A 72,089-nucleotide genomic window follows, 5' to 3' on the forward strand; every position below is an offset into this window, starting at 1 on the left:
ATAAATCTTTTTATTGGGGCTCATACAACTCTTATCATATTCCATACGTACATCAACTGAGCAAAGCACCCTTATACATCCATTGCCCTTGTCATTCCCAAAATTCACCCTCCACTTGGGTTCCTGGAATCAGCTCGGTTTCCTTTTTTCCCCTCCCTCTCCCTCCCGGCTCCCCCCTCCCCCTGCACCCATAATAGTTTTCAAATAATTATTTTTCTTATCTTACACTGCCCGGCGTCTCCCCTTACCCACCTTCCCATTGCCCATCTCCCAGAGAGGAGGTTACACATAGATCTCCAAGACCGGTTCTCCCTTTCTACACCCCCTTCCCTCCCGGAGTCGCCACTCCCAGCGCTGGTTATAGTTTTATTTTAAAACCAACATTCCCACTGGATCCTCCCAATAAATATCACATGCAGTATAGCAAGCATTATTTCCCTCACATTAGAGGAGGAGGAGGAGGAGGAGGAGGAGGAGGAGGAGGAGGAGGAGGAGGAAAATCAGAATAAAACAGAGGAGGACAAAGGATGAGAAGAAGCAGAAGGCAAAGAAAGAGGAACAGGAGGGGGGAGATGGAGGGAAAGAAGGAAGAGGAGGAGAAGCACTCAAAGTTAGAATAAAGTTGACAAACTGACAAAGTTAAAAGGATACATTCGAAGCAGTAGGTGAGATTTTATGGGCGGTTTGCACTCTAGTGTTCTTTCAAGACAAAGTAGCCCCACACTGAGAGCCATTCATCTACTGAGCTTAAAGATGGAGTTCTGCCGGAGCCTCATGGGACAACGCAGTCTGTTAGCATAAAATAGTTCATACAGAGGGTGTTCTACATTCTAGTTTGGTGAACGATATCTGGGAGGTTAAAATCCTGGGAGTTGCCTTCTAAGAGATAACTATTGGTTTCTCAGCATCTGGAGCAAAAGAGGATGGAACCAAACACTCATGGAAATAAAACTAGATTAGAGGACTACTAGTTAACATGAACCGCTGTTTCACCTGCCACGGGAGCAAAAGAACTAGGTGACTCCCAGCTACCATTTAATGTTCCCGTATAGAATGGGGCTGGGGAGGGGAGATTCCTAAAGCATGCAGACTTGTTGGAACTAGAGACTAGAGGGACTCTGAAAACTATCATCCTAGTGCACCCTTTAAACTTGGAACTCAAACCACGCCTGGAGATCACCAATCAACCAAAAGACAGAGTGGCTCATAAAATAAATGATATTGCCCGTGAGTTCTGTGCTTCTCTAAGTTATAATCTGAATGAGACCTCCTAGCCAATATTTATCACCGTAGACCAAAGACAAGGAGCCCTGGGCCCTGGTATTTATATCGTGGGAGAAAAATGAAGCTTTCTAATCCCTTAAGGAGTTACCATCTCAGAAACCCACAGAGGCAGTTCTACCTAGTCCTATAAGGCCAACACAGGGTAGAATCGACTCACTGGCATTTCTTTGTTTTTTTTCAGTTTAGACCAAAGAGAACAAGGTAAAAGAACAAGAATGCTAGATTAATGAAAGGGAACAACCAGAATTGAAACAATGAGGATGCATACACATTGTAGAATGTTTAACAAATTTCACTAAATAATATACCTAGAAATTATTAAATGATAACATAATTTGCTGCATAAAGTTTCACAAAAATCACAATATTTTTTAAAACTGGTCCAAGAAGGCAGAAAAATTGATAAGACTTTTTAGAGGAGTCTGGATTTAAGTTGAGCCTAAAGGTTTGGAGAGGATTTAGAAAGGACCTACTCCAGAGACATCAAATATTTGGGGATTTTTGGAATACTCATCGGACATTCTTAACTTCTGCATCCAATGCCTTTCAGTTCCAACAAGAGGAAATCACAAACAAACTAGTGGGTACACTAAGTGCTCTTTTGAAGGAACAGATGTTTAAACCACCTGCAACATTTCTTTCTGTACAAACAGTAAGCTCACCATGGAGTTGCCATGAATGCTCAACATATGGGTTGCCTGTCGCCCTTGACTCTGGCTTAGAGAAGTCTGAGTTTCCTTCCCGTGTCAGTTCACAGCAGTAGCCTGACTGCACATCACAAAAGGACATGGAGAAACACAATCTGCCTGGACAGTTGAGTCCCCCACAGGCGCCTAGAATTGCCTTTCAGTAAAAGGCTCATGAACACTTTACATTCCCTTTGGAAATCCCCCTAAACCCTCTGCCTCACTGGCTTCCTGGTACAAGATCTAATAAATCTGCACTCTCGGCACCAACGGAGTGACAGGCCTCATAATGGAATGACTACACGTGTTTGGGGTGTCAGAGACCTGAAAGAAAGATTGGGCAGCACCATGAAGCCAGCGTTGAGATTTTGACAGGGGAAAAGAGATAATGCATGTCCAGGGGAGAAACATGGCAGCTCATGGATCTGCTGCCTTGATATCACTCAGCAAGAACTATAGGTCAATAAACATTTATCAGCTGCCTTCTACATGACAGGCATCATGTTACACACTGAGAGTACAGAGGGGAACAAGCGCATCATCTATCTTTGGAGCTCATCGAGACTAGAGGAGACGGGCATAAAAGAGATGATTTCAGAGTCATGTAGTGAGTGCGATCATGGGGGCTGGGACAGGGCAGGACAGTCGTGTCGAGGAAGGGCACTCAGCTCAGCCTGGAGTAGCAGAGGAAACGTTCTTGGGGCAGAGACCTCTGCAATAGTCTTCGGATTCGGGGTGGGATGTGTAGGGGCAATGTTTTGTTCTGTGGTAGGTTGAGGGCGCCTAACCATAATGGCCATGTGTAAATTGGAGAGCAGACTCCAAGCAGAGACACCAGAGGGAAGCACAGCACACTCTGTAAGAGAGGCTGGGATATTTATGAACTGGCAGGATGGGAGAAGAGGATGAACATAAAACACTAAGCAGAAGACATATGACATTCCTGAAGTGGGAAGAAAAAAAAAAAGATGGAGTGATTCAAATTAGAAATGTCAGCAGTTCTATCAACCACCTGGAGTAGCACAGTTTGCTCTGAGCTACTGATTGAAAGGTTGGTGGTTCAAGCCCACCCAGAGTAGGTGCACAAGAAAGGCCTGGTGATCTGCTTCCACAAAGGTGACAGCCAAGAAAACACCCTGGAGAGGATTCCGTTTGTAACCCCTGGGATCATCACACATCAGAATTGACTAAATGGCAAAGGGTTTGTTTTTTGTTTTGTGTTGCCTTTTTTTCTTTTTTTCAACATAAAACATGACCAATGGGTAAAATTGACAAGCTAAAACGTGCACTTGAAGTTGTAGTAATATACTAGTTTCATGGTCAAGTGAACTCCAGCCCCTGGTGACCAACCCCTCAAGGGGTCACTTGAAATAGGCTTTGGAGCATTTTTCATGGTGATAGAGCTGGGGGTCTTCCTTTCAAGGAACCACCTGGTGAATTCAGAATGCCAACCTGTTGGCTGTCAGCCTATCTCTTCACCACGAAGCCAGACCACCAGGGTACTTTCCTCATGCATTAATGCTTAGAAAGACAAGAAAGAGATGGGTGAATCATGCTTCTGCAACTTCAATATTAAACTGCTTTCAAGGGGCTTCCCATTTCAACATTAAATGGGAACTTCCGGTTCCAAGGCAGAACATATAAATATAAATGTGTTATGAATCAGAGAGAAGTTTGTGTTAGTCTGGATAGACTAGAGAAACAAATTCATAAACACGCATATGTAGATGGATTAGTCTGAGTACATTAGAGAAACAAATCCACAGAAACGTATATGCATAAGAGAGAGTTTTATATAAAGGGTAAGTACACATCAAGAAAACATCCCACCCAGTGCTACCCAAGCCCACAAGTCCAACATTAACCTATTAACCCATACGTCCGACACCAATCCACAAAGTCCTCCTGCATCTCACAAAATACACACAATGATGTCCACTGCAGGAGGAAAGCCGAGTCAGTGAAAGTGTTAGCATCTCAGCGCTGGCAGGGGTCTCCACACGGCTGCTCCAGCACCCAGGGCTGCACTGGGTAGGTCCATGTGGCTTCTCCTCAGGGATGTCTTTCAGGAAGTGAGCCTTGCCAGCTGAAGCAGGGAACTGGCTAAGGCAGCTGCACCCTAGTCTGAGCATCACAAAGCAAGAGAACTGAGAACTAGAGAGGTGAGGCTCACTGACTCATTTATCCCTCTGCCCTTCAATTAACCCCACATGTGTTTATCGACCAGGTTGGCACAATAAACTAAGTACCTCCATATATAAGCTTTCTGTGAAGGCTTACTGAACTTCAAAATCAAGATCAACACACGAGGCTTGAGTTAAGGGCCATTGTTAGGACGACACTGACAGAAAAAGGGAACCAACTGCCTTCAGGTCTCCACTGACTGCTCCCACTTCACAAATTCAAACTGGAAGGCAGCTGGTGAGAAAAAGGCTAGTTCACAGGATGCCAGGCCAAGTGTCACAGCAGAGCACAGAAGGGTGGCCCTTGAGATACATAGGTGTCAAAAGTGGTACAGCAACTCTAACGCTCCTTGCAGCAGCAGGCCTGAACACAGTTCTGACATTTGAGGAAGAATTGTCCTTCCAAAAAAAAATTTTATTGGGAGCTAATACTGATATCATGTCATTCCACCGTTCAATCACAACAAGCAATCCATTTCAAAACATTCTTTTCCTTCTTGAACTCCTTGATATCAGCTCCCCTTTACCCCCTTCCCCCTTATGTCCCCCAGGAACCCTTATTCTACTTGTTGTCTCTATAGGTTCATCAATCCTGGGTTTCATACACCAAAAAACAGAAAAACATAGAACAACAATTCAAGAGGGCTACCCACAATGCCAAAATATATCAGAGATACACCCCAATAGGAGAACACACACACACACACACAAACAGAGAGAGAGAGAGAGAGAGAGAGAGAGAGAGAGAGAGAGAGAGAGAGAGAGAGAGAGAGAGAGAGAGAGAGAAACTGTTGAAAACCAGATCAGGCCCAACATGTATCAGAGGGGGGATCAAGTGACAGGGTTTTAACCATTCAAGTTGGGCTTATCATTTTGATCTCTTATCGTCATCCCTCCAATGCGCTCTGTTTGGTAACCACTTTATTGCCACCCTCCATTACAGATAGAGGGAAATCACTGGAGGTTTATTTCCTATGCAGAATTCACAAATGTATCTTGGGCTTCCCCTGTCATCCATCGTCTTCTGCAAACCAGAGTCTCACAGTTTGGGCTCTCACAAATTAAATTCTCAGCGTATTCCCTCCTTCGACTCTGGATGACATACTTTACAATCCTTGGATCACAGATGTTGGTGTGCCTTCCACCCTGGGGACACAGTTGCTGTCTCCCTAGATGGCTGCTCACACCAGATAGCTCAAAGAGTGGTAAGACAACAATCTTGTCCCTGAAGGAGGAGAAAATACTATCTAGCACTTTTTCTTTTTGTGCCAGAGACTTTACAATTATTGGTTAAACAAACACAACAATCCTGCGTAATGGGCAGCGGTCCCATTTTATAGTTGAGGAGACTGAGGCTTTAAGTTGCTTGCTCAAGACCCAGGAGGGTGAGAACAAGAAATCAGCTCTTTCTGCCACTGCATGGTCTTTCCAGGGAGGAGACTATTTCTTCACATGACTGAGACCCATGATGATGGGTGGAGGAGCAGTGACCGAACCCACTGATGCACTAGTCCTGAGAGTCTCAGGCAGAAACGCTGTACTAACCACTGGAAAGCTGAGACTCACGAGTTCTCCCACACCATTAGTTCCCATCTACTGAGAATGTCTTGTAACACCTACAATTATTGACACCTGCCAAATGCCGGACGCACTCCCACGCAGGGTCATGACTATGAGTTTGTAACCTCTTGGAGGGAGGAAGCAACAGGCCGCGTCCACAATCTCGTGTAGCTATGTCGTGCTCTATTTCGAGAATGTTTGGTCCATCTGTGTGTTTGTGCGTCGTAACGTAGCCCATGTCTTCAACCTTACCCAGCAGGATGGCATTCTTGGACAGTAAGCCAGAGACCAGAGATTGCACAGGCAAGAGATGTTTCTTGCCTGAAGGAAGTGTTCGGCTTTAGCTGAAGATAGAAGCACATTTTACTGGTATTCTCTGGAAACGCTGACGCTGAGATGGAACCTTATTGAGGAATTCACCAAGGCCCCAAGGGACTGAAAAGATAAATGCTACCAGGCGGCTAGAACTTGAGCAAATTCAAAAACAATAGAATGTCAACTGAAGATCATAGGAGGCCAGGGCAAGTGTGACAGAAAGCAAGGGGAACAAGTTGGTCCGGAGACAAACGGGGATGTGGATAATGGGTGATGGCACTACAAACCCAGCTTTGAAGGAAAGTCCAGAGGGAAAGAGGCCGAGCTTGACGCTGCCGACTCGGAGACTCTAGCTCATCGCTGAGGGAGAGAGGAAGGCAGCTGTGGTTTGGCAGTCTGCCCTCCCCAGATGCCCCCGTTCCAGCCTTCACAGTGGTTTCCTGAGAAGCTCCGCAGAGCCAGGTATGTGTTTCTCCTGTCACATCCGTGCTCTGGCAGAGGGGGCTCTGGGGGCCCTTCTGGAAAGTGACTTAGCTGCAGCCACACTCCTGCCAGCATGACAGCTGTTACCACTTAGACCAGGAACATCTGGCCTGAAGATTGCAGTAAAAGTGACACTTGTCTACGGGGGTGGGGGACCCCCAAAATGTTGAAGTGTACATTTTGGACATGAAGAAATAAGTAATGACATTTAATGTTTTCATAAAGCTGCTCCAGTGAGCAGCAACCATCCAAGCCATAGGACCCGGCCTGGGTGCATCTGCCTCTCCCCGTGGGCCAGCGGGGCGGCTGGGCAGAATCGCTTCCCAGCCTGGAACATCGTGGCCAGGGAGGAAGCAGTCTTCTGCAGAGAGGACCCCCGCATTCCAGACCTCACTTACAAACATGGGAGCAGGGAGCAAACTGAAGCACACCCACCAGATGTCAGGAAATTCCCCCTACGTGGCAGGCATGTGAGTGGGTGAATCATATTCGGAGGCTCAAGTTTCTCATCTGTGAAATGGGGCGTCAAAGATCATATGTTTCAGGTTCCACCCAGGGTTCGGGCTCTGTATTCTTTGGAGGAAAGGCAATTTCTCTCTTCCCATGCCAACCACGTAGGTTAAACATTATTCTTTCCAGACCTGCTATTAAAGTGTACATCACCCTTGATGTGGCGATGCATGCGATCCTGCCAGCTTCCAGGGAGAGAAGGGGGTCACACAGGGCCAGCCTGAGAGCCAGCCTGGACCATCCAGCCTGGAGAGGGAGACAACTCCTTGGGCTTGTCCCCACTTCCCCGAACTGCTGCTGGTCCAGCGCTGCAGGAAGTTGACCACTTGGACTGAACTTAGGAATCTGCTGGATCTGATTTTAGAGAGGAGAATTTAAGAGAAAATGAGGCACACTTGAGAAAACGAGCTTTCTTTCTTTTTCCCCCACCTATTGACAAAGAATGTCAATTGTCTATGTTATAATGACCACAAGAAGTTTGGCAGAGATTGAATAGTCAAATAAGAGTGTTTATATAATAATTTTTATGTAGGGAAGGATTAATCCTTCATGGGCTTTTAACATGCTATCATTTATGATCAATGCCTTTTGAATGTAGATTTTTGTGTGTGTCTGTTTCAAAATGGCCTGGGAATGAGTTATGATTAACACGTGTGGGTCATCCATACTCGGTGTGCTACTGCCTAAGTTCACAGGTTCAATGAGCCCTGTTTTCTACTTTTCATTTCATGTGGGAGACAGGAGGTGAGGCAGGGACCATAACTCCCAAATGCCATCGGGTTCAGCTATAGCTCCTCACCCTCATCTCTGAAAGCAAGCTCAGAAGCCTAACATTTCCTGCAGAGAAGTGATGCTTTTTCATCTTGCTATGTGAGCTCCTTGCACAGATCTCTAGCTTCCGGTGCCAGGAGGGAGGAGTCGCGACCTTGTAAAGCCACCCCAGACCAAGTTTTCTCAGGTCCAAGCAGAAGAAGCAACCAGTTTAGGATTGGGGGGTCCATAGGGAATCTGTGGTGCCATTTGTCTAATGGTTCCTCGATGTGCTTTTGACTTGGCTGTGGACATGTAGCTGTTGTTTCTCTCTGCGTCCTAGAAGCTGAAATTAAAGCCTGTGTTTAGGGAGAAGCCCCTGCTCCTCCTGGGCTTTTGAATGGGGCTAATAAAGTATTAGGCACAGTTTGATGGACATCTGTGGGGGGCTGTGGGTCCTGTTAAGATACAGATCCAAGGCGGCAGGCCTGGGGTGGGGGCCTGAGACTTTGCATTCCTTATATGATTCTGCTGGAACACATCACAAGACTTTGAGCAGAGAGGGTGTCATTCATTATGAACATATGATTTGGACTCACACCTGGGCGTAAGTGCTGAAAGTCATATGGAAAGATGAAAAGATGTACGTAGCTTTATAACTTTGGACAGGTGGTACGGCATTTCTAGGCCACAATTTCTTTAAAGATAAAGCGAGTGAGAATAATCATGGTACCGGACTCTGTAGATTGCTGGGAGATCAGCACCCATCTCACAGATCCTAGGGCCTGCTGGACACAGCGGAGAGGAGAGGGGTCTGGAAGGCTGCAGCCCCGGCTACGGATCACCAAGGTTTCATTCCAACTATGCTCTTGAGACTCAGAGGAGCCACAGAGGTGCCTTTGGACCTCACTGCTTTGTGAATAATGCAGAGGGACCAGGAGTGGTGCCTCCTGCAGGCACTCCACCCCACATCTGGTTACTCAATGCCCCTGACTCCTTAGCTTCCCAAGCCAGTCAGGTGTGCTTGTGAAGGTGGGGCTGGGGGCGGCGGGTTTGGGACCTTTCCATCACAGTGGGCATCCAAGACGCACTTCATATGAGAAAACCATTACAAAGGCTTTCAAAAAGAAACGTGCCTTGCTTCCTCTATGCATAGGATACCAAAAGCCAATTCCTGCCTGGAATTGGTACTGACTCTTCTTACTGCCACTTAGTCCACGGCACCTCATCGTGACCCAGCAGGACAGCAGAACTGCCCTGTGTGTTTCTGAGACTAGGACTCTTTACAGATGGAGAAAGCCTCCTCTTTCCCCTGTGGTGTGGCTGGCGGTATCACACTGCTGACCTGGCAGCAGTCCCGGGACTAGCCAACAGGGGCACATGATTAAAACGGATCGTATTAAATGGAGCACTTCGCATTCCTTTTCATTTTATTCTATTGTTTTAATTTTTCTCTTGTGACTTAGGAGAATGTTTATAGAGCAGATCATCAAGTTGGGCTTCAATGGTTCATACAGGTTTGGGTTCGATGCATCCAGTGCAATCCAAGGCACTGCCCCTCATCCCCCTTCTTGGCTGGGTTTCCTATGCCCATCTCTCCCTCCTTACCAGCTCTTCAGCACTTCATCCTTGGGGAAAGGCTGCCTTATTGACGTTAGATGGCTGATCATCCTACTAGTTCTAGACCTGAAACTTGACTAAGGGTCAGAGTCTCTGTCCAACCAGTCAACCTGGTCTGTTTTCTAATTTTGAGCTCTGTTTCCACATTTTTCTCTCACAGTATGCAAGACTGTCTGACGTGATCCTTTTCAGGGCAGTGGGGAGTGTTAAGTGGGAGCCATCTTTTTCTTCTGGTCGCTGGATCGTGGAGATGGATGTTTGTGTGGTTAACCATTCCACTGGACTGATGTATTGTTATTGTAGGTGTTGTTATTTTCTTTTAATTGTCATTCCTTCCTCTGGACAAAGAGAGACCAACAGTGGTTACACCTTAGGTGTCTGCTCAGAAGCATTTAAGACCCACCCCCCTCCAGTAGAATGTAGAATGTTTGTCCTTGCGAACTATGCCAATTGTCTTGGTGCCCCCTGAGACTATGGGTCTGAGTCCTGAGACCCAGTTACTTATCCCTCAAGGTATTTGGTTATGTGTAACACATTTTTTATAACTCTACCCATCTGGGTGCTCCACCACACCTATACAATATCCTCTGCCAAATAAAGAAACTAAGTATGCAGAACTCTGGAAGCCAGACCAAAAAGAGAGAAAGACAATAGAAAAGAACAGAAATAAAGGAGAAAAAGAGAAGGTATAAGAAGATGGGGGAGGGGGAAAGATAGGATGAACAAAAGGAAATTAGAGAAAGAAATGATAAAGCAAATAATGGAAAGAAAACAGAGGAGGGAGAAGAGAGGAGCAGGAGCAGGACCCAGAGAGGAGAAGTATGGTGCCCTCCCCATCAGGCAGCTCAGGAGGGGCTGAGATCAGGGTGCTTGCTCCTTGAAAGAATTATGTAGAGCCCGCAGGGTAGGTGGAGCAATACGGTTGTTTATGGAAAGAGTTCTTGTCCACACTAGGTGGCCAGCCAAAGGTCATTTGCCGGCCCTGTGACCTCTGTGGCGCTGATGAGGAATTCCCAAGCCTTCGAGGGGAGGTGGATGTAAGAATGAAAACACAGCACATCAGTAACTATAGGAAGGGGGTACTGGACTCAGATGGGTATCTATAGCAACCAGCTTTTATTGAAAAACAAAAGTTAAGAAAGAAATAGAATTCCAAATCAATAGCCTCACTCTAGAACTTGAGAAACTAGAAAAAGAAGAAAAAACCAAGCCCAAAGTTACCAGAAGAAAGGAAATCATACATATCAATGTTAAAATAAATGAAAAAAGGAATCCGTTTTTTAAAGGAGAGAATTAACAAAGCCAGAATTGGTTTTGTGAAAAGAGCAATACAATCAATTAGTCTCTAGCTAGATTGATGGACAAAATGGAGCAAAGATCATAATAGCTAAAATTGGAACTAAAATGAGAACATTACAATCAACCCTACAGACATAAAATATTATAAAAGCATGATATGAGCATCTGTATGCCAAATAATTAAATAAAGAGAAAGCAGGCAAATTCTACATTTATTCAAGGGAACTAGTGCACCTCCACATACCCATAACAAGTGATAAAATTTAATAAGAAACTTCCTATCAAAGAAAAGTCCTGGCTTCATTTGGAAAATCTATCACACATTCACAGAAGTGAATACTACTTAAAATTTTCCTAAAAATTAAAAAGAGAACACTTTCTAATTAATTCAAAGAGGCAAGCATTACACCATTACCAAAGCCAGACAAGATATATCACAAGAAAACCACAGACCAATATAGCCAATGAATGTAGACACAAAAATACCCAACAAAATATTAGCAAATCAAACCCAGAAATATGTTAAATGGGTTATACAGCCTAATCAACTAAGACTTATCCCAGAAATGCAAAGATGGATCCACATTAGACAATCAAATAGTGCACTATACTACATTACTATAACCAAAGAAAAGAACCACACAGTCGTCTCCATAAATGGAGAAAACATATTGGGCAAAATTCAATATCCCTTCATAATAAAAACAACAAAATATAAATGGAAAGAAAAAAATTCAATATATAAAGAACATTTATGAAGAACCCACAGCTAATATCACACTCAATAGATAAATGCTTCCTTGTTATGATCAGGAACGAGAAAGGGATACCGGATTGGTAAGGTAGAATTGAGGTCATGTTAGTGGGGAGGAGGAAGCATTAAAGAACTAGAGGAAAGTTGTGTGTTTCATCGGTGCTATACTGTACCCTGACTGGCTCATCTCTTCCTTGTGACCCTTCTGTGAGGGAATGTCCAGGCCATGCGCACTGCTACAGATAAGAACCCACAACACAGGGAATACAGGATAGAGAAACCCCTCAGGGGCAACGATGAGAATAGAGATACCAGGAGGATAAGGGGAAGGGGCGGGGGAAGGAAGGATCGATCATAAGGATCAACATAGGACAATGTAAAATATGAAAATAATAATCTCTAACTTATCAAGGGTTCATGAGGGAGGGTGGGCAGGGGATGGAGGGGGGAAATGAGGAGCTGATATCAAGGGCTCCAGTAGAAAGAAAATATGAAAATGATGATGGCAGCATATGTACAAATGCACTTGACACAATGGACGAATGTATGGATTGTGATAAGAGATGTAAAAGCCTCCAATAAAAGTATTTAATTTTAAAAAAGAAAAAGAAAGGTATACCCCCTCTCACCATGGTTACTCAAGATCCTTCAGAAGAGCTGGCCACAGGAATAAAGCTAGGGGAAAATGGTAGGGAGTTGTCATCCAAATACGTCTTCACAGATGGTACATTTCTACACATGGAAAAGGGGACCCTGGCAGCAGAGTGAGTTGCTGTCCACACAGTCAGCAGCTGGAACCTGCCAGCTGCTCTTCTGGCAAAACACAAGGTTTTCCTCTCCCGTGAAGACTGATCACTCTGGGAACCCAAGGGCAATTCTACTCTGTCCTGCATGGCCACTAGAAATCGTCAAAGAGCCTACAAGAAAACTGTAAGAACGATTCAAAGGCATTCAGGAAAGTATCAAGGTCAACACAAATATATTAGTTGGGTTTTTAAATTATATATATTAATACTTTTATTGGGACCTCTTACATCTCTTATTATAATATATAATAATATTTTGTTATATATACATTAATACTTTTTTGGGAACTCTTACATCTCTTATTACAATCCATACATTCATTCCATGTGTCAAGTACATTTGCACATATGCCACCATCATCATTTTCAAAGCATTCTCTTCCCACTTGAGCCCCTAATATCAGCTACCCATTTCTTCCCCCTCCCTCCTCCACCCTTAATAAGTTATGGATTATTACTTCCATATCTTACATCATAATCTGTCACCCCTCACCCACTTCTCCATTATTTGTACCCCTGGGAGGGGGTTCTAGATTGATCCTTGTGTTCGATTCACCCTTTCTCCCCCTACTATCCCTAAATCTCTACTCTCATTGTTGGCCCTGAGGGGTTTATCTATCCTGGATTCCCTGTGTTGCAGCAGTGTGCATGCTCTGGTCTAATCTGATCTGTAAGGTAGAATTGAGGTCATGAAAGTAGGGGGAAGGAAGCACCAAAGAGCTAGAGGAAAGTTGTGCGTTTCATCAGTGCTATACTACACCCTGACTGGCTCATCTCTTCCTTGTGGTCCCTCTGTGAGGGGATGTCCAGTTGTCTCCAGATGGGCATTAGGTCTCCACTCCATGACCCCCACCACTACTACCATTCACCTTGGGTATGGTTTTATTCTGGGTCTTAGATGCCTGATACCTGATCCCATTGACACCTCATGATCACACAGGCAGGTGTGCTTCTTCCATGTGGGCTTTGTTGCTTCTCAGCTAGATGGCCGCTTGTTATTTGTGTTTTTATATCTCATCACTCAGCATATGGGACAGAAAATTAAGAAAACATATAATCATTTACAGTAGCACCTAACATAATAAAATAGATGTAACCAGGAAGTTGAAATACTTGAATACAAGAAACAACCCACTGCTGAATAAAAATAAGGCATATGTAAGTAAATAGAGAGACATTCTGTGTCCCTGGATTGGAAGACTTCATATAGTTTATATATCAAAACTATTCAAAGTAATTTATAAATCTAATGTTTTCCTCGTCAACATTCCAAAAGCCTTCTTGGCAGAAACAGAGCCAATTTTCAAATTTATATATAAAAGCAAAAGGCCTCAAATGTCAAAAGGAAAAAGATTACTTCCTGAATTCTAAACATACTATAAATAAACAAAACAAAACTCACTGCCATCAAGGTGGTCAATGCTGACTCATAGTGACCCCATAGCCCAGGTAAGACTGCCTCTGTGAGTTTTGGAGACTCTTTACAGGAGCAGAAAGCCTGTCTTTCTCCTGAGGAGCGGCTGGGGTTCTGAACTGCTGTCCTTATAGGCTGCAGTCCCACGTGTAACCACTATGCTACTAGGACTCCAAAGACATACTACAAAGCCAAAATAATTTAAACAGCTAGTAAAATAATAGACTAGTGAAATAGATGTTTAGACTACATAAAAAGTGCATTCCTTGATGGTCAACTGATTTTTGACAAGGGGGTTAAATCAATTCGATGGAGAAGGAAGGGTCTCTTCTATAGATGGGGTTGGGGAAAATGTATTTCCATGTACAGAAAAATGAATCAGGATCCATGCCCAACACCATTCACACACAAAAAGTTCTAACTGAATCAAGAACTTAATGTGCAAACTAAAACCATAAAAGTCCGAGAAGGAAATACAGATGAGTGGTTCTGGGATCTAGTTTTTAATGATGGATAGTCAGACATGATATCAAACCTTAGCAGCAAGAGACAAAATGAACAAATGGGACCGCATAAAGATAAGTACTTTGTTCATCAGTGGCCTTTACCAACAAAGTGAAAAAGATAATGTAAAATATTGAAGAAAAAAATTTGAAACTACTATAAAGGTCTAAAATTGATTATATATATTATATATAATATAATATAATATATTATACATATAACTTATATAAGTTAATAAGAACAAGACAAATCCAAAATATGAGCATAGGACTTGAATAGTCCTTTCACCATTGAGGATATACATATGGCCAAGCTGCTCAGAGTCATTAGCCATTCTCAAGTCACTGCCATCAAGTTGATTCCTACTCATAGCAACCCTGTAGGACAGAGTAGAACAGTCCTGTGGGTTTCTGAGGCAATAACTCTTTACAAAGGTAGAAAGTCTCATCTCTCCCCTACAGAGCAATTTGCATTTTCAAACTTTTGATCTTTCTAGTTAGCAGCCCAATGGGTAACCACTATGCCACTAGGGCCCCTTGTCATTAGCCAGAAGGAAGACAGAAGATGCCAATTAAAACACAAGGAGATCCCCTTTCTGCCATTAGAATAACAATTATTTTTTAAATCATTTTATTGGGGCTCATTCAACTCTTATCACAATCCACACAGACATCAATTGTGTACAGCACACTTATACATTCATTGCCCTCATCATTCTCAAAACTCTCACTTTCCACTTGGATTCCTGAAATTAGCTCCTCATTTTTCTCCCTCCCTGCTCCCCCCTCCCTCATGAACCCTTGATAATTTATAAATTATTATTTTATCATAGCTTACACTGCCAGGCATCTCCCTTCACCCACTTTTCTGTTGTTCATCCTCCAGGGAGGAGGTTATATGTAGATCCTTGTAATCGGTTCCCCCTTTCTACCCCACCTTCCCTCACCACTAGTCCTGTGGGGTTCATCTGTCCTGGATTCCCTGTGTTTCCATTTCCCATCTGCACTGCTGTGCTTCCTCTGGTCTAACCAGATATGCAAGGTAGAATTGGGATCATGATAATGGGGGAAGGAAGCATTTAAGAACTAGAGGAAGGTTGTGAGTTTCATCAATGTTACACTGCACCCTGAGTGACTCATCTCCTCCCCACTACACCTCTGCAAGGGATGTCTATAGTTGTCTACAGATGGGCATTGGTTCCCCATCACGCACTCCCCTCATTTACAATGATCTGATTCCCCGCCCTCCTTTGGTGCTTGATACCTGGTCCCCTAGACCCTTTATGATCACACAGGCTGGTGTGCTTCTTCCATGTGGGCTTTGTTGCTACTGGGCTAGATGGCTGCTTGTTTACTTTCAAGCCTTTAAGACCCTAGATGCTATATCTCTCGATAGCCAGGCACCATCAACCTTCTTCACCACACTTACTTAAGCACACATTCGTCTTCAGCATTGATACAAGGAAGGTGATCACACAGTGATTTTTTTTTTCCTTTGGTGTCTGCTACCTGATCCCTTGAGCACCTCGTGATCACACAGGCTTGTGTGCTTCTTCCCTGTGGGCTTTGTTGCTTCTGAGCTAGATAGCCGCTTGTTTGCCTTCAAGCCTTTAAGACCCCAGACGCTATATCTTTTGATAGCCGGGCACCATCAGCTTTCTTCACCACATTTGCTTATGCACACATAGAATAACAATGATTTTTATAAAATGGAAAACAGTAGCAAAGTTGTGGGAGAGGCGACCCCTTATCCATTGCTGGTAGGAGCAAAAATGGCACAGCCACTTGAAAAATGGTTGAACATAGAATACTACATGATCCAGCAACCCCAACCCCGGTTATAGTCTTACAAGAAATGACAGCAGAAATGCAAATAGATGTTCCCTGCAGCGCGTTTAGCCACCTTGTGGAAATAACTAAAATGCTCCTCAACAGATGAATGAATAAATAAAATGGGAGGATTTGTGCTGGTCCTGAACAAGCACACTGATTATCGCTAGCCCATGCCAAGCCAGCCTTCAATTCATCTATTTGTCTTCTCTCTGGCTAGTTTTGTTCAGCTTCTTCCAGTCAGTATTCAACTGACTTCTCATTACTTATCTTTGAATTTCAGGGTTCCAGAATTCTCATCCATATCTATTTCCTCTGGTGTCCAGGGTCTTTGTTTAGAGAATTGATGTAACCTACCTGCCTACTCTGTTACCTTGCCAGAAATCCTATTGTATTATTTTTTTAGTTAAAAGAAATACAAAGTAAGACATTTACACACACACACAAGGTAAGTGAAAGGTAAAAGAAAAGTAGTAAAAGCTTTTTTCAAGGTAAAAGAGTAAAAGCTCTTTTTTGAAGGTAAAGGAAAAGTCATAAAAACTAAAACCTAGCAACTAGTGCTAAATGCCAGCGCTCATAGAAGTAGCAGTCATAAAATCAATGGGCGTATTGCTTTGGGAAAATCTTCAGACCTCATTAAAGCGTGGAAGAGCAAGTCTGTCACTTTGAGGGCGAAGGTGCCCCTGGCCCAAGTCCTGTGTTTTCGATTGCTTCATAGGCCTGTGGAAGTTGGACAACGACAAAAAGAAGCCAACAGAAGAATCGATGCATTTAGATGCTGGCACAAGTGAGAAGATGAAAAGCACCATGGACTTCCAGAAGAACAAACACATCTACCTTGGAATGCCACCAGAATGCCCCTGAGGAGCAAAGATGATCAGACGTGGGTCATGTACTTCAGACATGGTATTAGGAGAGACCGGTCCCTGGAAAAGGACATCATGCTTGGTCAAGTAGAGGCTCAACAAGATTGAGAGAGACACTGGAGGAGACCAATTGATATTGTGGCTACACCAATGGGTTCAAGGTTAGCGGTCCTTGTGAGGATGATCGGGATCTCTCTGTATTTTGTTCAGTTGTCCCTCGAGGGTCACTATGAATTGGAAGCAACTGGAGGGCATCTTACAACAACAAAGTAACGTAAAAGGTATAACGATCGATTATCCGCATGTTTTCATTCTCTGCTTGACTGCTTCTGTTTGGAGAACAACTCTCAATCTTAGACGTATGGCAATTGTTGGGCTGGGCAGTTAGGAATGGGCAAAGCAAGCAAGCACTGCTGTTAGCTCTGGGCACCTTTCTTGGCCAGGCACCTTCTGAGAACACCAGGAACACCCAGAGAACAAACTATGGTTTTGAAGGAATGGAATTCACATTTTGTAGGTGACTACAGTGCTCTCCCTCCTCTTACCAGAAACGTGAGCAGTGTCTGAGTCCTGAAGCTGACTCCCTCCTGCCTGAGGCTACACACCACCCAACCGTCTTCTGCACATATTTTGGGGAGCTGGTTTGCTCTCTGATTTTCCCCCGACTGTGTTATTCCCTGAAGAACTCCTTACATGAGTATCTGTTTCTCTGTGAACTGCGAGATTTGTCTAGACCCAAGGCAGTTCATTCATTTACATTAACCCTACATGTGCACAATGTGACCTGAGGGGAATCCAGTCAGCCCCTTCAAGTAACAGCACTGCACACGAATGCAGTGCAGCCTGGAGCTGACGAGCTGTTATCCAGTCTGGAGCCCTTCTCTCCTGTTATACCCACCCACCGCCAAGGAACTGATTTCAATTTCTGACCCTTTGTACATACATCTCTATGGGTGCAGATAACCTCATCTTTCTCCGTTGGAGCTGCTGGTGAGTTCGAATGGCCGAACTTGTGGTCTAATGCACCACCAGGCCTCCTTCTCTCTTATGTTATAGCTGCTATCCCGGACTAATCCCATTCCCATGGACTTCAGTTTGGACTCATGGAGTCGAACTAACTCACGGGGTTTCCAAGTGGGCAATCTTCAACGAAACAGACTGCTACTTTGTCTCCCACGAAACCAATAGAGGTTTCAATCTGCGTAACTATTTGGTTAGTTAACTGTTGCTGCTGGTAAGTCACGTCTAGTCGATTCTGACTCCTAGCAACCCTGTGGACAGCAGAGGGAGACACTGACAGGTCCTGGGCCATCTTCACAATCGTCTCTATGCCTGAGCCATGGCGGCAGCCACTGTCTCAATCCACCTTGTTGAGGACCTTCCTCTTTCGAGTTAGTAGCTTACCAGTAAGCCATTGAGCCACAAGACATCCTTGCTCTAGTTGTTAGCTGTCACCAAGTCAGTTTCTGACTCAACAAGGGGACCACATGCTCTGTCCACTGCCAAGTTCTGGTAGAGTCCCATGATCTCCTGGGGATTGGGCTGCTGTCTGCATTTTCATGGACTGGTTTCTCAGAAGTACATTACCTGGTCTTCCTTCCTCTCCCATCTTAATTTAGAAGATCCTCTGGGGCCGGCTCAGCATCATTGCAACATGCAATTGTCCCCTGACAGACGGGGAACGGCTGTGCATGAGGGGCACTGGATGAAAAATCCAACCCAGGTCTTCTTCCTGGAAGACGAATAGTCTATCAGTGAGTCACACCAGCCCTCTCCTCTCATAGGTAAAGCAACAAACACACACACACAACAAATCTGAATTTACAGGAAGCAAGCTATTCCAGTACATGTAATGCACGAACACAGCCCCATCTATTTGCATTTGATACTTTTCACAGAATTTTCAGAATTCTCCTTAGCAAGATCCAGCAAACACTGAACAGAATCGATGTTTCTGAATGTGTGTCTTCCAAAGACTTTCAAGAGCATCTGTAGAGTTTTTGTTTTGTTTTCTAATACAGACGTTACGGGCCAGTGCAGGCATCCCTAAATCGAATGTCTTTGTGGCAATGAGCTTCTGAAAAGCGCTTTCTTAAGCCTTTAAATGTTAACTGTCAGCGACAGTCCCAGCCAGCATTAGCTGCCTGCTTGCTGCAGACTTTGGGAAGTGAATCTGCCCTGGAGCTCAGAGGTGGGGCGTTCGCCCCGCCCTCCTTTCACTTCCTCTGCAGGTTGCCAGGGTCCCTGATTGTTCCAAGTTCACTTTGGCTAAAACGGAAGAGCCGTGGGTGGGATCCCCTGCGAGGCGCTCCAGGCTCCCAGGCTTCCATTGCCTGTAGAGTAAGGGAAATGGAGGGCCAACCATTCGTTCCCTTTTCCTTGGACCCTCTGCTCTTTGGAGTCAAGCACAGGGCATTTCCCCCAGAAACTGAAGAAAGAAACGGCTCCACCATACCACACAGGCATCGCTCTTTAGATAACTCTTCTGAAAGGTTTGGGCCAGGCTACCCATGCCATAGATCCAGAAATGACCTCCAATACAAATGAAAAGTTGACATTTTCCTCTCGCTTTCTTCTTGTGAACTTGTGTCCCGTATACGGATGCTAACCTTCCTGGAGAAGAGCCTATTTCTGAAAAGAATAATAATAATGGGGGGCATTTCCAAGTTCATGTGTTTTTCCGTTTGGGATTTGTGGAAAGTTTTTCCAGCGAAGGCCCTTCTTTCCGGAGAAAGGTTCTCACTTAGGAAAACGCAGTTTGCTTGACCTGGAGTCACCTGGGAGAAAGAGTTACCCAGGAAGCAGGCATTGACCATTGATGCCCAGTGCCTGTATCCACTTCTAGTTTAGAAGGTGGGGAAGAGCGCCTGCCCCTGGTAGCTGACTAAGCTAAGGGTTAAGTGTTTCACCTGCCTTATGATGCAGATCCAAACTACCTCTTCTCCTTCAGAGCACAAATTCATATAAACGGGAGGTGGGGTGGGGGGGGGAGCATTCTTCTAGCAAAGGGACATCCTTCTCCCAGCTTGCAGATCCCTCTCAATTTGCTCTCTTTGTTTGAATATTATTATCAATGCCCATCCCTCAGCCTGTCCTACACACACACACACACACACACACACACACACACACAACTACCCTCCTCACATCAGGGCATTAGGATCAGTGACAGCTGCCAGAGGGTAGAGGGGCATCACATACTAGATTTTCATCAGGATGCAGTCCAAGCTGCCAAGGGAAACCATTTATCTTCCAGGTAGGCTACTTCTTTGGGTACTTGGTACCACTTAGTGTGACCATTTGAAATCAGGAGTCCACCTGGCATAAACACTAAAAAGAAGACGGAGTAACCCCCTTCCATTGAGTGAATATTACCTCTGGCTCTATGTGAGGTGCCACGTGATTAGATGACCATTTAAGGAGGAACGGTGGTCTTCGTAGTTATTGGGGATGTCTTAGTCTGGTCCTTTCCCTTCCCACTTCTCACTGCAAGTTCTGGAGAAGGAACTGGGAAACCCTGGCTTGTTCTAGAACAGAGGGAGTATAGGAAGCTGAGATTTTTTCTAACCGCCTGGAACAGGGATGAGGGTTGGGTCTTTTCCTTGGGTCCTTTCTCTGTATGTGTTCTCAAGTCTTTGTTCCAAGAAGGAGTGTTAATGATAGAAATCTGCCTCAGGACAAAAGACACCTCAGCCAATGGCCTGTGAAATGCAGGCTGGAGTAATGGCAACTTTCTTAGTAGAAAGTGTATACTGCTTTCTGATCTTCATTCTCAGCATGACTGGAACTGAAACATGGTTGGAAGGTAGGGCAGCAGCAAAACCAAGGCTGATGGGTATCTCGGTCACCCTCGTTTACGTCTGCAGGCAGAGCATAGGCCAGAGGGTGCTATTCTGCATCCTTCAGGATCTCTGTCTTCCAGCTCGTTATCCAGAGTGGGAGGAATTGCAACACCTCTACTAAGAAAGAGAGGAGATCTGGCTAGGATGTTTCCTGTGGGCAGAAAATTCACAAAAACTGGGAACCTAAGGTTAGCAGTTGGAAACCACAAGCTGCTCCATGGGAGAAACACGAGGCTTTCTATTCCCGGAAAGAGTTACAGTCCTGGAAACCTATAGGGGCCGTTCTACCCTGTCCTATGGGGCCCCTGCTAGTCTGAAATGACTCAACTAGATTGTAGGGAGTTTGGTTTTTGTTTTTGTTTGTCAACTAATGGTGGGAGGAAGAAGAGGACAGAAGCATCATGAGAATCAGGAAACTGAAGCTGGAATCGAAGATGGGTGCCCACCTGACCTGTGACCGAGGGTAGGCTGGAGAGGGGACAGGAGGGGTGTAGAAAGTCCAAGGAAGAGGCAGTACCAGATTCCTTCTCATCCCCCTGGCTCCTTGGGAGTGAGATACTCTCTCACTTTAATAAATGGAACCCAGCTTGGCCAGTGGAGAAACAACGTCTTTGCTTTTCGTGGTTCCAGGGTCTGAAACGAATAGTAGTAGACAGTTGTCAACGGTTTTGGATTGCGGGGTGGGTGGGGATAGGGGCGAATGCGTGTGATTCACACAAATTTGAGAGTAACATGTTCTGGTTAGGAACAGGGGAACAGAAACCTACTGTAGAAAGGAATTCTCATCACCTTTGAGTAGAGGAGGCGTCTTCAACGAGACCTGTCTTAAACGAGTAAAAGCGAATTTTGTAAACGAGAAAAGAACAGCGAAGGGTGGAAATAACAGGGTTAAGGGATTTTAGAGTTCTTCGAGGAAGGGGCATGTCACTGACTCACCAGCAGGTGGCGGGTTTTCTTTAGGATTGTGGCGCGGAACCCCTCCGATGAAAGCCTCCGGGCTGCTCTGGTTTTCCGTCCCCTTTCCGGAAATCGCCATACAGATAATAACCCTCCTGTGTCTGGAAATGTTTAATTACTGCAAACGCTCGCTCTTCCAGCGCCGACCGCCGCCGTGGTAGCCCGTCGGGAACGTAGCGCTGTGGATGTGGTGCAGTGATTTTATCCGCAGGCAAAAACTTTTTTCACCATTTAGAATTTAATGAAAAAAATAGATATATTTTGTTCTTCACCCTCAGCGTCGTTTCGAATGCCTGTATATTTGCCTTGGATAAAAGAAACACGTAGTCCATGTAAAGCATGCATTGGTTAGGTGTGAAAAAAATTTGTAACGCCTCCACGAAATCCATCGGGCTGCGTCCGCACATGCACATGTTTTTGTTTGAAGTTTGCTCCTAGCCACGGCAGGCGCTGTGGTCTCTCCACGTTATCAGTGATGGTGCGCTCCGAGTTGACTCCGCTCCACATGCTTCCTCCGACTTCATCAATATGCCCATAGAGCCGGGGTAGGTCCTCACCATGACACTTCCTAAGATGGCAAGGACCTGACTAGATACTTAGGTGCTCAGAGAAAACTTACCAAACAGGAACCGCCTGGAGAAACCGCTCACTTTCCCTTTCAGTTTTGGTTAGAGTCACTTGTCTGTCCCTGTGACAGTAAGAAAAACCCGCTCTTGCGTTCAGTGGACCTGACACCCTTTCGCCCTGTGCATTGGGGGTTGCCCCTACCTTACCAGCGGAGTGGAAGTCCTGCTACCTCCCCCGCTCCCTCTGGTGAACCCTCCCCCCTCGCCCCCCAACAAGGCTGGGTTTTGACCTGATTGACCGTAATGGTTCCAGAGGAACTATTGAGCTATTATAATCCATCATCCAAATGAATACAGAGGGACGCCTAAATCTCCCGGTTATTTGCATGCTCTGTACTCGCGCAAGGGGAGTCTGAGGAGCAGACGCCCTCTCCATCCCTATCCCACCCCCACCCCACCCCCACCCCTACCCCATTGTCCACAAAGTAGTTACAGGAAAACTTGCTTTGGATGCAAAAACTCCAGTGTGCGAAGTGAATTCCTTTTCTAAGCAAAAGAATGAAGTCATTTTGTTGGGTGGAGGAATGGGCACTGGGATTTCTCCCTTTTCATCCAACAAACACCCTCACCACCCCCAGAACGATCGGCACATTCTGGTTTATTTTCTGGATGCGGTACACTTTCCCTAGGGAGACAGGCTGGAACACTTTCTTTCCTGCAAGCAGGAGTCTCAGACTAAGGATGCGCAAGGAGGCTCACAAGGCGGTCTCCAACCAAGGCTGCCTGGGTTCCCTTCTACCCGCTGGCCCGGGATCGCTCCCTGGCGGACAAGTCCCAGGCTGGTGAGCAGAGCCTGAGACCGGACTCCGCGGATTTTCCAGACCGCTGGGTCCCTAGCCTCCTTCTGCGACTCCTTTTGGCGACTTTGGGTCAGCAGAGTCCACAGAGCTGAGGTGGATTTTCCACCAGACTGGACCCCTCACCTCAAATGCACAGGGGCTGGACTGAGGCTGGAGTTGCAGGGGCTGAGGGTGTAGGGATGGAGCAGAATAGGCTGCGCTCCCAAGAATAGAATAGAGATCCAGACCGAATTCTTCCCAACTTTACTGGGTGAAGGAAGCACCTTAAAGTTTGGGGTACCAGAGCATTTAGGAAATTCGAAACGTTTTTGACATTCCTAAATGAATCTAACTTGGGTCAATTGTGTCCTGCCAGCCCTTCAGGATCCTGGGGGTTCTGTCCTTCTCCAGCCATGTAAGTCCCAAATCCAAATACTGTGCTGAGACTTTCTTTGGTCAATTTCTCTTAAATCCAGGAGGGAAGTCATCCAGCCAGCTCCCAGAACTGTGTGGGGTGGGGGGGTGGGGCGGGAGGTGGGGGCAGGAGAAGCTTAGCTTTGGGGCTTATAGTCTTGTGGAGACCAGAGTTTGGGGGTTCATCCCTTGGGGACAGGAATGCTGTGAATGAGTGTTCAGCTCTTAGTAAATCTCCGATATCGTGACAGTGACTTCCTGGGGTTGTGCATGGTCATCTAGGAGGATCATTCTGGAAGCCCCTGGTAAGTGTTTGACTAGGCTGTGAGAGGTGTACACCCAACCCCAGTACTCTACCACAGCCTGGCCTCTGGTTCTACCAGGAAGACTAACCCCAGACAGAACTTTCAAGGCCAGAGCCAACCTGATTCCTCACCTTGCTCCTCCCCTGAATCCCAGGATTTTGCAGAGTTAGGGATCAATTTTATAGAAGAAGTGGGCATTCAACAAGCTGGTTTCACATTTCTTCTAATGTCTTGAGTCCTCTCTCCAAGAGCCCGGCCAGGATACCATCCACTACTTGGAGCTCTTTGGAATTCAGGACCAGACTCATGTTGACCAAAGCATCTGATTCAGAAAAGAAGGACAAGTGGAAGGTGAGGGACCTTCCCATCCTTTGGGGAAACAGAACTACAAGGTAATGGAATTTTTCCATAAACTTGTTGAAACTCTCCCATAAAGGAGGAAGCCCAGTTAAACTGTAGGACATCCAGAATAGGATGCGTGAGTGCTGTCCAGAAACCTCCAGCACCCTGGATATCCAGTTATTCTGCTTTTGAGCCACCCCTCCCCCAATGGAGGTGGGGGAGTGCAGCCAGAGGCTCTATGGAGATATATATTTTAAATCTTTCATAGCTGGTAATAGAGTCAACCCCCACACACAGCCTACTAGGAAAGTTGGAGACAGGTACATAAACCCCTTGCACCTCTGATGGAGGTGAGTCCAGGAATGTCCGGTGTGGACATGTCCAGGGAAACCCTCTCTTGTTTTTCAAACCTGCTTCCCTGGAACCTGGGGCAAGAGGAATGGTTGGTCTTCATTTCCTTCTGCTGGGGGGGGGGGTGACCCTAAGTGGTGGCAAGGACATGTCACCCCAACAGCAGTGGCTTGGTCTTCCAGTTACACAACAAGCAGACTGACCCAGACTCTCCGTTCACCACTAGCCTTGGGCATGAGGCGGCAGGTGAGGGCAGTCCCTTGGGGCAAGGATGGTGCCCTTTCTTCCTTGTTTCCATACAAACAAAAAACCGACCCAGGGGCTGGAGACCAGATTCCACCAGAAAGGTTTGGGGTAGATACAAGATACAAGTGTCTCCTGGGACTAACTCCACAATCCCATCACCTGAAGTCTGGGACTATTGCCCCCCTTTAATAACGAAGGTTAAGAGAAATGTATGTTAAAGCCCACAGGCCAGGTCCAGTCCCATGGGCTCAAAGGGGTCACTCAGCAACAACTCTGGGACACCATCCAGGGCTGACTCTGTACCCACCCAACCCCCAGGAAATGCATGCCTTTTGGCGTCCCAAACTTAGAACCTTGTGTAGGAGAGATTGGGCAGTGGGTGGAGCAGGGTGTCAGAGCTAGGGTCAGCTGGAGGACAGCTCCCTGAGGTCCCTGAGCAGTCCAGAGAAGGCTGGGACCCTCTTATTAGGTAAAGTATGGGCAGCAGAGACAGATTTGGGGCTGGTCAGGAATTTGATCCTTCTTAGACCCCTGGGCTTTGAAACTGACTAGCCTAGCAGATTGCCCCTCTTTCTTCCCACCCATCATCCCCAAACAGATGAATACCGAGTAGAGGTGTCACTTGCATTGGGGTGGAATTCCCCAGGGAATCAATGTTCCTTATCTCAGATACGCCCCCCCCTCCCACCACCACCACCACCAAGCAGCATTTGGGGGCAGCCTAAGGCACTGGGCATAACAGGCCTGTAACTCTACCTTCCCACCCTCTAACCTAGAAACTAGCAATGGCCACTTTGGTTACCTCTTAGATGCTGGGGTGTCCTGGACCTGCTCCCTGCAGCCGGCCTCCCATCTCTGCGAAAAGAATCCAAGGGGAAGCCATTCTATCAGAAACCCAAGTGTCCTGGGGTCCAAGCTGGGGAACTGGAAAGGGGGACACAGAGCGTCCCACCACTAACTACGCTGGGTTCTAGGGGTGGGGGGATCGGACCTCGGATGCGCGCTCTCCCAACTGCTGCAGCTTGCCGCCTCTAGCGGACCAGGCGTGGTGGCCTCCTTGCCTTGAATCACCTCGAATGGGTCGCGCCGTGCTGGAGACCGAGGTTTGTGGAGGCCGGGACCAAACGAATGAAGCCGCTCAAATCGGCCACCCGGGTCAGCAAAACTTTGTCTCTCAGTGCGCAGGCGCCAGCGCCAGGGAAGCTTGGGGGGCAGGGGAGGGAGGGGAGGAATCCCGAGGCAAGGGGCGGTCGGGGGTGGGGTGGGGGGGTGGGGGGTGGGAGGGTGGCGGATTAAAATAAGTAGGCGGCTCGGCCCCGAGCGATGAGTGAGTCGGAGCTCGGCCTCTCTCCAGCTCGCTCTCGTCGCCGCTGCCGGTTCAGACCCAGCGAGGGAGCCGCGCGAGCGACGCTCCCTGTCCCCAGGCGGGCCTGAGTCTGGGCCGCAGCTGCCGTCCTGTGCGGCGCTCCCGTGCGTCGAGCGCTGCCAGTCCCCCGGCGCCTCCCGGGCCGCCCAGGACGCCAGCTCTCCGGGGCTGCCTCTGGACTCCTGCGCCGCCTGCCTTCCCGGGTCCCTCCCAATCTGCGCACCGACGCGCTCAGATCCCGGACCGCGAACCGAGGTAACTGCGGCCCTGAGAGCTGCGGCTCTGCGCCGGGAGCGCGAGCAGGGTGCCGGGGTCCCGGCGTGGTGCAGCGGGTGCCTCCTCGCTCCAGGTCCCACCGCTGGACCAACGGGGGCGGAGGAACCCCTGGGACAGGGAGAGCCTCTGCAGCGCAGGATGGTTGGCAGTGTTGGCTCAGGGACTTCCCGCAGGGATGGCAGCCTCTAACCTGCCGGGATGGAGCACGGAGACTGCCGCAGCGCGCCGGGGCCCCGCGGGTTCCGGGGACAGCGACCGCCGCGGGCTTCGGAAGTCCGAGCGTGGTGCTCCCTCCCCCTCCACCCTCCCCTTAAGAAACCTGAGCAACCAAGACAGGCTGAAACTTTCCTGGGACGACGTCTAAGTTCGGGCCAATTTGTTTCCAGGGAGGAAGAAAGGAGCGAGATGGCCGGGCTGCAGCCTACCGCACCAGGGACAGGTGCATTGCCCCCGGCCGCGAGGCGCTTCCAGGGGACTTCGTCTCTAAACGAATTATGTTCGGGGAGCAGGCCAGCAAGATCTGGGAGCGCAGAGCAAGTCTGGTGCCTGGCTGACACTTGCACCGGACTTCAGTTTGTCCTCTATTGGACAGCGGGGGTGGGGAGCGGGCGGGGGGGGGGGGGCTGTGTCCTCAAGGACTGGCGCATAACCCACCCTTGTCCCGGCGAGGTGAGGCAGGCGGGGGCGAGAGCCCTGCTTTCCGATTCGCAACCCGCAGGCCGCTGCAGTGAACGCGCGCAGCTCCAGGCTGGGTCACTGTAGGAAGGGTGCCTTTGCTGCTCCATCTAGCTTTCTGGAGAGAAGGCTGGAGTCCGAGGAGAGCAGGGAAGAGGTGAGCAGAGGGTGGCTGATCTAATGGCCACCCCCCACCCTGCAAGTCTTTGGTGGGACTTAAAGCCCACAGTCAGCCCCCTGTTCAGCAGAAGTGAGAGGCACCCTGGAGGGACAACGGGGACAACGTAGTTGTGAAGATTTCTTTGTTAACATAATTTGCGAAATTTCACCTGGCATTACATCTGCTCACTGGCTCCTGGGAGCAGAAACCACGTGCAAGGAGAATCACCCGGTCCACAGCCTCCCAGGGAAGGAAGAGCTGGCGGGTGCTGGGGAACCAGCAGTAGGCAAATGTGGGATCTGAGATTCCTGGAAGTAATTGCCGTTTCATTAAGATTAAGGAGCAAATCGCTGAGATCCCAGCTGGGGGAGGGATGCCCTCCTAGCCTGGGGGTTCCTTCCAAGCCTTTCTTTGGGAGGCTGTAAAGACACGTTTCCGGTGCTGGTCAGTCCTCCCGCCAGGGTCTGGACAGCTGTCACCGCTGGTGTTGGGGATTCGAAGTGTAGGATGATTTTCTTGGGCTGCTGCTGGCTTCTTCAGGGTGTAAGCTCTGGGAGCTCTCCTGTCCTCATTAATGCAAGCAGTTAACTCTCACGCTCAATTAGCCCCGAATAAACCGCTTTAATAGACTCGGCACACTTCATTAATGCCCCGTGTTGGGCTGTAGGCAGAATCCACCATTGGGAAGCTGGTGTCTGCCCTGAGCAAGGACTGGAACTTCGTTGCGCGAAATGAGTTTGCGGCGCTTAGCCGCTTAGCCTGGACCCTGTACATACGCCTCCCAGGTCCCAAAGCCTGAGGCTCTTCTAGAAGTGGCTACCAGGCCTGCGAAGGTAGCGGGATTCAAATGTAGAATGTAAAAATGAAATCGTTTGCCCTGGGGTCAGGGCAAAGGAAGCCGAAGGCACTGGGGGCCCACCCATCCTCTTTTGCTAAATGAGCGAGTCTAAGGGTATGTTGTTTGCTTTGTAGCTGATCTCCTGAAATCAAAGTCTGGATTCGGTCCGGTTTTGACAGTAGGGTAAAGGGCCAGGTTTCAAACCAACTCCGTCGCAGGGAAAGTCTTTGAGCAGGAGCCTGGGGAGTCCTGGTCGTTGAAACGCGGCAGAAAGCAGAAGCTGGCTGGGCCGCTGAGGAAAATGAATTGAGTGTTAGGGGAAACAAGACTGGGCAGATAGCCCAGGCAGGTTGGCTCCCAAGAGCCAAGATTGCTGCTAGCCCCTCCAAGGAGCACAAGGCCTCGCTGGTCTCCTCTTGGAAAGTAGGGACTGGAAGGCCGCATTTGTTCTCCGCCCCGGGCACGGCATGGAGCAGACTCTGGCCGCGTACATAGAGGACAATTCTGTGGCCGCTGAGGCTGGCTTGGCCTAGGGTCGGCTGAGTACCCAGAGAAGCAAGAGGAGGCCTCAGTGGCGCCCAGGGAACCCCGGGGAGTCTAAGATGAGGACCTCATTTCTAGTGTCTGGAAGAGGTGACAACAAATCAAAGAGAGACCCCCCCCTGCCTAAATTCAGGACAATCTTTGAAGTTGAGGAACCTCTTTTGCTCTTCAGCCTCACTGGTCCCAGAGTTCTCTTTGACCAAATTCATATTTTGCTACACAGGATCTCAGAGCTCTGAATTTGTCCGCGGGGCCACGGGTGATTGTAAGAGTTGAGAAGTAGCGGGTCCCAGGCCAAGCGGCGCTTCCGCTAGAAAGGAATCCTAGTCACGGAGCCATGCCTCCCCTAGCTCAGAGGCCGAGTTAATTGCATTGGTCAAATTTGATTTTCATCGAATTGATAAATTAAGCTGTGCAGACAAATCTCTGAGGGCTCCTGATATTTTCAACCTCTAATCCCCAAGGTGCCTTTTCCATGGGACTCACTGAGTGGCCCCCAGGCAAACCAGCTTCCAGGGTCAAGATTGCCCTGTCTCCTTCCACCCAGGAAATAGAACTGCGCCTTTCGGACTTTTAGAGTCCAGCTGAAGGGAGAGGCAGCTGAGCCTGAGCAAGGCTTTTGCTGGCATTGGCTGAGAGTCACCTAAGCTGGAGAAGCTGCCTGGGGAGGTATGGGTATTGAATTATAACCAAGGGGGTGGGGGGCTGAGGAGGGCCCTGCACTTCATAGTGGGTGGAAAGTACTTCAGGTTAGAAAAGAGGCCTGAGGAAAAGAAGGGAGAACTCAGAGGAAGCGAAAAATATCTGGATCAGAAAACCTGGTGATGCAGCTCTGAGTGCCCAGGACACCCCTCCTGGGACGACTTACGTGGCTTTAGGTTTGTTTAGTGCAGGAGGCCAGCTCTTGAGACTTCCAAGGTTCTCTGCCTATTTTTTGTTTTCCCTTCTTATTTTTCTTCTCTCAGACAGACCTGAGTTTGAGAGTCCCTGGAAAGGATGGGATGAAAGATTTCTCTGTGGAACAGGTCCACAGAGGCTGGGGAGCCTAACCCGGGAGACCAGAACATGCCAGACTCCTGGTCACTTCTACATGGATTCGCTCTGGTCTTATGCAAGCTCTCCAACTTGATCTTTAATGGTTCACAGCAACTGAGACCTGGCCTCGGACCTTCCAGCCTGCCCACTATCTAGACCCAGGAACCTCCACAAGAGTCCAAAGATCCTGCTCCCCCTTTCTAAACAGTAGGGAAGGCATTGAAGCTCCCTTCTATGTGACTGCAGATAGATGACAGAGTAAATTAACATGGCTGTCAATGCGCTGGATAAAAGGAAAGCCAATCCCCAAGGGCTGCTATGGTAGGGTCAGTCTGCAGGCCACTGTAGATAGAGTGGTTTCCATGTGGATCATTAATCGGCAGAATAGCAAATTTGAGGTCAAAGATGAGAGTTTTGAGGAGCGCGTGACATGGCTTCTGGAAGTCAAACTGAAGGACAGTCAGGAGAACTTGCTGTATGGAAGCTCGCTTGGAGGAGCATATAATTGATGCTGTGTGTCCTCTGGGAATGCGCTAGATCCTCCAGGGAAGAGAGGGTGTCCGTCTGCATTTGTCGCCAGCATTGTGCTCCTACACATCAGTTGTATCCATTTATCTTGGCACCTTGTTGTCAACTGACTCAGAATGTGTGAATTTGTGTTTATCTGTGTGTGAGTGTTTGTAGATCTGCACCTGACTGTGGAAGTGTGCTTGAAAGCTCCCGCTTATCTTGGTAGGTGACTCTATTCCTGCATGGGCCTAGGCTGGGTGGATGTAAGTTTTTTTTGTTTTGTTTTTCACACCAGCTCTCCCATGCTTGTGCCTTTTCTTATAAGAGGCTCACATTTCAGCCCTGGTTGCATCGCATGGGTTTCTTTTGATTTCCTTTTGTAGTAGCTGGTCTCTGCCAGAGACCACTCGGAGGGAGGCAGGAGAATTCCGAACAACAGTGTCCACCTGCATTTTACGTCCCCACCTTCTCTGAGAACAGGTGTATTCCTTGGGAGGGATCTTAGACTCCCAGCTCGGGTCCTGGGGTGGGAAGCAGGGGGCATAACTGGGCTGGAAAACAGGAGGAAGGTGACATACCCTGATCTTCTTCCCCGCTCCCTTTCTTCCTTTTTCCCCCTTTCCAGGTCAAGATTGTGAAAACACTCTTCAGCTCCCACAATGGGCAGCAAAACCTTGCCAGCGCCAGTACCCATTCACCCGTCCCTGCAGCTTACCAACTATTCCTTCCTTCAGGCAGTGAATGGCCTGCCCACGGTGCCCACAGACCACCTGCCCAACCTGTATGGTTTCAGTGCGCTGCACGCAGTGCACCTGCACCAGTGGACACTGGGCTACCCAGCCATGCACTTGCCGCGATCCTCTTTCTCCAAAGTGCCCGGCGCTGTATCCAGCCTGGTGGACGCACGCTTCCAGCTGCCAGCCTTTCCTTGGTTCCCTCATGTCATCCACCCCAAGCCAGACATCAGCGCTGGAGGCAGTGGCCCTGCCGTACTAAAGACCAAGCCACGCTTTGATTTCGCCAACCTAGCCTTGGCCGCCACTCAAGAAGATCCCTCTAAGCTTGGCAGAGGGGATGGCCCCAGCTCCCCCGCGGGCGGGCTGGGGGCCCTCCTGGACGTGACCAAGCTGTCTCCAGAAAAGAAACCCACGAGAGGACGCCTGCCTTCCAAGACCAAGAAGGAGTTCGTCTGCAAGTTCTGTGGCCGCCACTTCACCAAGTCCTACAACCTACTCATCCACGAGCGCACGCACACTGATGAGCGGCCGTACACCTGTGACATCTGCCACAAAGCTTTCCGGAGACAAGACCACCTCCGGGATCACAGGTGCGGTAGTGCTGGTGATCCCAGAAAGGGCTAGGTCTGTCGCTCTCTGGCCTCAACTGCCCTGCTTTGTAAAGAAGAGGTGAAAGATACAGCAGCAGGGACTGGCTCCAGAGTTTGGGGAAGGGGAAGGGGGATTCGCTCAACTGATGATGGGAAACACCTCTGGCTTAGGGAGAGGTTCTTAGAGCATACATAGGTGGGGGAACTTTAGGAAGCCTATGACTTAAGACTGTCCGTTCTTCAAGAAGTCCACAGGCATCCGGTTTCCTCAGCTCTTCCTGGGTCCTCAGCGCTGTCAGAGCTTATACGCCATCCAGCAAGTGTGGCTTGTGAACCCTTGAAATGTGCCTAGTGCTATTAAGAAATGGAATTTAGAGTTGTATTGCATTGAATTAACTTAAATTGGAATAATCACACCTGGCTAGAGGCTAGTGTCCTCCACAGCTCAGCTGCAGGGTTTGCCTGATCCCAGCCCCTCCCTGACCCCCTCACTCATTTCCGTGGCCCAGGTTTTAGAGCCTTCCCCACTTCCCACCTCAGTGACAGCTTTTCACTCTGGTGGGCATTCAGAGACCCCGCAGCCTCGTTCCCCACCAGGGCAAGCAGTTGGTGGCGTTGCCTCATTTTGTAAGCATTAATAGCTTGTCCGCTTCTGCCCTCAGGTATATCCACTCCAAAGAGAAACCCTTCAAGTGTCAGGAGTGCGGCAAAGGATTCTGTCAGTCCAGGACTCTCGCTGTCCACAAGACGCTACACTCACAGGTGAAGGAGCTCAAAACGTCCAAGATCAAATGCTAAATAAAGAGGCCGCCCTGGGGGCAGGACCCTGAGTGTCGCCGCACCTTTCCCCAGAGAGACTGGAAGCCTGCGGCGGCTCTGGTACTCAGCAGGAGAGTGAGGGGCGGCGGTTCTCCAAGCCTCCCCCTTCCAAATCCACGATCCCAGGCTCCCGAGCAAGCGCACCGGCACTCCAGAGTTGGCTCCCGAGCCAGGACCCCTGCCGCCTGGGCGGCTCCCCAAGGACGTGGCTCAACTCTTGGCCAAAAGGCATTGCTCACGTGGCGGAAGGGAAACTGCATTGGAAAAAAAAACAACCCAAAACAGAACAACAGCAAAAAGTCACCCCCCCCCCAAAAAAAAAAAAACTGAACAGGAAAACTCCGCGGAGCTGCAGCGGCGCCTCTCCCTAAAGTATTACGTTTTCTATTGTTATTTTATACGTTTTCCCAATTTTTTTTCTTTCTCTTTCCCTCCCTTTGACCATATAAGCTTGTAACCCTGACTGCAAACGTGCGCGACTGCAGCTTCCAGTCTCCTCCTCCGGTCCCCACCCAGCCCCTGGGAGCCTGCGAAAGTGTAATCCGTGTATCTGCTTCAGTCGCTGGGCCCCGGGGAGCAGGCGGGTCCGGAGCGCCCCCTCCCAGCTCCGGCAGCGGCGCCTGCTCGCTCGCCCGCCCCGGGCTCCAGGACTCCGCGGGCCGGCGGGGCGGGGGCCTCGGCCCCGGGGCCCCTGGGCTGGAGCCGCCCGGCCCGGCCTCCCGGCTCCGCTGCGCCGCCTCCGCAGCCGCCGCCGCCGCCGCCCTGTCCCCGCCGGCGAGAAGCCGCCTCGGAGCGGGGCGCTGCATCGCGACTGGCACTTTATGCTGACCATCGGTAACGGACATTTATCACTGGAGTTTAAAAAAATATTAAATAAACGGTTATTTTACAGGCATTGCGGGATGGGTAATTTCCCTCCAAAACGTTGAGGCTGGGCGGCTCCTTTCTTCGGGGAGAGGAGAGTTCTTACAAAGGCTTGCTCCAATTCCCTCTCCCCACCCTATGGGGTGACACCGCGGGCTGGCTTCTAGCCCCACTCCTTATTTGTTTTATTGCTTTTCTTCTTCGCTCTAGTCTAGGCCCTAGACTCTAGGGTTTCAGTGTCCACCCCCCTCCACCCCATATTTTCTCTCCCCCAAAGGCCTTTAAGTTTACGATGCAGGCTGGCCTGAGGCCAACCTGGGCCACAAGAAATGCCAGTATATTTGGATGCTCAGGTAGCCTAGGGGTTCACACAAGGGACACAATGTCAGCCCAATCCTCAAATTCATACTTGTGCTTGAGATGCAGCTGGACTCTCCTTCACAGCCTCGGGGGCCACTTCTGACCCGGTGCTCCACTCCCTGGTCCCCAAACCAGGAGGCGGCAGATTTGATTCCTAATCACTGCTGCCATCCGAATTCCAAACCTTCATCTCTCTCAATTCCCATAGAATTCCCCCAACACGCTGCTCTGGAGAGGATTCTGCCAGTCCTGATGAGGGCTATGCGCCCGCTTTTTGAAAGCCTCTTTGGGGAAAACTTGGGGCAGGCGTCCTGGGAGGAAGGGGAAGTTTAGGTGAAGAAATCTGAGTCCCACCTCTACAAACTGAATTTTCCCTTGGAATCCTAGTTTTCCCACAATTAAGGGCCCTGACTTGGGGCGGGGCTCCCACCAGCCAGCATCCAGACCGACTGAGGGGTTAGCAGGCGGTGGCGCTGGCAGCCTTTGTTCAGCAGATCCCTCTTTGCCCAGTGCTCAAGGCAGGGTAGGTGTTGGGGTGGGGGATGCAGCTCAGCCGAGTATCCCCACCTCAGGGATCCAAAACTTCAGCCTCAGACAGGGTCCTGCAGAAATCCCCCAGGGACTGGAGGAGTTATTCTTTCTCCTGGTACAACTTCATTCCCACCTCCTTGAAAGCCCCAAGGGCAGGTGCTGGGCTTGAACCCCAGGCGGGTGCCTGGGACCCTGGTTTGCCCAGGGGTGTGGCCTGCTGTTCTCACTTTGGTCGCTGCGCTGCCTCCTGCTGGACAGGCCTGCAGGGGCGGCCCAAGAGTCCAGGCGCCTGTGTTCTGTCCCACCCAGCCTAACTCTCCCACTCATCCGACAGCGCTGGTCGCGCCCTACAGAGCCTTCTGGATTTGTCTGAGTTCTCTCTGGGAGTGAGAGGGAGGCTGGTGCCAGGTCGCAATCCCTCTGCCACTCAGTCCCACAAAGGTGGACCTTGAGAAAGATCAGAGCTCAGCTTTGATCAGGAAATTGGGGATACAGGGTGCGAGGATTTTGGGGGTTAGCTGGCGTTTTGGGGGGCTTCAATGGCATAGACCCAATCGGTACCGGCCCCACTGTGGTCCAGGCTTGGCGCTGTCCAGTGTGCCTTTGCCATGGTGGGTGGAGATGGGGCATTGTTCCAGATAACCAGAAGGCATAATGCGTGGGTACACACACCTCACACTACAGCTGCTAAGGAGGGGGTACCTCTGGGGCTCCAGAGAGCCACACTGGGTCCCCTACCTCTTTTTGGAAATCAGTTTTAACAGGGAGAGGAGGGGTGGGCTCCTGCTTCCACTCCCACCCCCAACTCCCATTCCCCAACTCATCTCACCCCTGGACACCTGGAGTTACAGGACCTGAGCAGTTAGCCAGGTCGCTCTGCAGGGCATCTTAGAGGATTCGGACTTTAGAAGTTGGCTAGTGAGGTCCTTGTGTTCCTGCTCACCCCACCTCTGGCACTCGGAGCCCCTGCCCCTCCATCCTAACTCGTACAACCCAAGGACTTTCAATGTTAAATGTGACTGTTTTCCCCTTTCCAAACACAGGCGGGTGTGGGGGCGGGGTTGGTTGGCAGTGTGGGGCCAGGAGTGTTTGCATCAAACAGGGTGTACCCAGATCTGCAGCCAGCTCAGAAATCCCGGTGGGCGGTTACTGTCCTGGTGGGCCAGAGGCCATTTTCAGGAGTAGCTCGCAGAGGTTTATACTCCTGGAAATGGTTTTATAGACTATGCCTAAACTACGATTGTAGGTTTAAGAAGGGCAGGAGGCGGCCCCGCGTGCCAGCAGAGCCCCACACAATGCGCAATTCCAGGTCCACGTGACTGGGGGGCAGTTTTCTGATCTCTTCTGGCGAGGAGCCACAGGAAAGGGGCCAGGAAAGAAGAGCTAACAGTGCTGGGTGACTTCCCTAGCCTGCTTCAGTCTGCAGGGGTCAACTTCTACTCTCCCATCCCGGAGACTTTTCATCTGCCCGGGGGTGGTTTAGTAGGGAACCTAGTGGCTCTTGGAGCTGGTCTGAAGCCGGCATTCAGGAACGCTTTCCCGCGACTGCGGCACGCGGGCGCTCCGCCGGGGCCCTTCTAAAAGCTGCCAGGCCGTTGCTGGGCTCCTGCCCCTGCGCGACAGCCCCTGGAGCAGCCAGGTGCTCGCCTGGAAGAGATTAGGAGAGCCCTGGAGGAGACACAGCAGCCCGCGGTGACTGCTTGCAGAGAGGAGGAGGTTCGGGTTCCTCTGGAGCAGGGAATGACTCGGGTGCAGGAGGGGACGTTGCGGGAAGCAGGGCTCAAGTCAGGGGTGGTGGACCCAGGCAGCCTAGTGCTCCGGGCCAGGGTGATGTGCGACCTGACCAGTCCTAAAGCTGCTTGGAGCACCAAGAACCCTCTCCAAGGCGTCCTAACCCGCCTCCCGAGCTCTGTGCCGCCTGACGTCAAGGCGTCCGCTCACAGACACCGTGACGTCACACAAACCTCTGACAACCGCTCCAGGGCCAAGGGTTGGCGACAGTTTCTCCTTCACCCAGCTCTGTGACGTCACAAGGGTGGTCCCTCTGGAGCGGTGACACCACAGCCCCCACACTTCCCGGCCCTGGGGACTCTGGCGGAGGATGGGTTCCTCCCCGACTGATCAGATTTGCTGGCCCCGAGCGTTGGCAGGTGCCCAGAGTGACAGGGTGTCCAGCGGCGTCCATCTCGAAAATCTGGTCCCCTGGCTCCAGGGTTTCCGGGCACTAGCCATCTCCAGCTACTCGGCCCGCCCACGCAGGCCCCGCCCACGCAGGGCCCGCCCCTCCCGCCTCTCGGCTCCACCCTTCCCAGTCCCGCCGGCCCCAGGACGCCTCAAGCGCAAGCGCAGACGGATGCCATCGCCACCAATCCCCGCCCCCCGCCCGCCCAGTCTAGTTTGCGATTCCGCGCTGGGTCCAGCCTGGGTCCCAAGTAACCGCTGTTTCAATGTGTCCCTCTTCTGGAATAAATAGGCGTCCTCGTGGCACTATGGTTAAAACTCTGGGGCAGCTTACTTCCATGGGGATTTACAACTTTGGGAACCATAGGGCGCAGTTCTGTTCTCTCCTATTGGGTCTCTGCACATCGGGATCGACCGGCGGGTGGGCACTGGCTTTCATTTTTGATTTTGCTTTTCCGCGGATCGCAAACCACGGTGGCATTGGCCTCAACTGGCTCCAGGCGCGTATGTGAACGCAAGTAAAAGGGTAAATGTGCGTTAACGTGAGTTATGGAGTCTGGAATCCAGCACCAAGCTAGTCCGGTCAGGGAGCCCGCAGGGACAGTGCCTGCTGGCCTCCTAGATTAGAAAGCCCTGTGCAGCCTTGGTCCTTTCGGACACCGCTTCCTTCCCGCACCTGCTCGGCTCCCACTGGCCAACCGCTAGAATAGGGCTGATGGTTGGGTCCCAGACTGGGTGGGTTTCAGAGGAAGACCTCTCTACACACACTAAGTATTAGGGAAGTGTCCACGCAAGAGGAAAGATGAGAAACTCCAGTTTGGACGCGAGAGGATAAAACCCAAATCAAGATTTTCTTGACGCAGTTTGGCCACGACCCCCCCCACCTCTCTAAGCCACCGTGTCCTTCCTAAAATGGGATGACATTCTTTCCACCCTTCTTTTTTTGTTCAGGTAAAGGTCAGAATTTTCCCCATCCTTCGTTCCTTACTAGGGCCAAAAAGCTGGGCCTTAACGTGTTGTAGAACAACTTTGTCATTTATAAAGTGCTATGCAAGTGTATAATTAGACTCGTTGCTATCAACGCCCTGAAATTTCCTGCCTCCTAAACGGCCTTACTTATACCTTAAAGACAAAACAAAACAAAAACCTAACAGCTTTTTTGGCACTTCATCCACATTTCATGGAATGCAATAGTTCAGCCATATCAAGAAGAGTTGTAAAACATCACAATCAAATTTTAGAACACTTTATTTTCCCCTGGTCTCATTGTTATTCATGAATTCTTTTTCTATTTGGGCCAAAATATACACAACAAAACATTCTCCAATAACTTCTACATCTTTAATCCAGTGTCAATGACTTATACTCTTCCTACTGTACACCCATTATTGATATTCTTTTCCAAATTGTTCCAATGCCATTAAGATCAACTCAGTGCTCCCTAAGTGAAGAAAAAACTCTTCCTCCTTCACCCTTAGTAACAAGGTAGTTTGGTTTCTCCTTTTTTTTTAAAGTAGTCTCATTGATATAATATTCACAAATCATATACTTCCATAATTAAATCACTTAAAAGAAAAGACCAACAATATTTAAACTACCTTACTTCCAGAAGACTCTCCTCTGTCCTCCACCTTCCCTTTATCATAACCCAGAGACACTAGCGTGAGAGAGAGCTTTTACCTGGTTTGTTTGAAAGTGCAGGGAAAAGTTGAAAGAAACACTCTCCTCCTCTCTCAGGACCAGTGGACTAATCAATTCACAAATTGTCATGTTGATGGATGGGAAGACAGGACACACAATGTCAGAGCCCTACTCGCTGCACATGCACACAGTGAGGAAAATGTTGCCTGGGTCAAACTGAGTTGTGGGATAGAGGAAGGGACGTATGTATGTGGCAGGCATGACCACACAGGTCGTAGGTGCTAAAACACTGATGCGCACAGTGAAAGACCACTAGTGATCTTTCTACAGCTTTCCTGTGCTAGGACATTCTATCCTAAAGCAAAGGAGATCACGCAATGCTATTATAGAGACAGAAAGGTTCCTGAGGCCCCAATGCTCCAAACACTGCCACTTTCAGCCATTTTTCTTGACTTCTGCTAGTTCAATTTAGTGATGAGAATAGAGAGGAATTAACCCAGGGACTGCTAAAAGGGCAAACCGATTTGTGTTGGAAGTAGTACGACCAGAGTGCTCCTTAGAGTCAAGGATGGCAAGACTTCATCTAACACTGCGCTTCTCAACCTGTGGATGGCAACCCCTTTGGGGGTCGAATGATCCTTTCGTAGGGGTCACCTAAGACCGTCGGAAAACACATATTTCCGATAGTCTTAAGAACCGAGACAGCTCCTCTATCGTCTCCAGGTGGGTCCGCCCACATGCAGATACACCTATATTGAGTACCCAGTGTGAAGACTGTTACCCATGCTACACCATATTTCAACACAAAATTTCATTAATTTGAAATTAGAAATAAATATTTTGCAATATATAATTACATATTGTTTGTGATTAATCACTATGCTTTAATTATATTCACTTTGTAACAATGAATATCCATCCTGCCTATTAGGTATTTACATGATGATTCATAACAGTAGCAAAATTACAGTTATGAAACAGCAATGAAAATAATTTTATGGTTGGGGTCACCACTACATGATGGACTGTATTAAAGGGTCGCGGCATGAGGAAGGTTGAGAACCACTGGTCTAACATCTTTGAACATACTGTCAGGAGACACCAGTCCCTGGAGAAGGACGCCATGCTTGGTAAAGGGGAGGGGGAACAAAAAAGAAGGTGGATTGACCACAATGGGACCAGGATGGCACAGGACCAGCCAGGTTTTTTTTTCCCCCCTATTATACAGTTTTGATATGGATCACACCCAACTCAATAGCTCTTCACAACAACACACAATCTGGAATAAAGGAGCCTCCATGGCACAGTGGTTAAGTGACGTTTGACCTCACCTGGTGCTGGGGAAGAATGGTGTGGCTGTCTTGAAAACCCTATGTTGTTGTTGTTGTCTTAGATGCTGACCCATAGGTTCTGACTCACAGTAACCCTAGCACATCAGAACGAAACACCGCCTAGTCCTTTATTACCTTCGTGATTGTTCTAATATTTGGTCCTATTATTGCAGCCGCCGTGTCAATCCATATTCTTGCGGGCCTTCCTATTTTTTCCTGTCCCTCCTCTTTAATAAGCACGAAGTCCTTCTCCCAGGACTGGTTTCTACTGCCACTGTGTCCACCATCCATGAGATCAAGTCTTGCCATCTTTGTCTCTGAGGAGCATTCTGGGAGGGCTTCTTTCAAGACAGATTGGTGCCAGCACTAACGTTCAAATGCACCAATTCTTCTGCAGTTTTCCTTATTCAATTTCCAGCTTACGCATGCAAATGAGGTGACGGAAAACATGCTGGCTAAGGTGAGGCGCACCTTAGTTCTCAAAGCAACATCCTTGATTTTACCACTTTAAGGAGGTCTTGTGCATGAGATACACTCAAAGGAATTCACAATTAAGGGGATATATTTGGGAAGTCAACAGGCAAAGATTACCACTGTGTCAAAGACGCAGAAAACTTGGCGCCAACCATCTCACTGCCCCATTCTTCTGTCACTTTGCCAAACGGTGGTGGCTTATGTGCTGATATGATGCTGGAAGCGATGCCACTGGTACTTCAAATGCCAGCAGGGCTACCCGTGGTCAACAGGTTTCAGTGGAGCTTCTAGATGAAGAACAGTCTAGGTAGAATGAAGAAAAAAAATCTACTTCTGAAAAATTAGCCAGTGAAAACAGTAAGAGTAGTTGTGGAACATTGCCTGAGAGTTCAGAAAGATGGGCCTTTCAGGCTTGAGTCCCTTGTATAAGCTGGGGAAGAGCTTCCCCATAAATTGGAGTCTATCTTAATGATGTGGAGAGAGCTACGCTTTGGGGATCTTCACTTTCTGATAGGACACTACTGGAAGAGAAGAAACCGCTACAAAAATCAATTAATAATCAGAATGTATAAAACATATAAGTCCAGGAAACTTGGAAGTCATCAAAAATAAAGTGAAGTGCATAAACATCAATGTCCTAGCCATTACTGAGCTGACATGGACTGGTATGGGCCATTTTGAATCAGACAATTATATTATTTGCAATGTCAGGAATGAGAAATCCAAGAGGAATGTTGTTTTATTCATCCTCAAAGCAAACATTTCAAGGTCTATTCTGAAAGGGAATGCTATCATTGATAGGATGATACCTATCCATCTCAATGTCAAGAAAACCAACATCCTCACAACTGGACCAACAGGTAAAATCATGACAAATGGTCACATTAGCAAGCAGAACTCTAAAGATCAAATGGCACTTTACATCAAGTAAATATGTCACACTAGATCTCTTTAGAGTGTTCAAAAGCAAGGAGGTTCCTTTGAGGACTAAGGTGTATCTGACTGAAGCCATGGTATTTTCAAACATCTCATACGCATGTGAAAGTGGGACATTGAAGAAGGAAGATGTTTGTATTGTAGGGTTGGTAAAGAATATTGAAAGCACATGGCCTGCCCAAAGAACAAACAATTCTGTCTTAGAAGTACAACCAGAGTATTCTTTAGAAGGAAGGGTGGCAAAACTCTCTCTCACATATTTTCAACATGTGATCTGGAGAGACCGGTCTCTGGAGTAGGATACCATGTTTGGCAAATTGGAGGGGAGCAAAGAAGAGGAAGGCCCTGCATAAGATAGATTGAAACGGTAGCCTCAACACTGGACTCAAACCTAATAGCAATTGTGAAGATGGCCCAGGACCACCCAGCGCTCTGCTCTGTTGCACACAAATTTCTATGAGTTGAACATACTGGACTGTACCTAACAAGACCAACAAGGTAGTTACTGTTAGAACAATTACATTTGTGTCATAGAGATAAATTGCATTATCAAAGTATATTCCTCTTAAAAATTTGATACCTTCAGGACCAGGAGTGTGAGGGGAGATGTTGGGAGAGTGGAGGGTGAGTGGGTTAGAAAGGGGAACTGATTACAGGGATCCACATGTGACCTCCTCCCTGGGAGATGGACGGCAGGGAAGGGGGGGAAGGGAGACTCTGGATAGGGCAAGATATCACAAAATAACAATCTATAAATTATCAAGGGCTCATGAGGGAAGGGGGAGCGGGGAGGGAGGGGGAAAAAAAGGACCTGATACAAAGGGCTTAAGTAGAGAGCAAATGCTTTGAAAATGATTAGGACAAAGAATGTACGGATGTGCTTTATACAATTGATGTATGTATAAGTATGGATTGTGATAAGAGTTGTGTGAGCTCCTAATAAAATGTAAAAAAAATTTGTTTAAAAAATATCTGCAGCATGCCTGCTATTTTTCTCCCTGCTGTTAAACATGTCTGCTAGCAAAGAGAGTTAGAAAACTGCTTGGGATAACTACAGAATAATTTTTTTTGAATTTCATTTATTGGGGTAACTACTATCTATATTTGTTCAATGACTGAGAACCAGACACTGATAGTAATTTTGTTTTTCCCTTTGTTGCTGTCATTCGTTAGTGGTTATATCAACCATGTAGACTCAGGCTGGAGCTTGCACGTGGTTTAAAGAACAGCGTGGCAGACATTTATTACTATGGTTGTCGGTGGTAGGATTCTCACCTTTCTTGAAGGACAACCAGATTTGATCCCTTGCCCATGTACCTTATGGAGGGCCATGCCTTGTCTGTCAAGGGAGGCTTACATGCTGTCATGAGACTGAACATGTTTAGCCAACCTTGGGACTAAAAAATATTCTAGGAAGACATACTTGGTGATAACTACTGGTCCTGAAGGGATCGTCTATGCTGATTCCCTCTGTTTCCAGTTCCTATCTGTACCAATGTACATCCTCTGGTCTAGTTGGATTTGTAATGTAGAATTGGGATCATGATAGTGGGAGGAGGAAGCTTTAAAGAACTAGAGGAAAGTTGTATGTTTCTTCATTCCTACACTGCACCCTGACTGGTTCATCTCCTCCCCACGGCCCCTCTGCAAAGGGATGTCCAGTTGCCCACAGATAGGCTTTGGGTCTCCACTCTGCACTCCCCTTCATTCACCATGATATGACTTTTTGTTCTTTGATATTCTTTGATCTTTGATGCCTGATACCTAATCTTATTGACACCTCTAATCACACAGGCTTTTCTGCTGTCTATCCCCTAGGAGGGGGGCTGTATGTTGATTATTGTGTAGGTTCCCCCTTTCTCCCTGACCCCTTTCTTTAGCCTCCTATTATCACTGCTCCCCTTATTGGTCCTGGGGGGTTATCTGTTCTGGATTTCCTGTGTTGCAAGCTCTTATCTGTATCACGGCAGCAGATAGACACTGGGCCTCCATTCAAATACTCCCTCAATGAAAGAACAATTTGTTCTACTAACTTGGCACTCTGTGATGCTCACCTTCCGTGACATGATTGCTGAAGTCAAAGTGGGTGCATAAGTAAATGTGGTGAAGAAAGCTGATGGTACCCAGCTATCAAAAAATATATCGTCTGGGATTTTAAAGGCTTTACGATAAACAAGCTGAAAAGGAACAAAGCCCACATGGAAGAGGTACACCAGCCTGTGTGACCATGGGGTGCTGATGGGATCAGGTATCAGGCATCAAAGACCCCAAACAAAACAAAACAAACAAACAAAGTCATATCAATGGGAATGAGTCGAAGGCCAGAGTGGAGACCCAAAGCCCATCAGTAGATACCCTCTGTCTGAAGGGCCACAAGGAAGAGATGAGCCACTTAGGGTGCAGTATAGCACCAATGAAACACACAACCTTCCTCTAGTTCAGTGGTTCTCAACCTTCCTACTGCCATGACCCTTTAATACAGTTCCTCATGGTGTCATGACCCCTCCAGCCATAAAATTATTTTCATTGCTACTTCATAATTTTGCTACTGTTAAGAATTGAGTGACCCCTGTGAAAGGGTCATTCGACCCCCAAAGAGGTCGGGACCCACAGGTTGAGACCCGCTGTTCTAGTGCTTTAAGGATTCCCTCCTCATTATCATGACCCCAATTCTATTTTACAAATCTGGCTAGACCAGAACATGTATACTGGTACAAATCCTTATTTTTGAAGATACCCTAGTGAGACTAAGCCAAGTTTCTTACTGTTTCCAGCCATTCACTGATTACAAATACACGTTTCAACCTGTTTCATTTGGAATAAACCTGTGAATGCATGAACTGGAAGTCTAGTAGTGATACTTTTTAATTTACCCCAATATACACAGATTTGAACCACCCACATTTGTTTCTAAGGAAAAGAGAAGGCACTGTCATTTCAAATATCAGATGAAGAGGACTCAGTCACCAGATTTCTGTGTCTATCCATCTGCGGAGGACAACTGTGTCAAGTGGATGGAAGGAATTTGCTAAACAAAGAATCCGTGTAGATTGTATCTTCTATTCACAGTCTCTAGAACGTGAAAGCAGGGTTTGAGCCAAAGTTGGGCATTGCCTGACCTCAAGCTGAGACTCTTAAAGTCATTTCACATGTGGTTGGCAAACAGACTCCTGACTGCCAGAAGGGGAAAGAAACTGAAGCAATGTATAGAGTTTTTAATTATGTGTCTAATATCAACTCATTTCCCTGCTGTGTAAATCATTTGCAGGAGTAGGCCTGGTCCGGGAGGTCACGGTGCATGGGTGTCAGTGTACTCTGGGGGCTTCAAAATGGTATTCTGGACTGTCAGCTCCCTTAGCCCATAAGGAACTATGTGAAAACCTCCTAGCCCCTTCCGGTCTTCCGGTTTCATTGTTCCTCTGTATGCCAGCTGATACCAGGTCCTTCGTGGTGTCCAGAAGGCCCCTTATAATGTATAACAAAAGAGAGGTCCTTAGGTAGCCATATGCATTGCTTGGCCTTTGGGGTGACCTTGACTCTCACCTGGGCCATGCTTCTGGATCGTGAGCAGCAGAGATTGCCTTACTTGGAGGTATGCACCTGGCAGGGTTATTTTAGAGATACTTATGAGATTTTGTTTACATCTGTCTGCTCCCTGGGAGTCTAGAACCCCTCCCTCCATTTCTCTTAAATGCTCTATACTCCCTAAGGAGTGAGGAGGTTTAGAATGCAGACCTTTGGGGAGAAGATACTCTATAAAGCCATCTTTTTCCTGAGTCTGTACTATACGCCCAATATTAAATCCAAAGGAGTTACACACATAGGTATTATTAGAGAGTCAATTGTATACTCCCAAAAGATATGTTGTAAATTCTAGTATACCTAATCCCATTTGGGAAGAGGCTTCACTTTGTTATGTTAATGAGATAGTATAGGCTATGTCCTGAGTTAATCTCTTGAGCTATAACATAGAGCAAAGAGCAAGCAAGCAGACATCATGTCACATTAAGATTATTATCAAGAGGCCCTGAGTCTTGGCTGTATAAATTTCTTCTTGTCTGTAGCTTCAGTGTTTCTTGGTTCTTTTGTGGGGAGATGCTCTTTGCATGACATCTGTGCCTAATCTGGTTCCCAATCTGCTTTCTTCTAGCTCAGAAGTGATTAGGTGGAACCTACTCTACTCAGCTGCAATCTAACCACTAGAACAAACAGGATCATCTAGAGGAGTAAATGGGTTAGGATTTCAATCACACAAGAATAAGTCGAAAGTATTGCGCTCAGAGTTCTAGTCCATATATGCATGATCCATGTTGAAGATTAGCAGGTGGCCATGCGCTCACTGTAGTCTCATTAGGCTGCCTTCAAAAAGCCCAGACAAAATAGTGGCATCTGAGGGGACCTGAGATCAATTCAAGACAGAAAGGTCAATTGAGACAACGGTGACTGCTTTTGGGGAGGAGATTCCAAAAGGGGTAACCTTGGTAGATTTTCTTGAAGTGCAAAGGATGATCAAAGGGGCATATATAGATGAAGCTTTGCAAAAAAATCTAGAACTGTACTGTTGAGCAAAAAGGCTAAGAAAGTTCTGAAGGAGTTGTTTTCATCAGAACAACTTTGAGAGTAGGAAGGGCTGTCTTATGAGAATTTCAATGGAAAGCCTTACCCATCTACACAACCTTGATCTTGGTCCCTGTGGTAGGTATATACTCATTTGTCAATTTGAGGATTAAGAGTGAAGGGGTGGAGTCTAGTCTGTCAATTGGATCATAGCCAATGAAGCCTCTGTGTGAACCTGGCTTTCTCCTGAGAATTCTGGGAAATCTGGTTTTTCCTCATTGGAGGTGGGAGAGACTCTCTCTGCTCAATCTCATGGAGACACTCTTTTGACAAGGCTGACTCCCTGTGAGACATCCCTGAGGAGAAGCCACAAGGAAAGCACTGCGATGTTTACAATGCCACTGGATCCAAAGACTTTCCCCCCACTGGCTTGTGATCATCCTGCATTTGGCATCATTGCATGTGTTTCTTGAGTCTGGAGAGGACTTTATAGATTGGTATTGGACATATGGACTAATACCAGACTTATGGACTTGATCTGGACTGGACTGGGGTGTTTTCTCAATGCTCGATTCCTCTCGTATATAAATTTCTCTCTTACACACATATGAATGTCTATGGATTTGTTTCTCAAAAGACTACCTGACTAACACAGCCCCTTAGACTTCTCCCTGTCCTGCCCTTCCCCCACTAAACTCAGAGACCACGTAAAAGTCACACAAGTTAAGTACTTCAAGGATGCCCAAACTTCCTTTTTGATGTGGTGTAAATGGAAGCCATGTACCTTCAGGAGTGCTTAAGACAAGGACGAGAATATGTCGAGAAACACAAGCTTCATATGTTGATGTTTTGTTTCATAATCATTTCCATGATTTTGTAACAATATTTTTTTGAGTTAAGACATAACACAGACCACTGGCTAAATATGCTTTTGGAAAACTACTTCTGATCCACTGGGCCGAGGAGGAGAATCCTGTGTAGAAAGCGGAGCGGAAGGAATAGTGTCTGTGCCCGTATCCTAGGCTCCAGCCGGAGCAATCAGGGCTGGTACGAAGGGACTTTTCAGAAATGAGGACAAAGCCCTGGTTCTTCGACAAATCCTCCAATGCTTTTCAAGTAATTATACTCTGCCAATGTGGAGTCTGTGCCTTTTATTTCCATTTTAACCTGTATTTACAACAAAACTTTAAAAATGAAACTCCTGAAATTTTAGAAGGCAAATAAAGTAATTCTGATAATTTAATAAAGATGAAGCTGTAAAATGGAGCTTTTATGGGGTGTCAACCACTCACTGAGGATCAACCTACTCAAAAGAGGGAAAGGAGGGAGAAGGGGCTACTATGACTCATTCCAAGAGGCTGGAAGTTTTCCTAGTTTTCTATAACCAGTAGGGCTTCTGAGGGGGAAGGACCTCTGCAATTAATGAACGATTCAGCACCCTAAACTCTCTAAACTGTCTCCTCCATTTGCTCTGCCTGCTTTGCCTCATGAGTCAGCAGAATGACTGGGTGCGAACACCCATGCCTCTGGGTTGGTGCAATTCTCCTGGCATCTCTGTGCCAAGGAATGGGTGATGAAGACAATCTTCTGTCTGGTGCCCTCTCTGGTATGTGGCTATCTACAAAGCTTGTCAGAGCACAGTGGCGGGAGGGCAAGTCTATGCCAGGGTGTCCTTTCAGTAATCCCCTTGTCACAGCCACCTCCCAGGGCTCCTCCTCCTGACGGAAGGGATGTGATGGGCAGACTGTCAAAGAGATTGTGAATGCATTAACTGGATTAGCAGGGAAGGTTAATATTGTAGTGTGTGCAGGGTTCATTCATAGCATCTAAGATTGAGTGGCTCTGTCGCCAAATTGGGCGGCAGAATTAATGACACATTTGGGATTGACCCTGAAATGGTCAGAGGCCCAGCAGTCCCATTGTACTTATGCATTTTAACTCCACAACAGTTTAATTTCTATTCATAATATTAAGATGATGTTAAAGTACTCTTTTCCCTCTTATTGATAAACTAACAAAAAGACCTTTAGTAGGGCTTTATTCTTGTGTGTTAAGTTTTATTGATTTTGTTGGTGGTGCTGGTGGTTAACTAATTGAAAAATTGGATCAGCATAGTATAAAAGAAATGTAAAACACTCAGTCCTTGTACCAGGTATTACCTCTGATGAAATGTTTATCTTTCTGTATAAACTTTCTTCTATGCCAATATATCAAGGAACATTGTAATTTTTTTAAACGTTTTATTACGGGCTCATACAACTCTTATCACAATCCATACATACATCAATTGTGCAAAGCACATCTGTATATTCATTGCCCTCATCATTTACAAAGCACCCTCTCTCCCTTTAATCCCTTGGCATCAGGTCCCCCTCCCTCCCCACTGCCCCCTTCCTCATGAACCCTTGATAACTTATAAATTATTATCCTGTCATATCTTGCCCTTCCCAACGTCTCCCTTCACTCCCTTCTCTGCTGTCCGTCCCCCAGGGAGGAGGTCACATGTAGATCCTTGAAATCTGTTCCTTCTTTCCAACCCACTCTCCCTCTACACTCCCAGTATTGTCACTCACACCCCTGGTCCTGAAGGTATCATCCGCCCTGGATTCTCTGTGCCTCCAGCTCCTATCTGCACCAGTGTACATCCTCTGGTCTAGCCAGACTTGCAAGGCAGAATTCGGATCATGATAGTGGGGGGGGGGGGAGCATTCAGGAACTAGAGGAAAGCTGCATTCCTCATTGGTTCCACATCCCACCCTGACTGACTCATCTCCTCCCCCAGACCCCTCTGCAAGGGGATCTCCAGTGGCCGACAAATGGGCAAAGACATGTACATATGCAAATATATGTGAGGATGGGAAAATAGATCTATGTGCCTATACTTATAGGTTTAGTATTAAGGTGGCGGAAGGACCTTGGGCCTCCACTCAAGTACTCCCTCAATGCAAGAATACTTTCTTCTATTAAATTGGCATTCTATGATGCTCACCCTCCCGACACAACCGCTGAAGCCAAAGCGGTTAGATAAGCAAATGCACTGAAGAAAGCTGATGGTGCCCGGCTATCAAAAGATATAGCGTCTGGGGTCTTAAAGGCTTGAAAATAAACAAGCGGCCATCTAGCTCAGAAGCAATAAAGCCCACATGGAAGAACACACCAGCCTGTGTGATCACGAGGTTCCGAAGGGATCAGTTATCAGGCATCAAAGAACAAAAAATCATATCATTGGATGTACACCTCCATGATAAGATAACTGAGGACAAATGGGTGCATAAGCAAATGTGGCGAAGGAAGCTGTGGTGCCTGGCTATCAAAAGGTATAGCTTCTAGGTTCTTAAAGGTTTGAAGGTAAACAAGTGGCCATCTAGCTCAGAAGCAAAGCCCACATGGAAGAGGCACACCAGCCTGTATGACCACGGGGTGTCGAAGGGATCAGGTATCAGGCATCAAAGAACAAAAAATGATATCATTGTAAATGAGGGTGAGTGCAGAGTGAAGACACAAAGCCCATCTGTAGGCAACTGGAACATTGTAATTTTATTGCATATCTGCTTTTTTTTCATTTCTAAAACCTGAACGTTAATTGAAATTACTCCCTTAGGACTATAATGATGTACTTGTGACTTTAAGCATTTGTCAAAACTCTTAGGAGAACCTTTTGTAATTTGTGGGCTTGAGTTAATAATAATGTATCAATGTAGGTTTAACATTGGTTCAGAAGAGTGGAATAATTTACTTCGAAAATCAACTAAAGTTCTTTGACCATCAGGGTCTAACCCGCAACAGGTCATGCAGATGGTGCACAAGGGGCAGCATTTCATCCCATCCTGAATGGGGCCACCATGAGTCTGGGACCGAATGGACAGCAGCCAACAGCAACCAGAATGCAGAACATTAACAGGAGCAGCCCTGCACAGAAGGGAGCTGGGAAATAAGAGTTCCCTTTGTTTTCTGTACAAGTTTTTTCTGTAAACCAAAAACTGTCCTAAAATGTAGTCCATTAAAAGTTGGAAAAGGAACCCTGAACGTTCTATCATAAATATTTCACAATTTTATTGTGTTTGAGTAGAGTATATTAGTTGCTACTAAATATATTGTTACACGGATGTATTTTCATTACTTTTCTATTGATTTGGACAAATGACCACACATTGAGTTACTCTCACCCGTTCATTATCTCATGGTTTTGTAGCTCCGAAGTCCAGCCTGGCCTGGCTGGGTTCTCTACTCAGGGGTTCACAGAGCCAAAACCAGAGTGTTAGCTGTGCCGGGTTTTCCTCTTGAGGTTTGGGGGAACAAAATCACTTCTCAGCCCATTTGTGTTGGCAGACATCAGTTCCTTGTGGTGTAGGACCGAAGTCTCCATTTCCTCGATGGTCACTAGCTAGGAACAGCTGGAGGCCACCTGCCTTGACAAATGGTAGGGTCTCCCATCTGTAAGTCACAAGTGGTACATTGAATCCTCCTTGGATGTTGAATCTTTGGCTCATGGAAGTAGCCATCGAGAGATCAAATGACATTTGCCTTGGGCAAATCTGAGGCACAAGACCTCTTTAAAGTGTTGAAGAACAAGGGCGTCACTTTGAGGACTCGGGTTCCCCTGGCTCAAGCCATGGCATTTTAAATCACCTCATAGGCATGTGAAAGTTAGACCTCGAATAAAGAATATCGAAGGAGAATCAATGCATTTGAATTAAGTGGTTGGCGAAGAAGATGGAAAGTACCCTGGACAGCCAGAAGAACAAACAGATCTGCCCTGGAAGAAGGACAGTCAGAATGCCCCAGCTTTTTAGTAAAGGATGGTATGACATTTCAAGCACTTTGAACATGGTATCAGAAGAGATCAATCACTGGAAAAAGGATATCACTCTTGGTTGAGTGGGAAGAAGGAAAAAGATTATGACACAGTCGCTGCAACAATGGGCTCAAACATGACAACTGTGAGGCTGGCTTAGGATCAGGCAGTGTTTCTTTCTGCTGTGCATACTTGTCCCTAACAACAACAACAACAACAACAACAACAAGATGGTTTGCATATTGGAGAGACAATGGAAGCTATGCTATTGGGATTTCAAATATCAGCAGAATCACCCATGGTGGACACATTTCAATAGCTTTCTGACTAAGACAGACTAGGAAGAAGAATCTGACAATCTACTTCCAAAAAGTGGCCACTGAGAGTCTTTTGGATGGCAGAGCATCATCTGCTACAGAGCTGGAAGATGAGTCCTTCAGGTGGAGACCTTCACAATTCAAGGAAGGGAGAATTTTCTCTTGCAAGTATAGTCAATCTAGGATTTTATAAATATTGATTTACATTTCTCTATTACTTTCAGAGACCAACGTCAAACTCACTGCCATCAGGCCAATGTCCTCATGGGGTTCTGAGATCAGCATTGACCTGATGGCAGTGAGTTTGCTGATCTAAGTCTTTACAGGAGTAGAAAGCCACCCCCCTTAAAAATGTTTTGAAAGCTCCCCCTTTTTTATTAATTACCAAGAGACCATGAGTGAGGGAGAAGAGAGGCGGGGGAATGAACTGATACCAAGGGCTCAAGTAAAAAGCAAATGTTTTGAGAATGATGATGGCAACAAATGTACAAATGAACCTGACACAAGGATGGATGTATGGATTATAAGTAGAGTTGTATGAGCCCTCAATAAAATGATTTAAAAACAAAATTTTAAAAACCCCAAAACAAAACAAAAAAGCATGTCAGAATATTATAAATAACTCTCTCCTACCCCTGATCATTTGAGGATAAGTTGCTTATATGATGTCCTGTCACCATTAAATGTTCAACTCTGACTAATAAGAACATTCTATATAACTCCAAAATCAGAATATTAACATCTGTATATTACTCCCCTCCATGCCAGCGTGCTTATTCAAGGTTCATTATTTCCAAGCATTGGCTTTTATAGAATAAGGATACAATCTCTGAGGATGTGCTGCATATTCTGACTAGTGTCTTTATTATCTTCCAGTTTCAAGCAGCTCTGTAGTATTCCCGTGACTTTCGTGATTTTTGCATATTTGCAGATTATAGGGTGGTTATACTATACAATGTCTCTCAGTTTCCTTAGTATTCCTCATGATTGCATTGGGATAGCATATGTTTGGTAGAAATAGCACAAAAATGATGCCATGTTTTCTCACTGCTTCCTATTAGGAAATTCCATTACTAGTGACAGGAATTTTGACCAGTTGACTAAATGGTGCCTGCCAAGTTTTTCTGCCCTAAGAGTTTCTTTTCTCTTTTATAATTAGTCAGTGAGTTCTGGGAGATAATTTCAGACTGAATTGCTCTTTAAGAATTTTAAGCTTTGTTTGGTGTGACCAGAAGAGTATTTTAGTTCAGTCGGGGAAAGAAAGAACTGACAATCTGCTTCCAGAAAGGTTACAGATAAGAAAACTCTGCAGAGCACACTTCTACTTTGAAATGGACCCTCCATGGGTCAAGCAGACTTCATGGCAGTGGGTTTGTTTGTTGTTTTCATGGTTTTTAGTTGACTGAGCGAAAACAAGACCAAAACGACCACCACCACCACCACGCTGGGAGAAAACCAAAAACATGTTCTCAGTATTCTCCCTGATGCTACATGTGTTATAAGGCTTTCCACTCTCTTAAAACCAAAGTCACTGCCATTGAGCCAAGTCCAACTCGCTCAACACTGTCCGTCAGGGTAGAGCTGCCCCTGTGGGTTTCCCAACTGTGACTCTTTATGGAAGGAAGTAGGAAGCCTTGGCTTTCCCCCTTTCCCCATCATCATAACTATTTCAAGCACTATATGAACTCCAGGTTGTTCATACTTATTCCTTATGGTGGTTCTCTCTCCTTCCTTGGGCTACTTACCTGATAAATATGCAGCTGAAGATTCCGGGGAGACTAGAGCTCTCTGGGCTCTTCTCTGTAGAGCACTCTGCCCTGAGACAACTCCATTGTCTTCACTTCCCTAAAAGTTGAACTCTGTTCCTAAATTTAAGGAAAGCAGAGTACCTGGTAGGATACTACCAGTCCTAAAGTCTGATAACTCTCATGGGACCATGGTAGTCCTCACCTCATTTTCCCCCAATTCCCAGGGACCATTCTTCTTTGTTGCTTATCTTTGGTTTCAGGAAGAATCAGAATGGTCTCTGTTACTCCATCTTGTCTGGGGGAAAGAAAAATCACTGACTGATATTTAATGAATCAAGTACATCTGAATTCTTTTCACACCTATTAAAATATAAGAATGCTTTCCTCTGTTCTAAATGGGTCTAGGGTACTGAGATTTTCAACTTTTGCCTCTCACAATCTTCCGTCTCGAGATGCTACTTGCCTGTACTTACTCGTCAGGATATGTGCATTCATTGTACTGAAGGGAAGTTTCCTAGATTAGGGTCAGCAGATTCTAAATGAGTATTTGAGGTTCTTCTCAAGGAATTTAAAGTATGATGTGTGACGGGCATTTGGCAAGTCCTTTCTGGTCCTTGGTCACAGCTCTCTTCCAGTCAGCTGCGTAATTGATACATGAACTGTAATGCCACTGAGGGTCATTGTGTAGGTATTCTTCTTTCTTGAAAATCAGGGAGGGAGTGGGGTCATGGTAAACTTTTGCCGAATTATAGTGTAATTGGTATAGAATGCTAGGGGATTTCCTTAGCAGAAACAGAATACTCAGGGAGTTCGATCATGTGTTCAAAGTAGATGACACAAATGCAGTTATTCATCAGAAGTGGAAGAGCTAGCTGGGTGTGGCTGACGTGCTAGCAGGGGGTTACTGTGCCAGATTCGGCTCTAACCTTTGGAGATAGTGATGCAGTGAGACTAATCTCTTGGTGTTCAGGCCATGCCTGAAATTTCCTGATTTAAAATCCTTTGGCTAAAGTTTAATCCTTTGGCCAGAGCTTCAGAGAATGGCTTTGTGAGTCCTTGCTCAGAGAATGACTACTGAGCTGGGTGCATGCAGACACAGGGCAGGTACATCTTGGGCTTTCTCTGGCCCAGTGGTGTTGACTCTATTGTGCAGATAGTTGCTACTGTTATTCACTTAACATTTGCACAACTCTTTTTAGTCTGGAGAGTGGCTTTACAGTTGATGGTCTTTCTTAATTTTCACACCAGCCTTGTGAACTGGACATTATGACTGCCTTTTATTATTTATTTAAAACATTTTATTGAGAATGTGTATGGCTCTTGTAACAATCCGTATATCAATTATATCCAGCACATTTGTTGCCATCATTATTTTCTAAACATTTACTTTCTATTGAGCCTTTGGAGTCAGTTCCTCTCCACCCCTCCCCCCATGGGCCCTTGATAGACTGTAACCTATTGTTAATTTAAATCTTACATTCCTTCCCCCGTGGTTTTTGTTGTTCCTCCCCTTGGGGTGGTGGTGCAGTTATGTGCTGATTATCACACTCAGTTCCCCTTTCCTCCTCTCTTCTTCCCACTTTCCCCCCTGCCTTCCTGGTATCAGTACTCCCATTCCTGTTCCTGGATTCCATGTGTTGTGGCTCTTAGGTCTTATCTGTACCTATGCACAGGCTCCAGTATAGCCCAAAGTGAAAGGCAGTACTACGGTCATGATAGTGTGTGGGGGGTGGGTGGGGGTGGGGTGAGGAAGCCTTAAGGAACCGGAGGGATACTGTGTGTTTCATTGCTCTACTGCATCCTGATTGACTCATCCCTTCTCTGTGATGTCCCATGGTCTACAGATGGGCTCTGTTCTGATGGGCCTCGTTGTCAACTATATAATTTTATTTGTTAATTTTGGGTCTTCTGATGCCTGGTACCTTGTCCCAGCTTCTTCCATATGGGCTTCTTCCATATAGTTATTGGTGTTGTTGACTTATATTTGCACAACTCTTTTTAATTTGTGCTAGATGGCCGCTTGTCTAACTTCAAGCCTTTAAGACCCCAGATGTTATATCTTTTGATAGCTGGGCACCATCCACTTTCTTCACCACATTAGCTTATGCACCCATTTTGTCTTTGATGGTTTTGCTGGGCGGGAGAGCATCAGAGAATGCCAGGTTGTTAGAAAAAAGTGATTTTGTGCAGTTAAGTACAGTTATTTAATAACTGTCATTTGTTAATGACCTACTATATAGAAGATACTTTGCTAAACATATCATATACTTAGCATTTAAGACTCTCACACACACTAAAAGAGAAATTATCATTCTCCTTATATAGCTGAGAAAATTGGAACCCAGAGAGTATAAGCGACTTGGCAAATGTCATATACTTAGTGAGCTGTAGAACGGACACTAGAATTCCGTTCCGGGACCTCCTGAGCTTGTCTGTGCATTTGTCCACCACATTATGCTACCTTCCAGACAAATACATTTTTCCTGCTTAGGTATAGTCAGCATAGGCTTTGCAGAAGAAAAGGTAGAGTCCCACTTCAAAATACTCAAAGGTCAATCAGAAAATATTGCTACAAAAATCCTAGAAACTTTGATTAAACAAATAAAGTGCATCAAAATGTGAAGCTATTGTCTCTCCACATAGCTTCCCTGTAGGTCTATGTATTTTTGAAGGCAGCATTTCCATCTCTACAGCCCTTCCCTGAAGGGTTCTGTGCTCTTCAATTCATACCATAACAAAGCTGAAATTTTGGTATTCTGAACAAAAAAACCCAAACCCAAATTGCTCTTGAGTAGATTCCAACTTATTATTGTTAATTGTCTTCAAGTTGGTTCCAACATTTAGTGACCTGACATCCACAGAATGAAACACTGCCAAGATCTGCACCATTCTCACCATTGTTTCTATGTTTGAGCCCATCTTTCCCACTGTTCTTTTCCAGGGACTGGTGTCTCCTTATAACATGTCCAAAGTAAATGAGGTGAAGTTTCACCAGCCTTGATTCTAAGGAGCATTTTGGCTGTATTTCTCCAAAAAAAAGAGATCTGTTTTCTCTTTTGGCATTCATTGGTACATCCAATATGTTTAGCCAGCATGATGATTTAAATGCATCAATTCTTCTTTGGCCTTTCTTTTCCACATGCATACAAGATGATTGAAAATACCATGGATTGTGCATAGATAATACCATGGATTAGTCCTCAGAGCGACTTCCTGGCTCTTCCAAACTTTAGAGACCTTGTGCAGCAGATTTGCCTAACACAGTAAGTCATTTGGCTTCTTGATTGGTTCTTCCACGAACATTGATTGTGGTTCCAAAGAAGATGGAATCCTTGGCAACTTCAATCTTTGATCTCTTGATCATCATGTTACCTATTGGTCCAGTTTTAAGTATTTTAGCTTCTTCAGATTGGGTTATAATCCATTCTGAAGGCTGCGATCCTTGATCTCCATCAGCAGATGCTTCCGTTCCTCCTCACTTTCAGCGAGCAAAGCTGTGTCATCCGTGTGTCACAGGCTCTTAATAATCCTTCTAATCCTAATGCCTCAATCTTTCTCACCGAGCCCAGATTCTCTGATTATTCAGCCATCATTCAGTTGGAACAAGTATGGTGAGGGGCTGCAACTAGGCTATGTGCCTTTCCTGATTTTGAACCATGCCTGTCCTGTTCAATTGCTTTTTGGTCCATGTACAGGTTCCACATGGAGCACAATAAAGAGTTTTGGAATTCACAATATTCTTAGAGCTATCACTAGATTGTAGTGATCCACAAAGTCAAATGAGTTTGCATAGTCTATTAGACTATTTCCCCCCTGGCATTCTTTGCTTTCAGACATGATCCATCTTATATCAGCAATGATAACCCTTGTTCCATGTCCTCTTCTGAATCTGGCTTAAGTTCCTGGCATTTTTCTATTTTAATGAACTGCTGCTACCATTGCTGAATGATTTTTAGGGATTTCACTTTTTTCATGTTGGGTCTCCTTTCTTTGGGATGAGTACACATATGGATTTCTTCCAGTTAGTTGGCCAGGTAGCTACCTTTCAAATTTCTTGGCATAGGTACATGAGTGCTTTTCAGTGTCTCATCCATTAATGGAAACATGTGAATTAGTACTCCATCAATTTTGGAGTCTTGTTTTTGCTCATGCTGCTTGGACTTCTTCCTTCAGTACCATTGGTTTTTAATTATGTGTTACCTCTTGAAATGAGTGAATGTCTACTATTTCATTTTGGTACAGTGACCGTGTAGTCCTTCCATCTTCTTTTTATGCATTTGGTTTCTTTCAATATTTGCTCACAGAATCTTTTCATATTGCAATGGGAAACTTGATTCTTTTCTTAAGTTCCTTCAGCTTATGATATGTTCAATATGGGCTTCTTTTTTGGTTTTCTAACTATAGGTCTTTGCACATTTCATTGCATTACTTCGTCTTCTTGAGCTGTCCTTTGCAATTATCTATGCATCTCTTTTGCATCATCATTTTCCCCATTTGCTTTAGCTACCTTACCATCAAGAGTGACTTTCATGCTCTTCTTTCTTTCATGGCCTTTACACAACCTTTTGCTTTATTCATTTGTATTTGTACTGCAGGCATCTCAAGGCTCATAAGGTCTTCTTTTTTTTTTTTTTTTTTTTACCCGCCCATAAGGTCTTCTATCATTCTACAATTAATCAAATCTATTCTTGCGATGATCTCAAAATTCAAATAGGATATATTCCTGGTTGTATTTTGGCTCCTTTGGACTTGTCTTCATTTTATTTAGCTTGAGCTATGAGCAAATGATGGTCTGTCCCACAGTCAGCGCCTGGCCTACTTTTGGCTGCTAATATTAAGTTTTTCCATTGTCTCTTATCATGGGTGTAGTCAATTTAATTTCTGTGTATTTCATCTGAAGATGTCCACATGTATAATTGTCATTTATGCTACAGCAAAAGAAGTATTTGCAAAGTTATTGATCTTGGAAAAATTCAGCAATGTAATCTCCAGCTTTGTTTCTGTTGTTAGGGGCATATTTTCCCACTGTTCCTTTTGTTTCCAATTTTTGCATTCCAATCAACAATACCTGTCAATACATCTTGATTGCAAGTTTCAGACTGAAGATGGTGGTAGAATTCATTTTTTCATCTCTGGCTTTAGTGGTTGGTATATAAATTTGAGTAATAGTTATATTGACTGGATTTCCTTGTATGGGGATAGATATTGTCCTACCACAGACAGTACTGCATTTTAAGAGAGATTTTGAAATGCCTTTTTGGTGATGAATGGAAGCCAGTCCTCTTGATTTTAGCATCCCTAGCAGAGTAAACCATATGATTTTTTGATTGTAAATGGCTAATACCTTCAACTACTAATGTCTAAGGCATCAATTTTTATATATTCCAAATTCTTATTATTGGTAGATGTATGCAGCCATTTCTCCTCGTTTTGAGTCGTGCTCAAAATGAAGGTCCCAAATGTTTTTATCTGTTCACATCAATATGGTTGATTCACCTTTGAGAAGGAAACTCTTCCTCAGTCACATTTTGAGAGCCATCCAACTTGAGGCGCTCCTGTCTGGCATGCTCTCTGAAAAAGTTATGTTGCTATTCATAATTTGTTCAGTATCTAATGATGCTCTGGAGCTGGAGAGGACAGCCTATTCCTTCTTTGTAGGCTTAGTCTGGAAGCTCTGCTGAAACCTGTTCACTTTGTGTGGCCCTAATGATATTTGAAATACCAGTGACCTAGCTTTAAGCATCATGAAAACACATAAGCTACCACAGTGGATGAACTGACTGCCAAGTGGTGACAGATAATTCATAGTGACCTTGCAGAAGGTTTTCTGAAACCATAAATCATTATGGAAGCAGACAGCTGGTCTCTCTCCTGAGGAATGTTGGTGGACTTGAACTGCATGTTGTCAGTAGAATAACACCCAATTCCCCTTACCACCTGTGCTCCTTTTTGGTATTCTAAGGTGACTCACATCCTGTTTCTTTATAATATTCTTTGAGTTTTAGGAACAAAAAAAATCTTAAGGTGTAAGAATAGGGACATGGGGTAAGTTTTTTCAATGAAATTCTCATAGGACGGCTCTCACCACTCTAAAGAATCAGCAGGTACAGTGTCATAATGGGAAAAATGAATCCTAGGTGCAACTGTCCTGGCCCTTTAATCACCTTCATTTTCTTAAAATACCTTCATGATAGGCCTCCAACACCATTCTATGCCCTTTTGGGGGAAATCTACCCAAGTTATCCCTTTGGAATCTCAACAAATGCTAGCTCTAACTTTTAAGTGGACCTCTCTGCCTTGAGTTTCACTGGCCCAGCGGATTCTCTGGAAAGCCACCATTTCGATTGGTTCTTTTTTCCTCACAGGCGTTCGCATGAGACTAAGACGAGTGCATTACCGAAGAGACTTGTCGGCAGCTCTCCACTGATGGCAGAGACATTTATAAATACTGGTTGTTTGGAATAAACCTGGCATACAAAAATGGAAGCTCTAGCAGCAGTAGTTTTTGACTTACCCTCCTATTTCCAACACTTATTGGTTTCTTTAATCTTCCCTAGTGTATTAGGCTGGGTTGTCTGGGGAAACAAAAGCAGCGAAGCTCACATATATATAGGAAAGGACTTTCTATCAAGATGTAATTTTATAGCAAGAAGGTATTCTAACCAAGTCCAACTCAAGTTCTCTGGTCTGAGGCTGGCTTGCATCCTCCTCAGACTCACAGAGCTGCAGGCGATGATGCAGAAAGGTGAAGGGGGAAGCAGGGAGACCACACGCCAGTGGGTGCGGAGACTTGTGGATCTCAGGTTAGTGGGAAAATAACAGGGTGCTGACAGCTCTTTAGGTCCCTAACCCACATGGGGCCACACTTGGAGGCAGACCCAGAGTCCTAGAGAGGAGGAAGGGTCAGGGCCAGAGAGAAAGAGGTCCCCACCGTTTCCCTTATATAAAGGGCTCACCCCCTAAGAAGGCAGCACTAGGCTATCATGTGTTTGATAGGTAGGACTCCACCCTATATCCACACATGTCCAAGTTGACATAAAACCGAACAACCACACTTGTCTTCCTTAATTCATTCATTAGTTCACTTCACCACTAATGACATACTATTCTGGACACTGGATTTATAGCAACTGAGATGATGTCCTTATGAGCCTTCACTTCTAGAATTACTTTAGGTTTCTAATTTAAAAAAGGATAATCAAAGTGTATGCCTAATAGGGAGAGTAAATAAAATAATTCATGTAAAGAGCTTTGTTTTGTGTCAGACACATCATAATTTTCAATAAGATTTTGTCATCTATAGAAACCATACACAGTGAAAAAGATACAACTCTCGGTCCCTCTGGAAGCATAATGCTTAAACATAGGGTGCGTGTTGTTAGCTGAAGTGGAGAGTCGGTCCTGACTCGTAGTAACCACACCCACAATGAAATGATTGCTACCTGCTCCTGTTCCAATTCATGATTGATTGTGAATGGGCCCGTGGTGGTCCACAGGGTTTTTGTTGACTCATTTTTGGAAGCAGGCCTTTTTACTCTGTACATCTTGGTCTGGAAACAACAATGAAGCACATTCAGCATCACAGACACACGTAAGCCTCCACGGATGGATCCCTGGGTGCGTGTGGGGTACACTGGTCAGGCGCCAAACCAGGCTCTCACATGGGGGAAGAGAATCCTACCCCGGAACCAGGAAAAACCTCATGACCTACAACATGGGAGAGGCTGTGGTACATCATCTGGGGCCAAAAAGGTCTGGAGTCTTGGAAGCCATCCTCCCTCAGATCTGGAATTTAAGTGCCAAAATTAAAGCCTGTTGCAGGCAGTGGCAAGTCCTCCCACATGACAGGGGTGTGAGGACACACTCCAAGAGGTTGGCCGGAATGTACCTCCACTACTCTGAACACTCAGCTGCAGGCGATGCTAAGGATTCCGGCAGGCAAATGGAAGCATCCATGAGGACCTAAAGTGATGCCATGCTACTTACATATATCATGTGGATGCTCTGCTGCTTTACATTTTCATTTGCCTCCATCTTCCACTGTAGTAGATTCGTTTCTGCAATTCTTGCCACCCCATGCATGGGCTCCAACGTAACAACTGGGAGGGTGGTCCCAGAGCAGTGCTTTCTCCTCTTGTACCTGAGGGGTTGCTATGAGTTGAAACCAACCTGAAGATGGTACCTGACACCAAAAATACGTAGTACCAACTCCAAGAGAAAACACCATATCAGCAAAGAACAAAGCAAAATAGTGAAAGAAGTGTAATTTATTATGTGCATCATATTTTAAAATATGAAGAATGGGGTAATCACTACTGGACATTTTACTTGGCCTCAGGGAAATACGGCTCTGAGAGTAGGGGTGTAGACCACACATTGGCTAATCTGCTCAAGTTTAGGATCCGTAATGCCTTTAAGTGACATTTAGTATGATGACCGGCCGTTTACTCTTTTTCAAACAGAATGAAACGTTACCAGAGTATACTGTAAGATGTGTTTCACTTACAATCTCTAATAAAACTATAGGAGTGACAGAGATGAATAGCCTATGGAGCAGGGGTGCTGATGCAATCCTACATCCCAAAGGGCACAGGAAACTCTTCTGGACCACAGCATGATGCTCACATCTACCTAAACTTCACCGAGATGGAGAAAGTGATCCCCTTTTCTCAGGACTGGCATGATGCTTAAAGGGGATACTTGTGCGAGGTACTGATGTGCAGTAGGAATTCAGCAAAAATATCTTATTCCCCTTTATAAAAATATCCTGCTCTAGGAAGTCAAGTAAACTTTTTTTTCTGAAACAGTTATAAATTAGGCGACACGGGTTTCGCGTGTGTCACTAGCGGACCTGGCACATAGAAGCTTATCAGTGGGTGTAAAGATGATGGGAGGGTGTCATCCAACCTCCTCTTACTTCAGAAAGGAGAATGAAATGCAACATCATCCCATGGCAGATTTCTATAAGGTGGTGGTTAGATATGCCTTCACCCTTCTACCTTCTTTATGAATTCTGACACCAATCATTCTTCCTGTCCTTCCCATAAAACTTCCATTCTCAGCTATGTTCAATAATTCATCATTATGTTCTCAGAGAGCTCACAGACCATATATTAAATTACTGACTTGATTAGAGAAGTTCGCAGATCGTAGTTCAGGCTCAGAAGTGCTGAAGAGGCCATTCTTGGAATCAGGACAGTCTCTTCTAAGTCATGTCCATGCGTACACCTCGCTCTGGCTCTCAGTGTTTCAACCAAGTGGCCCTGGGCCTCTGCTTTACTTTGACAAGGCTATTTTAGCAAAGCCATTTGGTTCACACAGGACACCCCATTTCTCCCTATGGTGCTCAGTTCCAGCTCACTGGGTCACCAAACCTAGCTCTCCTAATTAAGTGCTTGGAGGCACCCTACTCCATAGATGAGCCTCCTACTGGAAGATGCTTAACTTTACTCACCCATGGGCTGGAAAACCCGTAGCTCTGACTTGTGAATTGGCTTTTGGTCCTGTTTCTGGTGCTCCTGTCACCACTTCTCTTGTATCACAGCTCCTCTCCTGGTGGAGAAGGTCCAGTGCACAGGCTTCTTGGGTCTCCAGAGGACATTCCCCCCTTTGTACTAATGAGATGGCTCGCTATATATATACCCAGCAGGGCAGTGATAGGAACTAATCCTCACATCAGCGCTCCAAGTTTTCTTATAATACAAATGAACTCTGTTAACAATCCCTCACAATTTTCTCCTATCATCCTACCCCCATTCCCCCTACCTTCTTTTACCCAGATCCATCAGGAAAAAGAGGCAATAAAACCAATTTGCATAGCCCCATCATTTGGCGGAAGCTACGAAGATTATGAATTAAAGAATGATAGCAAGTAAATCATTGCACCACAAAGGATGTCTGTGGAATGCTTAGAGTTTTGCTGAAAGGTATCGCCAAGTATCTTGCTGGTAGCCATGGGGATGGCTTTAGTTATTCGTCCTGTTCCTGACTTCCTTGATGTACAAAAGACAGGTTCTGTTGTGCAGCTAAAGGGCATGGGAGAGTTAGTTCCTTTTTAAAAAGTGGATACTTTTAATGCAAGATCTCAGGCTTCAGATCTGCTTTTCAAATACCTGACCCCTTTCTCTGCGCTTGCAACTCTACTGCAGTTGGGGGAGTCAGAGAAGAATTAGGCAAGGCTGCTCCTAGGTAGGAGTGGGCGATTGTTGATGGTGTGCAGTTACTGTAGCTACAATCTTGTACCCAGAGAGAAAGAGAGAGATTGAAGAACCGTTCGTGGGTTTGTGGTAGTGGGGCATCCTTAGGGAGCCAGGTGTTGCTATGGTCAAGGATTTTGTAGCGTGTCTGGCTGACTATCAGTAACATAGTGGAGGAGAAGCCTGGATGATTGATTAGACACTGTGATGCTTGGCAAAAATGTAGACATCAGCAATAAGAAAAAGGAAACAGGCATGTGACTGTAAATGGAGTGTGTCTGTCATGGTTTATATCAGTTGTGAGTAGCCCCTGGAAGATATGGCTGGAAACCCTTTCTCCATCTCACACTGATGACTTTCCTCAGAAGGCATTGAATCACAATCCCATTCTCCCTCTGACATAGGGCCTTTCTCGCATTACATGTTCTTTGGAAGTGACCTAAGACCCTACTAAAACCAGGACTTCACCAGACTTGGGGTGTAAGCCTGGGTAATGGTGCATGGGTAACATATTAATGAGAATGAAGACTTTTTTGGAGGACACAGATTTTATTAATTGCTGACAAAAGGTTAATTGGACTATATATTTTCCATGTATTTATGAACTATTTTATTTTATTTTTATAAACAAATCATATTATTGGGGATCTTACAGCTCTCATAACAATCCACACATCAATTGTATGAAGCATATTTATACCTATGTTGCCCTCATCAGTTTCAACATTTTTTTTTTCTGTTTGAGCCCTTGTTGTAGCTGGTGAGGTAGTTAATTTTGCCAACCTGGCCGATATATACATGTGGGATTCATTAAAGGGTGAAGAGATAAATGGCTCTACGAGCCTTGCCTTTTTTGTCTCTTGATCTTTGATCATTGGACCAATGTGCAGCTGCCTTGTTTGTTCTTTGCCTCAGTTGGCAAGCTACACTACTTGTGGGACACCTAACCCATGGACTGTGTTGCTGTAATTTGAGGTTCCTTCAAGACTTGCTTTGCCACACCATTGGAATTTACATCTCTTGAGCTGGGGACTGTCAGACCCTGTCATCTGGCTGACTGTTGGTGACCTGCCTTGCTGCTTGCTGCCTGTGCCCTGATAGCCTGTATTGCTCTACAGGGGAATAACTGGCAGTCCTTAAGATTTGAAGGACTGCCAGTGTCTCACAACTGTTTCATGGGCGTGAGTTGCACTGAGTCATTTGTACTGCTTTATAATTTAATGAAATGTTTATTTCTTATGTTATATATCTATCTATCTGTATAAATATATATACACAATTATTAGCATTCTGGGTTTTTTTTCTAGAGAACCCTGTTTAACACAGTTGGCATATTTTTTAAATCTTAGAATCTTAAATTTGTATCCATAAAAATAAAAGTCATATCTTGCTTAGAAAGTTCTGTGAGGAGAAACATATTAACAAATACAATAGATTAATACTATTAACAGAATAGATGAATGTAATTATTGGCACATTTTAGCTGTGTAATAATGCTTACTTATTATTATATTGCTGCTGACACAGGTGGATGCAATATGGGGACATTCTGGATAGTTAAATCATTTTGTGTGGGGGTTGTGGGTATGTGGGGGGACTGGAGTAGCCAAGGAGACACAAGTACATACATTGCTGTCCATAGTGCTGAACTATCATTGCTTAGGTGGGTGTGCCCATCGCCCTTAGCCCCAGGTCATTTTTGATTCCTGCTCAATCTATCCCAGGGATTAGGATCAGGGAATGCTGCTTGATGAGACTAGAATAGTAGAATGGAAGTGTTTCAACAAGATATTGAAAAATTCCTAGGAAGCAAAAAAAAAAAAAAAAAAGAGACGTGTGGGCTGTTGAGTGTTGGTGTTAAGAATGATTTGGGGTAGTTGGGCAAGCAGAGATTGCTTGTGTGAAATATCATTATCAGTTGGTTGACATTTAAATAGATATTTTCAAATTTGGCTCAATAACATATTTGTTATGTTCACATTATTATTTCTGTCAAAAAAATCCTCAGAGTTTTTAAAATGCATGTGGGCAATTTCATGTAGTACAACCTTCAAAAGTATGACTAGTGTAGTAAGTTTTCTTTTCTTTCTTTCTTTTGAAAGATGAACATAAAGTTTGAAGAGCCAATATCTTTAACACATTATGTTTATTGGATAGTTTAATTATGATTCAGAGTGTATTTTTAAAATGTAAACCCTCTTCCCAAACTCTCCTCTTTGACTCATAAAGCCCTGTTTCTGAATCAACTTGGCTAGTCTACCTTCTAATGTCTTCCCTATTCTTAATTCACACACCCATTCATTCATTCATTCATCCCTTTATCCATCTATCCTTTCATGCATCCATTAATCAATGACCACACATGTAATTATTAAGCATCTACTAAATAATTCATACTTTGTAGGCTCTGTGGTAAGATTTGTACCAAGAAGGTGTTTTGTCCAGTTTCAATTCCATAATATTAAACCCTATCCTTTGATAAATACTTCTGGAATCTCCAGGTGCTGTACACATTTTTTCCGTCTCCCTTCCTTCATTCAAAAATATTTTTGAGTACTTTCTATAAGATGGTGTTCTAGGTACAGGAAATAAGCAATAAATACCTCTATCTAGCATCTGAATTATCTTGGTGTTCCTAAGGTTGATTATCAATAAAATGATGTCTTTTCTCTGTTCCTAGTCTTCGAATAGTGTCTCATCTCACTTATTTGAGTATTGGTGGAGACAAAAAGGAAAGATCACAATCTCAAAAAAAAAATCACAATCTCTACTTATATTTAGAGGTCACAGCCCAGAAGATTTGGGGACAATTCAGACATAAGTTATAAAACAAAGAAAATAATTGGTTATCTAACAATTTTGTCCCTAGTAACCAGAAAGACAGGATTTCCAATTAATGCATTGGAGGAAATTCAGCAGAGGAGATTTGACAGTGAAAAATCTACATCTGGTTTATAAATTATAAATCTGAAGAGCCTATTTGACACAGGGATGGAGATAATGAGCATTCAATTGGATATGGACAGTTAGAGTTCAGACTGGAGATACACATCCTGGAGACATTAGCAGACATAGCCATATTTAAAGCCTTGAGTCTATATGGGATTTACACATATATAGATATGTATGTATACACACACATACATATCTCCAGAGCAAAGAACAATTATGACAATTAAATACGCATCAAAGCAATTAGTACAAAAGACTTACAGACCATATGAGCTCCAGGCTCCATGATCCTGAAACAGGAGAACTAGAAAGAATTAGATGGTGCTTGGCTGTGAGTGCAGATTGCTCTGAGAGGAGGTCCTGAATAAAGTGGTAGAAAAGTGTAGCACTGATGTAATACACAATATTCCTCTGGTTCCTTGAGACTTCCTCCCCTACCCCCGCCTCCCACTATCATGACTCCAGTCCTGTCTTTCACTTCTGGGAGGACCGGAACATGTACACTGGTACAGATAAGAACTCACAAACACGGAAGCCAGGTCAGATAAACCCCTCAGGAATAGAAATGGGAGCAACGATACCAGGAGGATAGGGGAAAGGGTGGGAAGAGGGGGGAAGAGGGGGGAAGAGGGGAAGAAGGGAGAACCGATCACAATGATCTACACTTAACCACACCCCACTCTCAAGGGGATGAACAACAGACACTGGGGGAAGGGAGACAGCAGTTGGTGAAGATATTAAAATAATAATAATTTATAATTTATCAAGGGGTCATGAGGGTGGGTGGGTAAGAAGAGGAGCTGATACCAAGGGCCAAATAGAAATTAAATGTCTGGAAAATAATGACGGCATCATATGTACAAATATGCTTGGTACAATTGATGTATGATTTGCCATTAGAGCTGTAAGAGCCCCCGATAAAATTATCTTAAAAAAATTCAAAATAATTAAAAAGTACCAGGCTTATCAGGCAGATAGAGACTAGTGGAACCCACAAGGCCGTTAGGTACCCTTCGCGTCTGGAACTGAACTCTTTCCTGTTACTAAACTCACAGCAAAGCAATAGACTGGTCCATTAGGTGAACACTAATACCAGGGAGAAACATACTCATTTGAACCATCAACCACAGGAGATCAAAAGGGCAGCGCCTGTCGGAGGATAAAGCGCAGTCATGCTGGATGGGACCTGGAAGACAGACTCATGGACATGGTATCCGCATGTGGGAGTATTCTCACATTGTGGGGTTGCAGTCGATGTCACAAAACAAAATTATTTATGAATTGTTTTGAATTAATCTGCATTTGTTCTGTAAACTTTCAAAAGTAAAAAAAAAAGACAGTTTCTCCTCTTGGCTGAGTAGCACTTCATTTTGTGTACTTACCACATTTTGTTTTATCTATTTATGTATGCTTTTTAAATTTTGACCTTGTTATTTACTATGATCTTTATCAATCAATTTACACGAGTTTTCAAAACCATCTTTATTCTTTATTGTTAAGTAGATGGAAGTGTACGTCCCAGATCATCAACTTCATAGTCAAGAGTTTACATCACTCATCACCCACCTCCCCCCAACAGTCTACCCCTCACCCATTTCCAAGCTTTTTTTCTCCCTCTTGTGGAATGCTATCTACAGTTTCATCCACGTTAACACCCATCACGTTGTTGGCACCTTTGGGCTATTATGAACAATGCTGCAGTGGACACTGATGTTTCAGTCTCAGGGTCTCTGACACCATCCTTGATGGAAGCTGTGAGGCGATTAGCACACAAAGCGTTCACTCTCCAGGGGCCTGTGTATTTGTGAGAAGAGGTTTGTCTTCTTATGGCGGTCCAGCTCCTCTTTAAATCCTCCTTCTTTCGTCTGTAGCTCTTCTTGCCACGTTGAGCTCTTCATTCGGAAGGAAGCAAAGTGCAAATTGAGGTCACTCTTTGGTTCCTGCTAACTGTTAAGACCTTAACTTTCAGAAACATTTCAGAAATGTTCCCTAAGCATTTACAAGAAACAAGAGGTATTTTCACGGGCTTATAAACTTTATTCCGTTTTAACAAATACTGAAGTTACCGGTTTACTATACCAACAGGAATTACATGTTGCGTTGTAAAGTCAAGAGCCAAAATAATTCAGGTAGCTACAGCGCTAATTAAGACTTGAATGCGTGTTGACTCCTGAGAAAATAGCTCTGCACAATCTATGGGCTATTCTTTTAAAAACAGTTTAACGACTCAAGTTCTATTAAAAAAATAAAAAGTCTTTTTATGGAAAAGTTAGAGAACATTGGCTTCATTAATACAAATGGTAGGTTTCCACGAGCAGCAGATGGGTCCATTGAAAGAGTTGGATGAACACGTGGATTGACCGTGACTGGAGAAATGAAGGGTCTGTTTGCACTCTGACTGCGTAACAGAGCTTTCTGCGGGATCTTTATTTATTCCTTTTTTTCCTTGAGTGGAATTAAGCATGCATTTTCTCCTCCTTCTTCCACACTACTCATTTCTCCCCAGTTTACACACACACACACACACACACACACACACACACACACACACACACACACACACAGTCAAAAACAGTGACTTTCATATCGTGTTCCTATGCTTTTGTTTGGCCTTCCCAAACCGTTTACTTATTTTTCTATTTATTCACAAATTTGTTATTATTTTGAGTGGAAGCAAGCCTGCTCCACAATCCTTCACGTGATTACTTCAGCCTGAAGATCGCATCCTAACCTAGTAGGGCCAAGCTCAGGAGATGACGAAGATATTTACTTTCCTCCTAAAAGTTTTTTGGAGAACCAAACTCTTAAAGCATTAAGGAAGTGAATGAACTGTTTGTGAGCCTAGTGTTCTATTACACAACTCTGATTTTCAGAGGCTTCCAGATGTTTGATATCTGAAATGATATGACACATTTTAACACTATTAATTCATCTCCCTCCTTCCCCCCTTCTTTTGCTCCCTGTCTCCACCTCATTATTATTTTTGTTGTTATTGTTATAACTATTTTGGTCTCCAAATGGCTACTGTATCATTTTAGACTTGATTAGGAGAATCCAGACTTTAGAATGTCTGGGGTGAGATGTGGAAACATTTTTGTTCTTTCAACATAAACTCTGCTCTTTAGGCTTGGTGTCCATAAAACACATTTTCCCGTGTGTTCAACCATTTTCAGCAGTCACTTCATACTGAGTTTAGTACTTTTGTGGGTCTCTTCTCCCTCAGATTCTATTGCTGTGATGTATGTACTATGGCAAGCACTCTGGGGTGAGAGGCTGGGAACCTGGATTCGAATCAGGCCTCTGATATTTATTAGATGCTTGGCCTTGGGCAAGTAATGTGATCTTTCTAAGTGCCTGTTTCCTTATTTATAACGTGGAGATGATGATATCTAACATGCATTTGTAGTGATTAAATGGGATACAGTTGATAGAAAACAAGCAGATTGTAAATTGTCATGCTCCACTTAGTATGCAGGTTTTAACACTGACAATAACAATCATTCCGTTAGGGAAAAAAATCAGTACATCACAAATTATGCTGTTGGCGACCACAAGCGATTTTCACATGATGTTGCCTGTTTCAGATGGTTTTGAATAGTAAGACCATGACTGACTTATTAGCCTTCTTCTAAGTTTGGACAATTCAATTATTTCCAAGAACAGTGCCATCAGCATGCTTATGTATCAATTACACATCTCTGTTTCTGAATATTGGCTTGGGACTTGTCTCCAGGAGGTGCATCATTTTCTGGAAGGGTTGCCAGGGCACTGGGATGCTGTCTTATCAGCCCTGCTGCTCTGCTCTGGAATGTTTGTTTCGTTTCCCTTGTGTTCTCTCTGGAGTCCAGAAAGCCTCCCCAAAGTCTGGACAGGAGTGAGATTTCAAGATGAAACATGGGCTTTGTGGTTGCTAGCTGTATGGTTAAGTTGGACTAATAATGCTAATTTGCTCTGGAGAGATTTGATGCAGTAGAAAAGCAGAAAAAAGAAAGACGGAAAAAAGAAAGGACTTTGTTCAGGAAGGGAGGGATGGGAAATGTAGGATCAAGGCGAGGGGAGCAGAATAAGGGTCTCTGGGTACTTGTTCTTGCCTAAAGTCCTCATTGCTCCCCAAGCCCACCCCTACCCCCACCCACACCCTCCCTGTTCCCTCCCCCAACTGCGCCCTACAAGATTACCAGGATTCCAGACCCAACTCTGCCAGAGAGTAGTCCTGGCCACACTGTCCACAAAGTTGTCTGACATAAAGGTGGGTTTTCTGCTCTCCAGGCTGTTCGCAGCTCTATCACCGAGTGACTGGCCTGTGAGATGTTCGAGAAGACCTGCAGCCCTCCTCCCTGGGAGGGTATCACCTTCTGCCTTTGGCTTTTATAAATAACCCGATCCTCCTGGTCTGAATGGGGCCAAATAAACGGGAATCACAGAGAAGATGGATGGCTCAGCCATAGAAGTCCCTCAGCGGCGTCTGGTTTTGTGGTACTGCTGAAGGATGCAATCAGACTCGGAGACAGGGATCACTTTGGCCGCTTGGAGAGAAAGGTCGTGGTTTTAATTTAGCTTAATTTCCTACACCAAAGAGAACTTTTCAATAGCATATTCGTCTTTTGCACCTTTAACGAGACCAGCTGCTCTGGGGATTGCAGCGGTGGAGGGAAGAGAGATTGGCTAGTTTACACTTCCATTCTGGACATTCTTGACCTTGGCTGAGTGCTGGTCGTTTAAGGAAACCATTTCTCATTGGGGGCTTCCTTACTGCTCGGTTTCTCTCTCCTCTGATTTCTTACTTCACTTCTTTTCTCTCCTGCTCCTTTGATCTCTCTCTCGCTCAGTCTCACTGCCTCCTCGCGTCTCTCCTCCCTCCTGTTTGATTCAGCACTTGCTATGGGAAAAAATATACTTAGGACTTTATCAGTACAGATGCCCAACTGCTGCCATGAAATTGAGTCTGGCTCAGAGGTACCCCGCAGAACAGAGGAGAACCGCTGGCCAGGGTCTCTAAGACTGTGCATCTTTATGAGTCTCACAGACCTACTCAGGGTTCAGTCAGACAGCATTGTCCCAATGGGACAGACACTTTTACTGAACAAATGCAGCACAATGGGCAGCTATGGTTTCTCAACATATTCTCCTTATAGGGCTAGACACTTCTGAAGGCAGTGTTGCCATCTCTCTAACCCTTTCCAAAATGTTTCTCTTCTCTTCAATTTATGCTACATCAACACACAAGGGTCTGATTTAAATGACATCAAAATAGCAGGGTCTCAAGGGACTCAAGTTGCTCTTCTTGGAAATATTTTTTGAGTTTTATAAACAAAAAGAAATCCAAAGAGACAGTCAGGGCTGTAGGGTGGGCGGAGTAAGACTTCTCAATGAAATTATTATAGAACATCTCTGGGAGATGGGCAATGGGGAGGCGGGTGAGGGGAGCCGCTGGGGAGTGTAAGATAAGATATAATAATTATTTATAAACTATCAAGGGACCAGGGGTGGGATCGGGGAGGGAGGGGGGCAGGGGCAAAAAAGGGAAACCGAGCTGATTCCAGGAACCCAAGTGGAAGGTGAATTATGAGAATGACGAGTGCAACGAATGTATAAGGGTGCTTTGCTCAATTGATGTATGTACAGATTGTGATAAGAGCCTTATGAGCCCCAATAAAAAGATTTAAAAGAAAAGAACATTCTTTTGCTACTCTTGAAGAATGAGCAAGTGCCTTTTTTGTGATGGGGGAAAGAAATCCCCCTGTAGAACTTTACTGGTCTTATTCTCACTAATGTAGTGCTTATTTTTCTTAAAACTTCTTCAAAACAACCTCACAAGATCATCCTGTGTCTTCTGAGAAAATATGTCAAGATCTTCTCTTTGAGGTGCTCTCCCTCCCCCAAACAAAACAACAAAACAACAAAACAACAAAACAAAACAAAACAAAACAACAAAACAAAACAACAAAACAAAACAAAACAACAAAACAAAACAACAAAACAAAACAAAACAACAAAACAAAACAACAAAACAAAACAAAACAACAAAACAAAACAAAACAACAAAACAACAAAACAAAACAAAACAACAAAACAAAACAACAAAACAAAACAAAACAACAAAACAAAACAACAAAACAAAACAAAACAACAAAACAAAACAAAACAAAACAACAAAACAACAAAACAAAACAAAACAACAGAACAACAAAACAACAAAACAACAAAACAACAAAACAAAACAAAACAACAAAACAAAACAACAAAACAAAACAACAAAACAAAACAACAAAACAAAACAAAACAACAAAACAACAAAACAACAAAAAACAAAACAAAACAACAAAACAAAACAACAAAACAAAACAACAAAACAAAACAACAAAACAAAACAACAAAACAAAACAATCCTTCCCTCCAAGTAAACAAAACCCAAAACAGTTGCTATCATCTCATGAGCTGCCTTCTCCAACTTGAAGCTAGCTAGCCAAAAGCCACTGTTGTAATTGGATTGTTTGCGGAAGGCACCCTGCCAGACAAAGAGAAGAGTTTTACTGAGAGAACTTGTCTGCAGCCATCCGCTGATCATGGAGACATAATAAAACACATTTTGCTTGGAATCAACCCGAGCATACATGGAATGAAGCCTAGTTGTAATACTTTAATAAAGATTTAATTTTACAGATGAAGAAACCCAGACTCAGAGAGTTATCAAGTCAGAAGTATTGTATAATATCGTCTAGTAAAAAGATTGACTAATAGAGTAACTATAAGCATGGGCTGTGGAGTGATGTTATTTGGATTTCAATCTAGGCTTGGCCATTTATTTATAGAGTAACCTAGGAAAGTTACTTAACTTACTGACTTTTGGCTTGCCTTGATTGTCTTAAAGTTAGAAGTTGGACTTTGTTTTTTAAAATGACAATTATATATTTAAAAGGTCATATATATAT

At 45.4% G+C, this 72,089-nt stretch overlaps 1 protein-coding gene across 1 annotated transcript; it reads left to right on the forward strand.

The window, feature by feature from the left end:
* The first annotated feature begins 26,017 nt into the window (after nucleotides 1-26,017).
* OSR1 (odd-skipped related transcription factor 1) lies at nucleotides 26,018-33,169 on the forward strand. Its single transcript, XM_075557075.1, has 3 exons — nucleotides 26,018-26,346; nucleotides 30,754-31,455; nucleotides 32,118-33,169. The coding sequence occupies exons 2-3, from the start codon at nucleotides 30,788-30,790 to the stop codon at nucleotides 32,251-32,253; spliced, it is 804 nt and encodes a 267-aa protein (XP_075413190.1). The 5' UTR covers nucleotides 26,018-26,346; nucleotides 30,754-30,787; the 3' UTR covers nucleotides 32,254-33,169.
* Nucleotides 33,170-72,089: the final 38,920 nt, after the last annotated feature.

This window comes from Tenrec ecaudatus, chromosome 8 (genome assembly GCF_050624435.1).
Source record: "Tenrec ecaudatus isolate mTenEca1 chromosome 8, mTenEca1.hap1, whole genome shotgun sequence".
NCBI classification, from domain to species: Eukaryota; Metazoa; Chordata; class Mammalia; order Afrosoricida; family Tenrecidae; genus Tenrec; species Tenrec ecaudatus.

Excerpts from the sequence above, each read along its gene's own strand:
- OSR1 (XM_075557075.1), top strand. The coding sequence starts at position 30,788 with ATGGGCAGCAAAACCTTGCCAGCGCCAGTACCCATTCACCCGTCCCTG. Across the intron at positions 31,456-32,117 it reads GACCACCTCCGGGATCACAG|GTATATCCACTCCAAAGAGA; the intron begins GTGCGGTAGTGC and ends TTCTGCCCTCAG.